Source organism: Petromyzon marinus, unplaced genomic scaffold, assembly GCF_048934315.1.
Source record: "Petromyzon marinus isolate PM22_M1 ecotype Great Lakes invasive population unplaced genomic scaffold, UKy_Petmar_22M1.pri1.0 PM_G_Scaffold_41, whole genome shotgun sequence".
Taxonomy (NCBI): domain Eukaryota; kingdom Metazoa; phylum Chordata; class Hyperoartia; order Petromyzontiformes; family Petromyzontidae; genus Petromyzon; species Petromyzon marinus.
The window spans coordinates 1,100,089-1,172,177 of record NW_027422993.1 but is presented as its reverse complement, the minus strand read 5'-3'; the positions used below and the strand labels follow the sequence as shown (position 1 = coordinate 1,172,177).

At 49.1% G+C, this 72,089-nt stretch overlaps 3 protein-coding genes across 3 annotated transcripts; all 3 read left to right on the top strand.

The window, feature by feature from the left end:
• Positions 1 to 14,837: 14,837 nt before the first annotated feature.
• LOC116937338 (protein Wnt-5b-like) lies at positions 14,838 to 21,630 on the top strand. The gene is made up of 6 exons (XM_076061785.1): positions 14,838 to 15,006; positions 15,979 to 16,087; positions 17,541 to 17,779; positions 18,544 to 18,875; positions 19,851 to 19,967; positions 21,229 to 21,630. Exons 2-6 carry the CDS (start codon positions 16,002 to 16,004, stop codon positions 21,628 to 21,630), a joined length of 1,176 nt encoding a protein of 391 aa, XP_075917900.1. The 5' UTR covers positions 14,838 to 15,006; positions 15,979 to 16,001.
• A 4,566-nt stretch (positions 21,631 to 26,196) lies between these two features.
• Positions 26,197 to 43,818, top strand: LOC142917088 (uncharacterized). The gene is made up of 4 exons (XM_076061784.1): positions 26,197 to 26,210; positions 34,762 to 35,370; positions 40,533 to 41,343; positions 43,786 to 43,818. Exons 1-4 carry the CDS (start codon positions 26,197 to 26,199, stop codon positions 43,816 to 43,818), a joined length of 1,467 nt encoding a protein of 488 aa, XP_075917899.1.
• Positions 43,819 to 45,595: 1,777 nt separating this feature from the next.
• LOC142917102 (uncharacterized) lies at positions 45,596 to 62,984 on the top strand. The gene is made up of 2 exons (XM_076061797.1): positions 45,596 to 46,431; positions 60,361 to 62,984. The coding sequence occupies exons 1-2, from the start codon at positions 45,611 to 45,613 to the stop codon at positions 61,640 to 61,642; spliced, it is 2,103 nt and encodes a 700-aa protein (XP_075917912.1). The 5' UTR covers positions 45,596 to 45,610; the 3' UTR covers positions 61,643 to 62,984.
• The last annotated feature ends 9,105 nt before the right edge of the window (positions 62,985 to 72,089 follow it).

The window sequence follows — 72,089 nt, the reverse complement described above, 5'->3', positions numbered from 1 at the left end:
CGTAATCGCTGGTGTGGCCTTCGAGATCCGAACTGAATCTGGAACGTGCCACCACTGGGCCATATCACCCCCCCTCCCCTCCCCCCCCAAGTTTTGTTTTAGTCTGAGTCAACCTAAGGGGATCGTGGCTTCTCACCCGGATCCTTTCGCGCACGTTCGCTTTGCTCTTCCGAGCTAACGCGGCAGCAGCCGCTGTCCTCGGGGAGGCGGAGGAGCTCCAGCGGGAGGAGCGCGAGGAGGTGGAGCAGACGGCGGTGGAGGAGGTGGAGCAGACGGCGGTGGAGGTGGTGGAGCAGACGGCGGTGGAGGTGGTGGAGCAGACGGCGGTGGAGGTGGTGGAGCAGACGGCGGTGGTGGAGCAGACGGCGGTGGAGGTGGTGGAGCAGACGACGGTGGAGGTGGTGGAGCAGACGGCGGTGGAGGTGGTGGAGCAGACGGCGGTGGAGGTGGTGGAGCAGACGGCGGTGGAGGTGGTGGAGGTGCTGGAGGTGCTGGAGGGACCCGTGAGAGTCCTGCAGAGCCCAGCTGGAATCTGAGACCCCTTGAGAACCACGCTGGACGACCCCCCTTGCAGCATCCGCTGCTGCTGTGGCTGCTGGTGGTGGTGGACCTGCTGCTGCTGCTGGTGGACCTGCTGCTGCTGGTGGTGGTGGACCTGCTGCTGGTGGTGGTGGTGGACCTGCTGCTGCTGGTGGTGGTGGACCTGCTGCTGCTGCTGCTGCTGGTGGTGGTGGTGGTGGTGGACCTGCTGCTGCTGCTGCTGTTGGGGGTAGTGGACCTGCTGCTGCTGGTGGTGGTGGTGGTGGACCTGCTGCTGCTGCTGGTGGTGGTAGTCGACCTGCTGCTGCTGCTGCTGGTGGAGGAGGACCTGCTGCTGCTGGTGGTAGTGGACCTGCTGCTGCTGGTGGTAGTGGTGCTGCAGGAGGACGATATCGACGAGACTTGGCTGGGAGTTGTCTCGCAGCTCGCCGCGCTGCACGGCAGAGAAGAGCTCCGGTGCCGGGGTGCGGAACAACCGGGGTGGCGGCGCCGGGGTGCCCCCCCGGTGGCCCGGTGCTCGGCGCTGCGGAAGGAGAAGCGCAGGGCGAGAGCGAGCGACCCCCTCTCGATGGGGGGGGGGGGGTAAATTCGTTGGCCTGCTCTTCCACGCTGGCCAAGACGACTCGGGGAGAGGCGGCGGCCACCCCCACGCCTCGGCCCGCCGCACGCGACCTGCCCCGTTGGGCTTCGACTGCCGCACCACAGAGACCGCCACAGAGACCGCGAGTCTCGTGGCAAACAGCAAATACAACACAGCCAACACAATGAACACAGCACAGCGAACACAGCGAACACAACACAGCGAACACAGCCAACACAGTGAACACAGCACAGCGAACACAACACAGCCAACACAGCAAACACAGCGAACACAGTGAACACAACACAGCGAACACAGCACAGCCAACACAGCACAGCGAACACAGCACAGCCAACACAGCAAACACAGAGAACACAGCGAACACAACACAGCCAACACAGCACAACACAGCCAACACAGCGAACACAACACAGCCAACATAGCACAGCGAACACAGCGAACACAACACAGCCAAAACAGCACAACACAGCGAACACAGCCAACACAACACAGCGAACACAACACAGCGAACACAGCACAGCCAACACAACACAGCGAACACAGCACAGCCAACACAACACAGCCAACACAGCGAACACAGCACAGCGAACACAACACAGCGATCACAGCACAGCGAACACAGCACAGTGAACACAGCACAGCGAACACAGCACAGTGAACACAACACAGCGAACACAACACAGCCAACACAGCACAGCGAACACAACACAGCGAACACAGCACAGCGAACACAGCACAGTGAACACAACACAGCGAACACAACACAGCCAACACAGCACAGCGAACACAACACAGCCAACACAATACAGCGAACACAACACAGCGAACACAGCACAGCCAACACAGCGAACACAGCACAGCGAACACAGCACAGCCAACACAGCACAGCGAACACAGCACAGCCAACACAGCGAACACAGCACAGCGAACACAACACAGCGAACACAACACAGCCAACACAGCACAGCGAACACAACACAGCCAACACAACACAGCGAACACAACACAGCCAACACAACACAGCGAACACAACACAGCCAACACAACACAGCGAACACAACACAGCCAACACAGCACAGCGAACAGCACAGCGAACACAGCACAGTGAACACAACACAGCGAACACAACACAGCCAACACAGCACAGCGAACACAACACAGCCAACACAACACAGCGAACACAACACAGCGAACACAGCACAGCCAACACAACACAGCGAACACAGCACAGCGAACACAACACAGCCAACACAGCACAGCCAACACAGCACAGCGAACACAACACAGCCAACACAACACAGCGAACACAACACAGCCAACACAACACAGCGAACACAACACAGCCAACACAACACAACACAGCGAACACAACACAGCCAACACAACACAGCGAACACAGCACAACCAACACAACACAGCGAACACAGCACAGCCAACACAACACAGCAAATACAACACAGCCCACACAACACAGCACAGCGAACACAACACAGCCAACACAACACAGCGAACACAACACAGCCAACACAGCGAACACAGCACAGCGAACACAACACAGCGATCACAGCACAGCGAACACAGCACAGTGAACACAGCACAGCGAACACAGCACAGTGAACACAACACAGCGAACACAACACAGCCAACACAGCACAGCGAACACAACACAGCGAACACAGCACAGCGAACACAGCACAGTGAACACAACACAGCGAACACAACACAGCCAACACAGCACAGCGAACACAACACAGCCAACACAACACAGCGAACACAACACAGCGAACACAGCACAGCCAACACAGCGAACACAGCACAGCGAACACAGCACAGCCAACACAGCACAGCGAACACAACACAGCGAACACAACACAGCGAACACAACACAGCCAACACAGCACAGCGAACACAACACAGCCAACACAACACAGCGAACACAACACAGCCAACACAACACAGCGAACACAACACAGCCAACACAACACAGCGAACACAACACAGCCAACACAGCACAGCGAACAGCACAGCGAACACAGCACAGTGAACACAACACAGCGAACACAACACAGCCAACACAGCACAGCGAACACAATACAGCCAACACAACACAGCGAACACAACACAGCGAACACAGCACAGCCAACACAACACAGCGAACACAGCACAGCGAACACAACACAGCCAACACAGCACAGCCAACACAGCACAGCGAACACAACACAGCCAACACAACACAGCGAACACAACACAGCCAACACAACACAGCGAACACAACACAGCCAACACAACACAACACAGCGAACACAACACAGCCAACACAACACAGCGAACACAGCACAACCAACACAACACAGCGAACACAGCACAGCCAACACAACACAGCAAATACAACACAGCCCACACAACACAGCACAGCGAACACAACACAGCCAACACAACACAGCGAACACAACACAGCCAACACAACACAGCCAACACAACACAGCCAACACAGCACAGCGAACACAACACAGCCAACACAACACAGCGAACACAGCACAGCGAACACAACACAGCCAACACAACACAGCGAACACAGCACAGCGAACACAACACAGCCAACACAGCACAGCGAACACAACACAGCCAACACAACACAGCGAATACAACACAGCCAACACAACACAGCACAGCGAACACAACACAGCCAACACAACACAGCGAACACAACACAGCCAACACAGCACAGCGAACACAACACAGCCAACATAACACAGCGAACACAACACAGCCAACACAACACAGCACAGCGAACACAACACAGCCAACACAGCACAGCCAACACAACACAGCCAACACAACACAGCGAACACAGCACAGCCAACACAACACAGCGAACACAGCACAGCGAACACAACACAGTGAACACAACACAGCGAACACAACACAGCAAACACAGTGAACACAACACAGCCAACACAACACAGCGAACACAACACAGCGAACACAGCACAGCCAACACAACACAGCGAACACAACACAGCCAACACAACACAGCGAACACAGCACAGCGAACACAGCACAGCCAACACAACACAGCCAACACAACACAGCGAACACAGCGAACACAACACAGCCAACACAACACAGCCAACACAACACAGCGAACACAGCGAACACAACACAGCCAACACAACACAGCCAACACAACACAGCGAACACAACACAGCCAACACAACACAGCCAAAACAGCACAGCCAACACAACACAGCCAACACAACACAGCGAACACAACACAGCCAACACAACACAGCGAACACAACACAGCGAACACAACACAGCGAACACAGCACAGCCAACACAACACAGCGAACACAGCACAGCCAACACAACACAGCGAACACAGCACAGCCAACACAACACAGCGAACACAGCACAGCCAACACCGCCCCTCACCGGCTGGCCAGGCCAGGGGTGCCCCGGGGGTCGACCCGGCTCCAAAGGCCCCGCGGGTCCCGGAGGCCACTGCCGGAGTCTCGCCGGGTCCGCGGAGGCCACGGGTCCCGGAGTGGTCACGGGGCCCCATGGGTCACGTGACCCCCGGGAGCCGGCGTGCAGCCGCTCCGTGGCGCAGGGGGCGACGGGGCTCTGTGGTGCATCAGAGACGTTCACAAGGCACTGTGGTGCATCAGAGGCGTTCACAAGGCACTGTGGTGCATCAGAGGCGTTCACAAGGCACTTTGGTGCATCAGAGGCGTTCACAAGGCACTGTAGTACATCAGAGGCGTTCACAAGGCACCGTGGCGCATCAGAGGCGTTCACAAGGCACGTCACGTGCATCAGAGGCGTTCACAAGGCACTGTGGTGCATCAGAGGCGTTCACAAGGCACCGTGGTGCATCAGAGGCGTTCACAATGCACGTCACGTGCATCAGAGGCGTTCACAAGGCACCGTGGTGCATCAGAGACGTTCACAAGGCACCGTGGTGCATCAGAGGCGTTCACAAGGTACTGTGGTGCATCAGAGGCGTTCACAAGGCACGGCACGTGCATCAGAGGCGTTCACAGGGCACGTGGTGCATCAGAGGCGTTCACAAGGCACGTGGTGCATCAGAGGCGTTCACAAGGCACTGTGGTGCATCAGAGGCGTTCACAAGGCACTGTGGTGCATCAGAGGCGTTCACAAGGCACTGTGGTGCATCAGAGGCGTTCACAAGGCACCGTGGTGCATCAGAGGCGTTCACAGGGCACGTCACGTGCATCAGAGGCGTTCACAAGGCACTGTGGTGCATCAGAGGCGTTCACAGGGCACGTGGCGCATCAGAGGCGTTCACAAGGCACTGTGGTGCATCAGAGACGTTCACAAGGCACTGTGGTGCATCAGAGGCGTTCACAAGGCACGTCACGTGATTTTGTTTCTGCTGAAGGTCAACTCGAGGTCAAAGTGATTTGCCGCTCAGGTGAGCGGCGGTGCTCATGTCCGGTTTCACAGCCCTGAGCCGATGGTGGAAATTCCATATTCCTCTGGCGGGGGCGATCCCTTTCAACTCCCCCCCCCCCCCCCCTAACAAAGTGGTCGTTATTTTATCGACCCTGGCAGGACTGGAAAGGCGGCGGGAATTAATCTCCTGAAATGTCGGAGATAGGCGCACGCGAATGAAGATGCATACACACACACACGTGCATTCATTCGTTTGCACTACAGATCGGTGAAATAAATGTGCGGTCTTAATGAGGACCTACTGTGCAATGTGTGTTGACGTTCGCGACATCGCGGGGGGGGGGAGGGAGGGGGGGTGGCGAGGGAGCTCCGTTACCTGTGAGCGTTGTGGGATGGCACGGCCGTGCGAGGCGTTGCGCGCCGCCACGCAGCAGATCACCCCGGCCGGGGGTGCCGGCGGGGCGCGCCTGGTGCCTGCCTGGCTCACAGCGGCAGCAGCGCCAAGGGCTTTCACGCCATGCCACAACACCCCACTGCTACCACCACCACCGTCACTACCGCTACTACCATCGCCACCATCGCCACCATCAATATTACAACCAGCACTATCACTACCAACACCACCGTCAATACCACTACTACCATCGTCACCATTGCCACCATCAATATTACAACCAGCACTACCACTACCAACACCACCGTCACTACCACTACTACCATCACCACCATCGCCACCGTCAATATTACAACCAGCACTACCACTACCAGCACCACCGTCACTACCACTACTACCATCACCACCATTGCCACCATCAATATTACAACCAGCACTACCACTACCAACACCACCGTCAATACCACCACTATCATCACCACCATTGCCACCATCAATATTACAACCAGCACTATCACTACCAACACCACCGTCAATACCACTACCATTGCCACCATCAATATTACAACCAGCACTACCAACACCACCACTACCACCACCACCATCATCAATACAACCACTACCATCACCACCAATGTCATAACCACCACTGCCACCGTAATCAATACCACCACTGCCATCACCGCCGCTGGCACGTGGAATAAGCCGCCCTACCTGCGGCACGCCCGCACGACTCGCAGCGCCTGGCTGGGGCTCACCGGACCGAGTCTCACCTGGAGGACTCGGGTCTACCCGTGCGGCGACTCGCACCTGGGCTGCCGACACTTGTGTGAGAGGCGCCCCGCAGATTGGCGTCCGACCGTGGCACGCCAGACCGCGCCTCCGCGTCGCCTCCGCTCCTCGCGCCCGCACGAGTCCCGGCGGCGTCTTCGCCGTCGCCCGCACCGCGACCCGCGAGCTCGCCGCCCGCCCGCCCGGCTTGCCAACCGGGCGAACGCGACTCCGGCTTCGGGCCGGGCGCTCGCCCGCCGCCCACGCCGGCGTCGACACCGGCCGCACGCCCGTCGCGAACCCCCAACGAGCGTGGCCCTTCTGAGAGCCTGGCTGGCACTCAGCCACGCCTGGCTGATACACAGACACACCTGGCTGGTACACAGACACACCTGGCTGGTACACAGACACACCTGGCTGGTACACAGACACACCTGACTGGTACACAGACACACCTGGCTGATACACAGACACACCTGGCTGGTACACAGACACACCTGGCTGGTACACAGACACACCTGGCTGGTACACAGACACACCTGACTGGTACACAGACACACCTGGCTGGTACACAGACACACCTGGCTGGTACACAGACACACCTGGCTGGTACACAGACACACCTGACTGGTACACAGACACACCTGGCTGATACACAGACACACCTGGCTGGTACACAGACACACCTGGCTGATACACAGACACACCTGGCTGGTACACAGACACACCTGGCTGGTACACAGACACACCTGGCTGGTACACAGACACACCTGACTGGTACACAGACACACCTGGCTGATACACAGACACACCTGGCTGGTACACAGACACACCTGGCTGATACACAGACACACCTGGCCGATACTCAGCCATGCCTGGCCGATACACAGACACACCTGGCTGATACACAGGCACACCTGGCTGATACACAGGCACACCTGGCTGGTATTCACCCACACCTGGCTGGTACACAGACACACCTGGCTGATACACAGGGACACCTGGCTGTCACTCACCCACACCTGGCCGATACACAGGCACACCTGGCTGGTACACAGACACACCTGGCTGGTACACAGGCACACCTGGCTGGTACACAGACACACCTGGCTGATACACAGACACACCTGGCTGATACACAGACACACCTGGCCAAGGCACATCTAGAGCTACGCGCAGGTAACCCTGCGATAGTGAGACTAGCCCGGTGCCGACACCACGTGACGCAGCGCCTGCGAGTGGCCACGTGGTGCTCGCGGCTGCGGCCTCTCCTCCTCCTCCTCCTGCTAAGGAGTTGGAGTTGGGAAGAGTCTCGCTGGCAGCGCTGCACTGCATGGCGGTCGTGACGCTGCTGCTGCTGCCTCTGTTGCCGATGATGATGCTGTCAGATAGTGACAAGGGCAGTGCTGATGATGCTGTCAGATAGCGACAAGGGCAGTGATGATGATGCTGCTGCTGCTGTTGAGGGCCGATGATGATGCTGCTGCTGATGATGATTGAACTGATGATGCCACTTAATGCTATCGCAGCTGATGATGATGATTGACAAACATGATTGTTATATTCTTTGGGTCTTTCTGTAAAGCCACGTAGATAAAAAATATATATAAAAATAATAACAATATCATATAGTGGGAGAGCTGCTGAGGCAGTAAACATAAATGTGATTCCTGCAGTCACGAAAGCTTTAAGTCATTAATATTATGGTCATCGCAAAAAATCCAAACGGCTCGGCATTGTACGAAATGCATAACGTAACCCAAGAGCTACAGTATTATTACTACTACCACTGCTTAACGCGGTGTTTGTTGTTGTTGTTGAAATTAAGAATGGTCACATTCTCCAGAAAGTGCGTCTATGAATCTGGAGACTACGGTAGAGAACGCACAGAGTTGGGGGTCTGCCACGCGTCCACACCCCACCCCCCACTCGGCTATTTGTAGCTCGAATAACAAACGTAAACGCGAGACAACAGACCGTCCTGCTGGCCTGGTGAAGCTTCACTTTGTGCCCCAACTTCTTACATCACCACCACCACCAATGTCGAGTCCAGTGAACGATCATTAACAAGCCCTCCACAGCGCCGGCGGTAGCCACCGCTCCACACACGCACCGAGTGAACAATTCACTATTCACTAGGCGCACTCCTCCTTCAGCCTGCCCGCCTTGATTCATCAATCAGTGGGATTGCGACACTAATTTGCATAATTGATTGGCCGATGCCTTGACGGCCACGTGACGCTGGGAAGCCACGCGCGTGGATGTCAATGATTGCCAATCGGGTTAATGAGTTAATTGCGAGAGCACGTGACGTAGACGCGTGTTTACAATGCATTATTGGCACTTATCTATTATATTCATCACTCGCACGAGTGGGTGGAGGTTTATACATTGTGTCCGTGTGTGTGTCTGTGTGTGTGTCTGTCTGTGTGTCTGTGTGTGTTTGTGTGTGTGTCTGTGTGTGTGTGTCTGTGTGTGTGTCTGTGTGTGACTGTCTGTGTGTGTGTCTGTGTGTGTGTCTGTGTGTGTGACTGTGTGTGACTGTGTGTGTGTCTGTGTGTGTGTCTGTGTGTGACTGTCTGTGTGTGTATGTCTGTGTGTGTCTGTGTGTGTGTGTCTGTGTGTGTGTCTGTGTCTGTGTGTGTGTCTCTGTGTGTGTCTGTGTGTCCGTGTGTCCGTGTGTGTCTGTGTGTGTGTATGCGTGTGTGCGTGTCTGTGTGTCTGTGTGTGTGTCTGTATGTGTGTCTGTGTGTGACTGTGTGTGTGTCTATGTGTGCGTGTCTGTGTGTGTCTGTGTGTGTGTCTGTGTGTGTGTCCGTGTGTGTGTCTGTGTGTGTCCATGTGTGTGTGTCTGTGTGTGTGTCTGTGTGTGTGTCTGTGTGTGTGTGGAAGCGTAACACATTGTAGTGTAGTGGTTAGCGCTACGCTGCGCTACGAACCCGGCGACCCGAGTTCGATTCCCGCTCACGGCCACCACCGGTGACGATTATTTTAACCGGTCCTGGGCCTCCCCTAGGTCGTCTCAGCCTCAAACGAGTAACTGCTGTGGTGTGTGAACATCCCCACTGGGGAGACAAAGGCGGCCGGGCGTTGTGGATCCAAGTCCTGGGCGAAGCCGGGTAGTACAGCTAGTATTTTATAATCAAGGCCATCTGTCACACTTATAACGTACTCGGTACATGCTGTCAGCTCCACTGAAACAAATTACGTAATTATCTTCATTATGAAAATCATGCAGGTCAATCACCGTGGCGTCAATTATTTTGAAAAATATTGCAGAGCATTAATGTAATGGACGATGCCCATTTATTAACGACGTTAACGAACCTATTTGTTATTGATGTTTTAGTTTTTCCCGGTCAGGAAATAAAACAAATTTAAACCAGCTACAACAATCACGGGGATATGACGGTATCTAGCAGATGGATCGTACGATCATCACGGATCGTACGATTGTCGTTGATACGGCGTAGTATCACCACGTCGCGAGGACCCTGTGTAGCGTCGGACATACACAGCACGTGCTGCCCGGTGTCTACTTACCTGTGGTTGGGGGCACAGTCAAATTGGGGGTGCCACCCTGCGCTGGGGAGAGACAGGGAGCCGGGACGTTGAGGGGCCGGGTTCTCCCCCCACCGACCCCGGGTGAGGGGTTGGGGATTTCTTCCAGAGCCATGATGATAAACAAAGGCAGGCCAAGCCCACTTTACCACGCCATTTGCTTAATCGGGACAGTTGCACGCACGCCTCTTAACTATGCTCAGATATATTATTGGTTCTTTCGGTAAAGTCACGTTGAAGGGAAACAATAAAATAATAGAATATATATAAAACAATAAAATTCTCACGACGTTTCGACCGCAACACGAGCAGTCATCATCAGGTTTTCACACTTGAAAACACACTTGAGGTGCTGCTCAGTTAGTCATCATCAGGTTTTCACACCTGATGATGATTGCTTGTGTTGCGGTCGAAACGTCGTGAGAATTTATTGTTTTATATATTTGATTATTTGATTGTTTCCCTTCTACGTGGTGACTTTACCGAAAGAACCAAGAATATGAATCACTGCAGTCACGAAAGCTTCAAATCAAAATTCATGCTCAGATGTGTTTTTGGCATCTTTTTTTCCCCCCAAACGTTATTCCAGAAACGTGCGTTCCGTATGACGTCACGTGACGAAGTGTCCGTCTGGAACTCTCGCGAAGCGGAGCGGCGGCCTCCACCACCCCTCCCCCCGCTCGCGAGGCGGATTTCGCAAGCGTTTCTGAGATTCCCTTCAAATGACCTTCGATTGACACACACACCCACCAGGAGGAGGGGGCACAACACTTCACGTCGATGCCCTGCGACGAGGCGAACAAAGAGCATGTTGATTGGACGAGTCGAATTATGGTGAGAAAAAAAATATTTATTTGTGTAGAGCTGGAACTTGGCCCAAATTAAGTGAGAACTATTTTTAGCATGATGGTTAGCGTAGTCGTTGGTGATTTGGCCGACATCAAATGTACACATTTAAGGGTACGGTTTAAACATTAGGCCGTTGTTGCTTGGATTCAAACCCAGGGTCTCGGCGATTCTGGCTCAATGCCCTCGCTGCAGATCCGTCCATCCGTCCGTCCCAACGACACTCAAGATAAACAACTGGAGCTGCTCAGAAATCCATCAGCAAAAAAAGGCATTTTGAGATGAAATTGGGTTTCAAATAGATTTCAGTGAGGAGCCTAAAGGATATCAGTCCATTGTACAACGTCAGTCTCTTAGAAACTCAACCGCATCGGCTTGAAAACAGTAATTGAGGTGCTGCTCAGTTAGTCCTGAAATTTGCGGATAAAATAAAAACCAAACAGACGAATACATGATCATAGGGGTTTTCCCCTTTTCTTCTGGCAACGAAACAGCAGCGTTAAGATGTTAAAACACCAAAACTGAAACCTTTTAACAAGGAATCACGTTGCTGCATTAACCACAATGCTTGTGGTCAGAATGCAAACAAAAACAACACACTCTGATAATATTTGATGATGCATTGTCTTTGAAAACTGATTGGCCCACACCAGAGACAGCTTTCTTAGGAGCCTCGTCTCAGACGGTGTTAGACCAGAGGACGCCAAAAGGCCAAAAATGCGTCTCTGGTGTAGACCCAAGCAGTTTCAAAGACAATGCATCATCATATATGATCAGAGTACGTTTTTTGTTTGCATTTTGACCACAAGCATTGTGGTGAATGCAGCAACGTGATTCCTTGTAAAAGGTTTCAGTTTGGCGTTTTAACATCTTGACGCCGCTGTTTCGTTGCCAGACAAAAAGGTGGACAAACCTACCATCACTTTTTGGCGCTGGCAACAGGAGGTCCCAGGATAAAGACAAATGTTGTCTGACCATTGTCGCGCGTGGCAGGACTTGTAACACACAAACTACATTCCGCTGCAAATCATGAATTACCTCCGTGATAGAGGTGTTTTTTGTGTTAGATCGCGTAAATATATAAATGTGTTGTTAAACCCGCCACCACCCGACGCAGCCAGTTAGTTTGTCCCGTGAACAGAACGTGGCCCAATTCGTCACTAGCACGGCAACAGCGGTGCGCTGGAGAGCAAAGCCCAAACATGAACAACGTGAACACGACGTTTCGTCAGTAATCACAACAAGCAGCTTCACCGACGTTCGGTGCTTCTCGGCTATCGGCCGTCAGAGGGGCCTGGCCGGATTTCCCTTGCCGCCCCTCTGGGCATCACCGACCGAGACCCCCAGCCGACGTGACTCTTGCGTCACGTGCTGCGCCGCCCCCGGCCGTTCGTTCGTCCGGCCCGGGGAATGAATCTCGTCACTTGGGGACCGCGACAGTCACCAGGGGCCCTTCTTGATGACGGAGTGGCCTTGGCAAATCCCCCCAAGCCTCTACAATCAGCGGTGCAGATTTGTTGTGTGGTAACACCGCAGTGCCGCTGCAATGCCAGCGCTTTTAAAGCGTAGGCCGATCAATGATTTTACTTTCGTCGGAGGATGTCTCTGTTTAAGACAACATCATGGTTTATAATGGCTGCTGTGAATTATACGAAGCATTTCTGAACGGTTTAACACGTAGCAGGCTGTAACGAACATTATCATCCACGAGAGGTTTTTGTGGGGTCAGATCGCGTACAAATATAAATGTTGTGTCGTTAAAACCCGCCACCACCCGACACAGCCAACCAGTAAGGGTTGTCACATGAACAGAACGTGGCCGATTCGTCACTAGCACAGCACGAGTGTGTAGTGTAGTGTATAGTGTAGTGTATATTAGTGTATAGTGTAGTGTATAGGGTAGTGTATATTAGTTTATAGTGTAGTGTATATTAGTGTATAGTGTAGTGTATAGTGTAGTGTGTACTAGTGTATAGCGCAGTGTATAGTGTAGTGTATAGTAGTGTATAGTGTAGTGTATAGTGTAGTGTATAGTGTAGTGTATAGTGTAGTGTATAATAGTGCAGTGTATAGTGTAGTGTATAGTAGTGTATATTAGTGTATAGTGTAGTGTATATTAGTGTATAGTGTAGTGTATAGTGTAGTGTATAGTAGTGTATAGTGTAGTGTATTGTGTAGTGTATATTAGTGTATAGTGTCGTGTATGTCAGTGTATAGTGCAGTGTATAGTGTAGTGTATAGTAGTGTATAGTGTAGTGTATAGTGTAGTGTATATTAGTGCATAGTGTAGTGTATAGTGTAGTGTATAGTGTAGTGTATAGTGTAGTGTATATTGGTGTATAGTAGTGTATAGTAGTGTATAGTGTAGTGTATAGTAGTGTATAGTGTAGTGTATATTAGTGTATAGTGTAGTGTATAGTGTAGTGTATAGTGTAGTGTATATTAGTGTATAGTAGTGTAGTGTATAGTGTAGTGTATAGTGTAGTGTATAGTGTAGTATACTAGTACAGAACACCGGTTGTGTGTTGGACAGCCAAGCCACGACATTAACAAACTGAGTACCATGACGTTTCGCCATTAATCACAACGAGCTTCAGGTGACAGCTAGCCAGCTCTCCAACACACAACCGGCGTGCTGTACCAGTGACGAATTGGCCACGTTCTGTTTACGTGACAACCCTCACTGGTTGGCTGTCTCGGGTGGCGGCGGGTTCAACAACACAACATTTACACATTTACGCGATCTGACCCCAAAAAACCTCCGTTATTGATGAATTTGTTAACACATTCGCGGGCTTCCGTTGACTTCTGTTCTTCACCGTATGGCTCTGTCTTGAATAACTCACCCACGAGCGAGGAGGGCCTTTGACAGACCGCGCGGTGTTGTACGGTAGAGCGTAGTGACCCGTGAGAGTGCAGCGATCACTCAACATAGACGTTGGACTTCTTTTGCGCCGTACGTGGCAATCCAAACAATTCCTTACATGGGAAAAAAACCAATGAATAACGATTGAATGATTACCAATCTATTATATAATTACAATACCCGCTCCGCCTCAAATCACCGCACCAGACTGGGTTAAATGATGACGTCACCCTGCTGCTGCTCTATTTAAGACCGGGAGCAAGTGGAGAGGGCTTCACCATTCTGGCAAATCGCCCGTTGATACTGAATGTAATTACCAGCGAAACGTCGTACTACTCAAAAAATGTAAATGATGTTGATTCACTCTTCAACACACCGATTGGCTAAAGCAGTGAACTATTTGTCTTTTTTAAACGTGACACTTTTTTTACTGTTTGGCCGTGTCGGGTGGTGGAGAGTTAAAACACATTAAATAACACGATCTAACCCAAAAACCTTGATTGTGAATAATATTGGTCGCGAAAGCCTACGTGTTAAACTCAACATAAATAATATGTCGAGAAAACCACGTTTACGCATCTGCGTGAACGTGGACACAACGTTGCGGACATAACCCACCCCCCAAGTCTATCACTGTGGCAGTCAGAGTGATGGCGTTGGGGGCAGGGTGTCTCTTGATTGATGAGGAGCGAGGGACGCACGTGGGGAGGGGGGCAGGGCTTTGTGGAAAGTGGCTGCAGGTGTGTGTGGGATGAGATCATCTCGGGAGCACGTGGACTCGTGATGAGCACGCCGTGATGACTAATTTGACAAACAACAAGATCTATAAAAGGGCCCTCCGCTGACACTGCGGGGGTGTGGATTCCACTGCCTGCCTGCCCGCCTACCTGCCCGCCTGCCTGCCTGCCTACCCGCCTGCCTGCCTGCCCCACCTGCCTGCCCTGCCTTCCTGCCTGCCAGCCTACCTACCTGCCTGCCAGGCTGTGTACCTGCCTGTGCACCTGCCAGGTGAGACTGCCGACGACGGGGAAACTCGTCCACGGCCCGTGGAGCACGTCCCGAAGTGTCGCACCGTTTGCAATCGGAATGGCGCCACATTGCGGGCGAGTTTTTTTTCGTCTTCACGCGAAAGGATTTCGCTCCTTAGCCGCTTCGCCCCGAAGGGAGCGAGCGAGTGGTCAAACTTCCGGCCTTAAAAATATAAATCTGATGAACGTAGGTGGAGTCAATTCTTGACCCGATTTCAGTTCCCTCGCTCACGGCCAACGCCAGTGACGATTATCTGAACCGGTCCTGGGCCTCCCCTAGGTATACTCGGCCTCAAATGAGCACACCTGGTGCGATGGGTAGACCTCGCCACAGGGGAGACAAAGGCGGCCGAGCGTGGCGCCGCTACTCGCTAACGGTACTTGCCTCGACGGTCTAAGGCTTGCACGGGGGACCTTTGTCTTTGTGTGTGCGTGTGCAAGTGTTTCACGGTGGGGAGCATGAAACTCCCCGGCCCATCGCGCTCTTCAGACGATACCGGGGAGACTCATCATCCTCACATGCCCTCACCCCCCTCCACCAGCAGCCACGCTCCATTGAGACTACCGTAGTTTCAAGCATGTAACCCGCAGAAATTCAGATAGCCCGCACCTCCATATACCCCGCATGCATTCATAGATTTAACGTCGTTACCGCAGCTTAATTCCATCGTACCCACCAGAGTGACGGCAGTCGAGTTGGTCACGATCACTGTGGCTAGGAGATGTTAACTCCCTCGCCTGGTACGCAAGCGGTCGTGGGTTCGATCCCGCGTACCACGCGAGGTAATGAACATCTCCCAGCCACCATGGTGGTGATGATGATGATGATGAGCGAGACGTGAAAACTCAAAACATACGGCAGCGGGCATCGTCAGGGTCGAACCCACGACCTCTTGTGTACCAGGCGAGGGAGTTAACATCGTCACCACCGGGCCGCTTCTCTTCTGCGCAGCGCCGCTGACCACGAGGATTTCGATGGATCCCCTGCGACGTGTGGACTGGTTCCCGCTGGGGCTCTGCGCCTTGGCACAGCTGTGGGCAGTCGCCAGCGCCTCCTTGTGGTGACCGCAAGCCGCCGCCACTGCCGCTGTCTTCGTCCTCACTGCTGCGATGAGAGCTCACAAGTTTCGACGTCGATTTGAGCACCCTTCTTACCTTGCCTCTATTTTGCACACTCAATACGGTTGTTGTACGGGATTTTTTTTATCGTGTGCGTGTATATACATCACATATACAGTATCTAGCGCGGTATATTGGGGCACCATGGTGGCTAGGAGATGTTGACGACCTCGGCTGTTATGCAGGAGGTCGTGGGTTCAATCGCGACCTTGACACATGCCGTATATTTGGAGTTGCTATATTTTCCCCGTGGTCGTCTTAAGAATTTTTATTCCGGGGTCCTCCGATTATTCCCTCCACATTTAGAAGCACGCGTTGAGAGTGTTTGCCTACTGCTGTAAGTGTCAGCGTGATGATCGCCAGGTCGCCGCTGAGGAAAGAGTCACTTGGCTCGGCCGGGGTCTTGCGCGCTAAAAGACAATCGCTTGTTTCCCATCCTGCGCCCATGTAGCATCCTCCTCCGGCGTGCGGCACGCACACGCACAGTCGGAGACGATGCAGTCGCAGGAGGCACCGTCTCTTATTTCCGTTACACCAACTCCGGCCTCTCTCTCTCGACCACGCTGCCGTACAGCCGCGGCCCAGACACGACCCTGAACCGCGTTGCGTCGACCGAGACGACCAACCGCTGTCCGGCCGCACAATTACCGGTGAAGGCGACAATGAGAAGAAGAGTCCATTCCCAGTACCGGCAGCCCGGAGCGCTCTCACCGCTGCTTTTATATTGCCCCTGGCCCCTGGCCTGGCCTGGCCCCGCCCCTGGCCCTGCCCTGGCCCCGCCCCTGGCCCCACCTCCCTTCTCAAACCAACCAGAGGGTTCCAGGGGCCTCCCTCCCTGTGAGGTCTTCCGTGACCCTTGCCCCGGTTCCTCCGCCCTGCCGGCACGCAGCGGCCGTGTGTAGACTCTCGACGGCGTGAGTGCACTTGCTGTCCACAGCAGTTGCCGCCGCTGGACAGCGGTCGGCGCTGTGTCACTACACAACTTCAGAGAAGAATAACTCGTGTGTGTGTGTGTACATCGTGTAATATTCAAATTTACAAACCTGTAGAAATTCCACAGATATTTGCTCTATTTAACTTTTTATCATGTAGCACTTTTTCAGGAGAGGCCTGGCTATCGCACTTTATAGCTCAAGAAAGTGGCCGATATCATCATCACGTGCTGATTTATAGCAGCAGCCAAATCACTCCAAACGCGTAGAGACGTTGATTCTAAACCAGAGGGACCTGGAGATGAATCCACGCAACCACGGGGAGAGACATGCAAACTCAAAACGTACATGCAGCAGCAGGCATTTTTTAAGGGGTTGGGATCGAACCCACAACTGCCTGCGTACCAGGCGAGGTAGTCAACATCCCCCGGCCACCGTGACTTCCGCCCCCATCCCTCTGCAGGTCGCTCGCACTGTGGGCCCCCAACTTTGACCCCTCCGAGTATCGGCCGCTGTGCATTTGGGTGCCGGGGCTGTCTCCCGCACAGCGCAGAATATGCCTGCGGCACCGGGACCACGTGGCGCACGTGGCCGAGGGCGTCCACCTGGCGCTGTCCGAGTGCCGGCACCAGTTCCAGGGCAAACGGTGGAACTGCACCGTGCCTGGCGCGGAGGACGCACTGGACCTCGTGGCCGAGTCGGGTAAGGGGTCAGAGCGAGCCCGCCACATCCACTCGCACCTAAGGTGCCCGACCGCTTCCCCGAGACACGCACACAGAAGCTTTTTTTGGGGGGGAAAGGGGGTGGGGTCGCCCACCTCCCACCCCTACGCGACTCTGCTTCGGAGTTCCCGCGTTCCTCCTCCAGGGGTTTCCCCCTCCCCTACGCGACTCTGCTTCGCAGAGTTCCCGTCCTCGGGCAGCGGGAGATGTCCGCGGGCGGCCCAAGCGGCCGCCCCGTTATCCCGATGGCAACCGCCTTCGCTCTGGGCCAGTGCCAGGCTGCGGCTCGCTCGCTTCACTGCTCCTGACGCTCCTGGCACGCCTCTTGGGGGTCCCGGACGTCCCACCGGCCCTAGTTCGCTCCCCAGGTCGGCCGCTGTAAAAGCAGCGATCGTAATACCCGTCACCTGATCGTTTCCCTGTCCCGAGATCTATTCCGCGGAGTTGGAGACGGCGCTCGGCTCCTACCCGCGGCGACGATCCCCCTGGTCCCCACTCGTGTCGGTCCTTGAGGGTGGGAGCTCTCCCCAGCCGCTCGTGCTGCTGCCGCTTCTGAGCTGCGCGCCCCCACGCCGCCGATTCGGGGGCTCTCCTTTCGCAGGGCCGCGGAGCCCATTGTTCGGTCCCCGGGCAAATCCCGTCAGAGGGGTCTGTCTCTAAATAGGCGACGTTTTCCCTACCACCTGCTTGGCGTGTTCTCCCCCAAAACCCCTTCCCACACCGGTCTGGCCGCACCGTCTCCAGCTGACGGGGCGGGCTTCACGCACGACGCCCCCCTGGGAGTCTCCCCAGGCTCGCGCGAGGCCGCGTTCGTCTCCGCCGTCACCGCTGCCGGAGTGGCCCACGTGGTGGCGCGCGCCTGCCGCCAGGGGGCCCTGCAGGGTGCTTGCTCCTGGGTCGTTCCCCACGCCATGAAGCTACCGCCGGATGCTCGGCGGGGCGGCTCCGGAGACGACGTCGAATACGGATACCAATTCGCCAAGTGGTTCGTGGATGCGGGCGATCACAATCGTGGCAGCGGGCAAGGAGGGGAGTCTTTGGCGATGAATTTGCACAACAACGAGGCCGGCCGGCTGGTGAGTGGGTGAACGGGTGGGTTGTGCATGTGTGTGTATTGTCATTAAAAAAACAAATGTAATGGAAAAAAGTTATTTTATGCGATCAATGCAAATTAGGTCCGGCTTTGTCGGCTCGGGTTGTATTACCAATCGTGATTGATGCAATGATTCTCGCTTTAACTTTCACCAGTTATATTCTTGGTTCTTTCGGTGAAGTCATGTAGAAGGGAAACAATAAAATAATAAAAAAATAAAAATATGAACATTAAAATTCTCACGACGTTTCGACTGCAACACAAACAATCATCATCAAAATTTGAAGAAAAAAACACAACTTTTTTCAAATTTTCTTGCTGTGGTTTTCACACCTGATGATTGCTTGTGTTGCAGTCGAAACATCGTGAGAATTGAATTGGCTTATATATTTATTTATTATTTCATTTTTCCCTTCTACGTGACTTTACCGAAAAAACCAAGAATATGAATCCCTGCAATCACGAAAGCTTTAAATCAAAATTTTACCGGTTTATGTTTCAAGTACAATAACGTCTGGTCGCAGGATACAGTTCTTACATTTAAGATTATTGTTATGCATGAATCTTGATTTGAAGCTTTCGCGACTGCAGGAATCCACACCCCTTTGGGTTCTTTCGGTAAAGTCATCACGGAGGTAGAAAAAATAAAACGTCCACGCTGCTTTGATCGCAACACCACAAAGCGGTCGTCTTTAGGGCGAAAAAGCATACCCCAGCAGTTGAACTGCTGGAGCAGCGAGAGAGCCGTTACACACAGCAAGAGGTGATGTTTGTGGCGAAGGGCACGCTGGGTCTGAGCTGGAAAGGAATTCCATCCCCGGACGCAGGCACAGGTGCCGTCGTGACGTCACCGCCACTTGTTAGCGAACGGCGGTTGGTAGTGGCGATTATGATGGTGGCGGTGAGTGTGGTGGTGGTGGTGGTGACGATGATGACGGTGGTGGTGGTGGTGCTGCAGGCGGTGTACAATCTGGCGTACATGGGCTGCAAGTGCCACGTGTTATTTGGCACCTGCATGCTGAAAATCTGCTGGCAGCAGCTCGCCGACTTTCGCAGCGTTGGGAACTTTCTGAAGGTGAGCTCACGGCTGCAGGTGATGAGACTGCACCCAGAGGAGGTGAGTGTGGGGTGGGAGTGACGAGGATGAAGCCTTCTAGATTTGAAGTTTCATGACCGCAAGGATATTTCGGTAAAGTCACGGAGGTAAAGAAAATAAAAAATAAAAATATTTAAAAAATCACGACGTTTCGATTGCAACACAAGCAATCGTCATCAGGTGTGACAACCACAGCAAGAAATTTTGCTGAAGTGGGAAAGAAGCCGGAGTCAAGGGGTTTATACTGGGCATGGTGGGGGTGGGGGAACCATCACGTCACCATACATAGCAGGCGTTACCAAAAAGATTTCCAAAATCTTAAAAACAAGCACAAGATCCAGGTCCGATTCAGTACAGTACACAACCCCTGATCTAATCCCATCTGTGAAGGATGTCATTCCTGACATGCAATACCCTGGAGTTTACAAACTGAGTTGCATTTGTTTCGATTGTTACATTGGGGAAATGAAATGTCATGTCTCAGACCGTATCCGCGAGATTTGAAATACGGCAGGACTAAATTTTCCGCCGTGGCTGATCACTGCTACAACGCCGTGGGCTCCCATGATATTGTTTTCTCCGAGACCAAAGTGCTCTGCAAGCCGTCTGGCTACCATCAAAGATTTGTTCATGAAGCCATCCAGATATACAAACACAGACATAACTTCAACCCAGAGGACAGATACAAACTGAGCAATCATTAAAATGTGTTATTAACCAAGTAAAATTGAACAGTTCATAGTTGTTCCCTCTTATTTACCGGATACTAGTTTATTTTACAGAGTTAATTACATCGTCAGCGCTTGGCAGTGCGGCTATTTTGTTGCGAGTGCCACCATCCGTGTTGGCGGCAATCGTTGTAGATGCGTGGCTCTCTCCCCACTGGCCCCTCTTCCTGCACCTACAGCCCCGCCCACTCCCCCCCCCCTACCATGGCCAGTATAAACCCCTTGACTCCGGTTTCTCTCCCACTTCAGTAAAATGTTCTTGCTGTGGTTGTCACACCTGATGATGATTGCTTGTGTTGCAATCGAAACGTCGTGATTACATTTTTTTATCTTTTATTTTCTTTACCTACGTGACTTTACCGAAAGAACCAAGAGTGAGGATGAATCCATAGGAGGGTTACAGACGGGGGTGGGGGGTGGGGGAGGGGGGGGTCCCTCACAGCTAAGGGAGCTCCCCGCATTCACTCAACAACCACCACATCCCCTGATGACGACGATTATGGTTGCCGCAGGAAAAGTACGACAGAAGTTCCGCCGTGCAGCTGGTAAGCCACAACGGTGGGGGCAGTGCCGGAGGCGCCAACGGCGGCAGGGGCGGCGCCGCCCGCTGGCCCCGCCGGCGTCTGGAGGCGGTGAACGAGCGGTTGACGGCGCCCACGGCGAGCGACCTGGTTCACGTGAACGCCAGCCCGGAGTATTGCGAGCGCGACGAGACTCACGGCGTCCCCGGCACGGTGGGGCCGCAGTACAGCATCACCTCGGAGGGGGCCACCGAGGGACGCTCCGTCACGTGCTGTGACAGAGGATACGACACCTCTCAAGGTGCACACCTCACCCCACCCACCCCCCCTCCCCTCCCCGAAAATAAACTGAAACTATTCATTAAAAAGCGGCAACTATTTCATATTACATAAAATCCGTGATCTAATCCCATCTGTGAAGGATGTCATTCCTGACCTGCAATGCCCTGGAGTCTACAAACGAAGTTGCACATGTGGTGATTGTTACGTTGGGTAAACGAAACATCACGTCTCTGACCAGATCCGCGAGCACAAGGCAGATCTGAAACGCTCCAACCATACAACAGCGGTCATTGTCAGAGTTGGGATTGAACCCACGACCCCTGCATATCAGGCGAGATAGTTAACATCTACTAGCCACCGTGATGATGATGAGACGCAGACTCCAAATATGCAGCAGCAGGGGCAGGCATCGAACCCACAACCTCTGATGTCTCTCTCTACATGTGTGTCACATTTCAGTGAAAGGACATTTTCGGAATTTTTCTAATCTGGTATCGAGCAAAAATGTACAACTCAAACGTAGCAGCATTTATTGTTGAAATTACGGACGGCCAAAACATGGAATTGGGAGCCCGCGATCTGAAACGGAGTCAGCCATTTTGATTCCGCTCAGCCACTCGGCTTTCCACAAATAAACAACGGTAAAAAAAATGATCTCGTCCAGGAGCGTGAACCGTTGGAACAAACTCCGGTCATCTTGGTAGCAACGGCTTTTTGGCTCGGCCATCGAACAAAGGCGGTGGTCACTGCATCATTGCGCAGCGCTCTCGGATGTGCTTCTGTGGCCGTCTGGAATGCTCTTCCGATATTAGAAGGCGCTTAGATTTAAAGCTCTTCTTTAGAAGCACTTTTAGTGTTTGCCCTTCCCCCGCACCTCCTGAGCATGGTTAGCTACGTACGGTGTGAAGAAGTTCAGCACGCACACTATACACTGCAATGCACGACTACACATCACACACTATACCAGTGGTTCTTAACCTTGTTGGAGGTACCAAACCCCACCAGTTTCATATGCGCATTCACCGAACCCCTCTTTAGTGAAAAATAAAATGTGATTTTTTTCAAATTCAAGACATAGATATATTTTTTACTGGTACACAAAATGAGCCGTGCATGAACATTACCTTGTTCAAAGAATAAAACCAACACAATGCATAAACTCACAACAAATTACATACCTGGAAATCAATGTGACTTCTGCTGTTGCCTTTGAGAGATCAGTTCAGATATGCGTGGCTTCACCTTGGCAAGTGCCACTCTCATGTCATTTTCACAGCAAAGTCTGTTCCTTTTCTTCGTTTTTATGTCCAGCATCCTCGAAAAGGATTGCTCACAAAGATATGTTGTAACAAATGGTATAAAAAATCCAGGGCTTTCTTAGCAATAACTGGATACTTGTTCATTTGTCGACACCAAAACGTTGAGAGCGTTGTTGTTCTGAAGAGTTGCTGTTGAACCTGGCTCTGCTGAATTTCAATGATTTCGTCGAGGAATTCATCATTGACATCTGCTGTTTCAACAGCAAACGTGAACGCCTGTCTCACCCATGCTGGATATGACTCTCTTGTAGGGAAATATCCGTCGAGAGACTTTGCAAGCTCATCTAAGTGTGTGGCAATTGTTTGCTTCAGTTCCGTGGATACAGAAATATCTCCGATTCCAGACACATCTTCGATCTTACTTGCACAGTCGTCCAGAAGCGGGAAGTTTGCGAAGTTATTGTTCTATGTTCGTCGTTTCCATAACGGTAGCTTTTTTTGAAAAGCCTTCAGGTGTTCTTCCGCTTCCATGATATTGACTCCACCACCCTGCATCTGCTGATTGAGATGATTGAGAGCTGCGAATATATCAGCCATGTACGCTAAAATGAGAATGAACTCAGGATTTTTGAAGCAATCTGCATGGCAGTGTTGGTGCTCTTGCAAAAACAGGGCTAATTCCACACGCATGGCAAAAACACGATTCAGCACCTGTCCCCGGGATAACCACCGAATATTAGAATGGAGCAGAAGTACCTCAAATTCAGAGCCCATTTCTTTACACAGCTCACTGAAGATGCGGTGCCTCAGAGCACTTTTTCGCACATAGTTCACACATTCCACCACAGTTTTTAATACTTCTGCCATTTTTGGAGGTAAGTTTTTTGTTGCCAACGCATGCCTGTGCAGAATACAATGCGTCACAATGATGTGTGGTGCATCGGCCTTTACTAGCGCACCAAAACCAGACTTTCTTCCCAGCATGACTGGAGCTCCGTCCGTACAAACTGCAGAAACCATATCCCATGAAAGATTGTTGTCTCTGAAGAAGTCATCCACAAGCTTCTTCACATCGGCTGCCTTCGTTGTTGTTGTAAGAGGCTTACAAAATAAAAACTCTTCTTTAATCATGTCGTCTTTCACATAGCGTACAAAAACAGCAAGCTGGCTTAGATCAGAAACGTCTGTGGTTTCGTCGAGTTGAAGGCTGAATTTTGCCGGGCTTGAAATCAGATCCGCGACTACTTGAGCCAAGATGTCTTTACTCATGTCTTCTATTCTGTCACTGATGGTGTCATTTGAAAGGGGAATTTGGGATAATTTACCTTCGGCCGCTGTTCCGAGTATCAGATTCGCCATCTTTAATGCAGCTGGTTTCACAAGTGTTTCACCAATGGTGTGTGGCTTGCCCTGCTTTGCGATCAGGTAAGCAACTTCGTACGATGCTGTCAGGATCGGTTTGTTAACAGGTACAAATCCAAGAGCAGGCAGAGAGGCCCTTTCATCGAATCTGGCTCTCTTCACCCTGAATTCAGCAAGTGTTGTGTTCTTGTATTCCCCGTCTCCATGCAGCTTCAAGAAGTGTTCCTTTAGTTTTGCCGGTGCAAGACTAGAGTTGCTCAACTTGGCGTTGCAAATCATGCAGATAGGACGCTCACTCCCATCACGTTCCGTGATACATGAGAATCCATGTTGTACATATTCGTCCGACCACTTTCTTCTTTTGCCCGACATAGTTAGTATGGATAAAATATTAAAGAAATCACACGACGTACGACAACAACAGTCACATGTTGACTACTGAGTACGCACTAAATTCCCCGCAGCGCTGATTGGCCAAGCAGTGTTGCATGATCATCTGCAGCCAGTGATGGCCAAGCGGGCCGTGTGTGTCATCACAAATTTACACAATAATTCAAGTGTGTCCGGACCTCCGTGGCGGGGGCTCTGCCGAACCCCTGAGATCGACTCACCGAACCCCTGGGGTTCGATCGAACCCAGGTTAAGAACCACTGCACTATACACTACGCTGCATGCTACACTATACAACTATACACCAATCTACACTATTCTACACTACTGTAATGTCCCTCGGAAAACTTGCCTTTGTTCTTTTTTTTATTAGGGCGCATCGTGCAGATAACATACTTTCATATCCTACGGTACTTCGCTATGACCAGCATATACAGCGCTTGGGCTAGGATAGAAACAAATACTTGGGCTAGGATAGAAACAAAAACTTGGGCTAGGACAGCCACCCAAGCAACGCCGGCACGGAGACGGCGGCGTCAACGGCGATCGCAAGATTGCGATGAAAAAAATCTCGTGGTCAAAAAAAAATATCTCGCGGTCAAAACGACGACGCTTCTCGCGTTCGTTTCGCACTCTCGCCCCGTGCTGTTCCCCCCCCCCCCCCCAGTTACGGTGGAGAAGCAATGCAGATGCAAGGAACAACTCCACTGGAACGTCGATTGCGAGCTGTGCCCATGGACCGATCAATTCTTGTGCAAGTAGCCTCAAGCCGCAGCCTAGGGGTGGCCTCGGCTGAAATCGGACTCCATCTGGTTTCAGCCCCAGGTCCTGCGGGTGTTTGGTGACCCCCACGAAGTTTGTTTGGGGCACCACGGCATCCAGCATGCCCATCGCTACGAGCCGCGTCACACTATACATTACACTACTACAAACGCTACACGTTGATACGCTACACTTCACTACCCTACTATACACTTGTCAACATCCGCACATGGTGAATTTCCACAATGCAGAAGCACCGTTGTTTTTGACCGTCACCACTTGAATGCGGTTAGTGACTAAGTGGCCTTGTTGTTCCTTTTAACTCCGTTCTTGTTAACGCCGCGTTTTGCCAAATGTTAGAAACATTCACTCGGCACACTGAGGGTTCACAGTGCGGTTCGGTGACCCCTACAAAGTTGTTTAGGGAGCCGCCCCTGCAGCATCCGTCATACCCTTCACTGAGCCGCGTTGCACTGTATACACTTCACGCTACACTTGTAGACAACCTTGCCTATAAAAGTAATTTTCTGTGTGTCTATCTGTGTGTGTGGACGTCGGGGATGCGTTCCTGAGTATCGAAACGGCGTTATACCGAAGCGATTGATAGTGTGATGGTGGTGGTGGTAGTGGTAGTAGTAGGTGGTGGTGGTAGTGGTGGTAGTAGTAAGTGGTGATGGTGGTAGTAGGTGGTGGTGGTGGAGGCGAAGGGGCTGAGAGGCGATGGATAACGAGAGAGGACGAACGGTGATGCTGTCAGCGACGTGAGTGTGGGGGTTGAGGCGACGCAAATCGGGTGGCGAGGTTAATAAAGTGACCACGTAATTTGCGAAGCGACGTTAAATCAGAGTATCACTGTAATTTCTGTGCGTTTTGGATCTCGATTAAGTCGGCTGTAGTGTTCATGATGGCGTCAGCGACGTGAGTGTGGGGGTTGAGGCGACGCAAATCGGGTGGCGAGGTTAATAAAGTGACCACGTAATTTGCGAAGCGACGTTAAATCAGAGTATCACTGTAATTTCTGTGCGTTTTGGATCTCGATTAAGTCGGCTGTAGTGTTCATGATGGCGTATAGTGGTGCACTAGTTCTGCATTGATTGCAAATGATAACCAAGGGGGGGGGGGGGGGGAGAGTGGGCGTCATGATGGATACCGTAACGCTCTCCAGCAACGCCTTATCCCACTGGAACAGTTTCATTATCGATAAACTAGAATCGCGCAACATTCACGAGTTTCCCCTCCATCTGTCCACACGCGCAGGGGCGGAGCCATGATTTTGACTTTGGGGGGTTGCTGACTTCAACATTCTGCGATATCCAGTTTATGTTTTCCAATGGGCGCCACAAATGTATGAAACACATTTTATTGGATTTGAACGCGGAGTTTATTATTAGGTCGGAGCCGCTGACGTGGCCGATAAGTTCGAAAGGCTGCCGCTCAAGCAGCCTGCAGGGCAGCACACAGGGTGGCAGCACAAGGTGGCAGCCTGCAGGGCAGCACGAGGTGGTAGCCTGCAGGGCAGCACTAGGTGGCAGCCTGCAGGGCAGCACAAGATGGCAGCACAAGGTGGCAGCCTGCAGCATTTTGCAGCAGCCAGATATCGGGTTATCCCGATTACCGACTTTCCCAAAATTTCAGGGGGGGCTAAGCCCCCCCCCAGCCCCCCCCCCCCCTGTGGCTCTGCCCCTGCACGCGCGTGATGCCTCCCCAAATCGGTACATCAGATGACAGCAAAAATAACAACTGGGTGCGGAGTGTAAATGATGATAATTTAATTATCCAGGAAGTTACACAGAATGAGCAATGCCTGAATCCTTACCCTTGGGGTTCCTCTAGAAATGGCAAAAAGCCACTGAGAGTGGCCACGTGGAGGAGAGGCTGCTACTCTGTACAGAGCTGGACCGGTACCGCCTGGATCTCTGTGGCATTCGGGAGATCCAGTGGACTGGCTCTGACTCCAATCATCATGAGGGGTGCAGAGTCCTCCACTCAGGGCAGGAGAATGCCAAACAACAAGGAGTGGCTCTTATTCTGAAAAAAAGAATGAAGGCGGCGTGGGAAGGTGGCGGCGAGGTGTGGGAAGCTGTAAGCCCCAGGCTACTTTGGGCTCGCCTCCCCATCAACAGGAGGCAGAGAATGGTGGTGGTGGTGGTGGTTTCTTACGCCCCCACCGAAGATGAACATCAGTGGAGGGATGCATGCAAGCCCGTGGATTCAGATTCCTTCTATGACCTCCTGTCACAGGTGTTAGCTAAAAGTGGCCCCTCCTGATAGAGTCATCCTGTTGGGTGACTTCAATGCCCGAGTTGGTGATGATGCTGGCACCTGGTCTGGAGCCATTGGAAGGCATGGGCCAGATCAACTCAATAACAATGGTAGGAGGTTGTTAGACTTCTGTGCAGCCTTTGGGCTTCTCATTTCCAACAGGCTGTTCTGGCATCTGTGCATCCAGACAACATCGTGGATTCACGCCGGGTCCAAGCAAGAACATCCGCTGGACTATATAGCAGTGGACCAGCTAATGCAGGCCCATGTCCTTGACACCAGAACCTACAGTGCTGCTGACCTCACTGACCATTAGCTTTTCATATGTAAGATCTGTGGGCTGGGTAAATCTGTGAGGAGGAGCGAGGTACAATTAAGCTCCCAAGCATTCACTACGTTATAAACAACATTTGCACTCATAAGTCGCTTGCCTAATTGCCTCAGCAACTCGGTGTTTCGTATTGAATTTCAAACAATCGAAGGGTGCCCCTAAGTGGCAGCTGCCCCTGTGTAGCACAAGGTGGCCCTCCACCGGCCTGCACGTGGCATAATTCTGTCTGTAGGGGGCGATCATTGACGCGTCATTTCCGTTGTAGAGTTTCCGAATGTTTTGGAATTAACCACAATTTTGACCGTGACACCAACATGCAATGACCTGTGCGTTGTGAGTGACACAATACTCTGTTTGACATCCGCCGTGAAGCAGAACAGCGCATATTGTGGTGAATGTTACTGGGGTAGCCAGGTGTGCCTGTCGGATTTGAACTTTGAACCTCTGCAACAAATAGAGAATGCGCTACCATATTCCTGGTTCTTTCGGTAAAGTCACGTAGATAGAAAACAAAAACATAAACAAAATAAAATATTAAAAAAATAAAAAATGTAATGCAAATAACAAATAAAAATACATTTTAAAAAATAAATTGATGAGAAGATGCCATGGGTCGACTGACTGAGATGACTGGCCAATACACCGCCTTTGCTCCCCACTACACGCACACACAGTGTGTACGTACACACAGTGTACACACACACAGTGTGTACGTACACACACAGTGTGTACATACAGTGTGTACATACACACTGTGTGTGGGGAGCAAAGGCGGTGTACACACACACTGTACACACAATAATGTTCACGTTGTTGTTGCTGAGTTCACGCACCCAAGGGAGGGGGCAATGGAAAATGAATCTAAATCAACTTAAAATCCATCCCCGTTCTGTGCCGTCACCACTCAGCATGACCTCATCGGCATGAAGTGCCAGCGGGAGGTGTACCTCGCTAGTGATGTCATGTCACCAAGGTATTCACACTCGTTACAGAGCCGCTCATTATGGGAGGGGCGTGTCTCTTGCCCCGGAAGTGACGTCACGTTACCTGCTTACCCGCGTGACGTCGCGAGGTAACAGGAGGCTGCCGATCCACGCTTGCACTGAAATCCGAGGTGAGAAATTCTCATGGTGGTAGTGGTGGTCGTTGTGGTGGTTGTTGTGGTGGTGGTTGTTGTTGTTTACCAAGGTAGAGCCTCTCTCTCTCTCAGGGATGTCAGTTGAGTAGCAGCGAGCATGGGAATCGATGTCCAGGTTGGAACTTTACAACGCGGGGCCTAGCCACGCGGGGCCTTGCCTCCTGCCCTCGCCTGATTGCATTCACTTTATCTCGCTTAAGTTTAATTTGTCTTCACCCGGCTCGCCACTTTGTAACTTTGTTTTATTGTAAATATTCACGCAGTTTTTATTTTCTTTTGTTAGCAGGCCAAGCCCGCTTGAGCTGCTATACCGCTCTTGTTATCAGAAGCGACCTGCCCACAACAACACAAGGTGAGGCTTTGTCAACGTGTGTGAATGTTTTGACTTAAAACTTTGGTGACTGCAGGAATTAATATTCTTGGTTCTTTCCGTAAAGTCACGTAGATAGAAAATAAAATGAAAATAACAGATACTAATTTTTTTAAATGAAGCAAAAAACCCCACAACGTTTCTATGGCAACATTAATGTTGAAGATGCGAGGGCTTACAGGAATATTTATGACATTTGCCCTCTCATTGCGTGCCATGACAGTGCTGTTTGCACAGTCACACATAGTCACTGTAAGATGATTTTCTTGGTCGTGTTTTTGTTTTGTTGCTTGTTGTGGTTGCACCCGATTCAAGAGCCGAATGGCTCACGGGACTATAACCAAAATAAATCAAACTGAAAATCAAAAAACTGAAACCGCGTGATGAATTTTGGGAAAGTTTTTCACTGCATCTCCAAATATATATAAAAGGCAAAGTTGTGATTGTGTGTGTTGTCTGTTCAAAATGTTTAGCGTACTTCCCGACATGCAACAAACTGGAAATTTGCCATGTGGGTACTTTCCAGACTGTACACCGTGCAAACATTATACAAATACACTTTTGTGTTTTCATGGGGGGAAGGGAGCTCAATAATGTATAGATTTTTTGGACGGCAAGTGAGCTGTGACGTCAAATCTGTCACGTGACCCTCGCATGTGGAAGAGTTACGCATTGTTGTGTAGCGGTTAGCGTTGTCTGTGTGTTTGCGTGTGTGTATGTGTGTCTGTGTGTGTGTGTGTGTCTGTGTGTGTGTCTGTGTGTGTGTGTCTGTGTGTCCGGCAAAACAACCCCCTACCTCCTCGCGGTGTCGGACGGGCAACTCTGTCGTGGACAGCGCTGTGGGGGGAGATCCAATTTTGATTGGCTCCTCCCCTCATGGCATATGCGTCCACCACAGGGGCTAAATGGGGGCTCTGGACGGGTGCGAGGGGCTGGTAACCCCTCCACCTTCAATTAATTACCACGAAACTACGAATTAAACTGAAATATGTAACAACTAAGCTTGTGCCGGAGGCCCCGGGGGGCCAGGCGTCTATGACGTCTCCTGGCCAAACCCCAATTGGCGGAGCCAGGAGATTGAATAACTACCCTCGGGGCTACTCCAGAAACAACGAAAAGCCACTACGGTTGGCCACGTGGAATGTTCGAACGCTCACTGCAGAGGAGAGGCTGCCACTCCTCTGTCGGGAGCTGGACCGGTACCGCCTGGATCTATGCGGCATTCAGGAGGTCCGGTGGACCGGCTCTGGCTCCTGCCACCATGAGGGGTGGACAGTCCTCTACTCGGGGCAGCAGACTGCCAAACAACAGGGTGTGGGTCTTCTTTTGAACAAAAGAATGAAGGGGGCGTGGAAGCGTGGCGGTGAGGTGTGGGAAGCTGTAAGCCCCAGGCTACTTTGGGCTCGCCTTCCCATCAACCGGAGGCGAGGAATGGTGGTCGTGGTTACTTATGCCCCCACCGAAGATGAACATCCGTGGAGGGATGCAGGCAAAGCCGATGAGTCAGATGCCTTCTATGACCTCCTGTCACAGGTGCTGGCTAAAGTGGCCCCTCGGGATAGAGTCATGTTGGGTGACTTCAATGCCCGAGTTGGTCATGATACTGGCACCTGGTCTGGAGTGATTGGAGGGCATGGGCCAGATCAGCTCAATAACAACGGTAGGAGGCTGCTAGATTTTTGTGCAGCCCATGGGCTTGTAATTACCAACACGCTGTTCCGGCATCGGCGCATCCACACAACATCATGGATGCATGCCGGGTCCAAGCAAGAACATCTGCTGGACTACATAGTGACGGACCAGCGAATGCGAGCCCATGTCCTTGACACCAGGACCTACCGTGGAGCTGATCTGCCCTCTGACCATCGACTAGTCATCTGTAAGATGCGCCTGCCATTCTTCCACTCCGGTGGTGGGTGTACACCCAGGACCCCATTCCAACCTAAAGTGGCCTGGTCTCAGTTATCTGATGAAAGTTGCAAGCGAGAATTTCATCATCGCTTGCGGCTGGGATTGGCATCGTCCCCGACTCCTCCTGATGTCGAGGGTAAATGGGCGAGGTTTAGGACTGTGACTCATGCAGCTGCAATGGCTGCTTTGGGTACGCGGTCCAGACCTCCCCAGACACCCTGGATGACAGAGGAGTTGTTCACGATGGTTGAGAAAAAGCGACAGGCCCACTGTCATCGGCTACAGAATCCCACGTCAGAGAATGAGGAGGCTTACCGCAGCCTTCGCTCGGAGGTTCGGAGAGCCGTGAGGCGCTGCAAGGATGGGTGGTGGTCGCGGGTTGCTGAGGAGATGGAGTCTGCCTCAGTGGCCCGTGATCACAAATCTCTATTTAACTCCATCAAAAAAGTAACCTGCAGCGCCACACCTATTACCATCATTAGGGGAAAAAACGGTGATCCAATTTCCGACCCCCAGGAACAGGTTCGCAGATTTGCTGAGCATTTCTGTGAGGTCCTGGGGGAGGGAAAATCCCTCAGCCAGGAAAACATCGTGGCACAAAGTGAGGATGACCCTGCTGAGGCTGCGGTGCCTCAAATATTGGATGAAGTCACCCCCTGTGAGTGGCTGGCTGAGGCGCCATCTGCTGAGGAAGTATTGAAGGCGATCCGGAGTCTGAGACCAGGAAAGGCAGCGGGCAGAGATGATCTCCCAAGCGAAATGCTGAGGGAGGGTGGCGTTTGTGCACAGACTGCCCTATATGACATCATAACAACAGTCTGGACCACTGGACGGGTTCCGCAGGATTGGAAGGATGCCCTGGTGGTCCCCCTTTTTAAGAAGGGGGACCGCACAGACTGTAACAACTACAGGGGCATCTCACTCCTCAGTGTGCCGGGAAAGGTCCTGGCAAGGATTATTCAGCATCGCCTTGCCAGGCACGCTGAGGAGAGGCTTGCGGAGCCCCAATGCGGTTTCAGGAAAGGGCGGTCCTGCACAGATGCCATATTTTCTGTCCGTCTGCTACAGCAGAGGTGTAGGGAATTCCAACAAGACCTACATCTCTGCTTTATTGACCTGGTCAAGACCTATGATACCATCAGTAGGCCTGGGCTCTGGGTCGTTCTTCGTGCTTTTGGAGTACCTGACCCTCTGCTCACGATCATTAAGGACCTTCATGATGGTGAGCGGGCCCGGGTAAAACTACGTGGCCGGGAGTCAGAGCCATTCCCTGTACACCTTGGGGTGCGACAGGGATGTCCTCTGGCTCCCACATTATTTAACATCTATTTTGACCACGTAGTTCGTGAAGCCTTCAATAGCTGTACCGGGGGAATCTCCATATGGTACAGATATAATGGGAGGCTAATCGATGCCCGGGTGCGGTCAAGGGATGGCTCCCTATTGCTCAACCACGTTATGTATGCTGATGACTTGGTAATAGCTGCTCAGTCAGAGGAGGAGTTGGAGACGCTGCTGCTGAGACTGGAGCGTGCCACTAAGAGGTGGGGCCTTACCATCAGCCCCACCAAAACTAAGCACCTGCCTGGGTATTTTGTACCATCGGACACTCCACCCCCACAACTCCGAATCGGTGATGGGGCAGTTGTGGAGAGAGTGGAGAGTTTCCCATACCTGGGCAGTGTGCTTATGACTGGCTCCAGTTTAACAGCAGAGGTCTCACTCCGAATCAGTCGAGCGGCAATATCTTTTCATCGGTTGCGTAACGCTGTGTGGAAGCTACCTGGTCTGTCGCTCCGCACTAAGCTTCAGGTCTTCTCGGCCACGGTCATTCCCTCCCTTCTCTACGCTTGCGAAACGTGGACCCCCCTAATGGAACATCTTCGCCGGTTAGAAACATTTAGGCTGGCCTGCCTACGATCCATCCTGGGTTTAACCAGACTGGATTGTGTGAGGAGCTCACAAATCCTTGAAAGATCTGGGCAGGATCCCATCGGTGAGCTCCTCCGGCAGGCAAGGCTGCGATGGCTGGGTCATGTAGCCCGCATGCCCAGCCACCGCATGCCGAAACAGCTTTTGTTTGGCCGGATTGAGGGGGCTAAGCGGGCGCGGCACGGGCTAGAGAAGAGATGGAGTGATGTGGTACAGGAGGACGTGGAGCTGAGTGGACTTGCCGATGACTGGTACCAGCGGTGTCAAGATCGGCCTCTGTGGAGGAGGCTCGTGAAGGATGCTACTGGGCAGTTGGAGGCAGTCGCCCTCCAACCACAACGGAGGGCGGAGGAGCGACACTCACAACAGCGAGCGGAGCGCCGGGTGGCTAAAGCACAGCAGGTTGGCACAGTCGGGGGCACAGGTGGTGCATCAGCCAGTCATCTCAGTCAGTCGACCCGTGGCACCTGGGTCTGCCCCGTGACCTCCTGCCAGCGGGCGTTCGACACTTCACGTGGCCTCAGGGTGCACATAGCCTGGCACAAGCGTCGTGGTGACGTCACCGCCACTTAGTGGCGAATGGCGGTTGTTGTTGTTGTGTCTGTGTGTGTGTCTGTGTGTGTCTGTGTGTGTGTGTGTGTGTGTAAGCGTAACGCATTGTAGTGTAGCGGTTAGCGCTACGCTGCGCAACGAACCCGGTGACCCGAGTTCGATTCCCGCTCACGGCCACCACCGGTGATGATTATTTGAACCGCTTCTGGGCCTCCCCTAGGTCGACTCAGCCTCAAACGAGTAACTGTTGTGGTGTGAACATCGCCACTGGGGAGATATAGGCGGCCGGACGTGGTAGATCCAAGTCCCGGGCGAAGCCGGGTAGTACAGCTAGTGATGAATACATGAATGAATATAGACGTGTAAGTCACATGTGACTGTATATATTCATTCCTCCATGGCTCGATACTGACGTGTAGATGGTGTGGATATTCTTATTTTCTGTGTGCAGCTGACGCTGGTCTGATGGAGCAAAGGCCCTCAGCACAGCATCTCGGTACGACAAGTCAACAATGTGACCAGCGTGCATACAGCACGGATCGGACTGGAAATTTGACACAGCACCAGAGAAGTCACACAGGAGAGAAACCCTTCAAGTGCAGTGTGTGTGGGAAGACATTTTCAGATTCATCTACTCTTAAAACACACCAGAGAACACACACGGGAGAGAAACCCTTCAAGTGCACTGTGTGTGGGAAGAAATTTTCAGGTTCATTTGCTCTTAAAACACACCAGAGAACACACGGGAGAGAAACCCTTCAGGTGCAGTGTGTGTGGGAAGACATTTTCAGATTCATCTACTCTTAAAACACACCAGAGAACACACACGGGAGAGAAACCCTTCAAGTGCACTGTGTGTGGGAAGAAATTTTCAGGTTCATTTGCTCTTAAAACACACCAGAGAACACACGGGAGAGAAACCCTTCAGGTGCAGTGTGTGTGGGAAGACATTTTCAGATTCATCTACTCTTAGAACACACCAGAGAACACACACGGGAGAGAAACCCTTCAAGTGCACTGTGTGTGGGAAGAAATTTTCAGGTTCATTTGCTCTTAAAACACACCAGAGAACACACACCGGAGAGAAACCCTTCAGGTGCAGTGTGTGTGGGAAGACATTTTCAGATTCATCTACTCTTAGAACACACCAGAGAACACACACGGGAGAGAAACCCTTCAGGTGCAGTGTGTGTGGGAAGACATTTTCATGGTCATCCGCTCTTAAAACACACCAGAGAACACACACAGGAGAGAAACCCTTCAAGTGCAGTGTGTGTGGGAAGACATTTTCAGATTCATCTACTCTTAAAAGACACCAGAGAACACACACAGGAGAGAAACCCTTCAGGTGCAGTGTGTGTCGGAAGACATTTTCACAGTCATTTGCTCTTAAAAAACACCAGAGAACACACACGGGAGAGAAACCTTTCAAGTGCAGTGTGTGCGTGAAGGCATTTGCACAGTCATCTGATCTTGTAAAACACCAGAGAACACACACAGGAGAGAAACCCTTCAAGTGTGCTCTGTGCAGGAAGCCGTTTGCAGATTCATCAAATCTTCGAAGACACCAGAGAACACAAAAGCATCACAAGGAGCGGAGTCGGCGTCTGAAATCAGCTTGTGAAAGTCAAAGTGCCGCAATGAGCCCATCATGAAACAAGAACCGGACGAAAATCCCAGCTTGGATACTTTTAAAGGTATAAAGGTGAAATATGAAGAGGTGAAGGTGAAATATGAAGAAGTGATGAGCGAAGAAGTGAAGGTAAAATGTGAAGATGACGATTCAACTCCAAAATGGGACCTTCACATCGTAAAGCAGGAGGAGAATTCTGACTGTGAATCAGAGTGAGGCAACTCCCAGCAGTTTGTGGAAGTGGAGGTGTGGGTGGACGTGCTCCTAGACAATACAAAGTCAAGTGGAGACCCGGTAGATGTGTAAGCCAGAGACGATGTCGCTACAATAGATGCACCTTTGTCACAGGCCTTTAATGACAAGAATGTGAAGTTGAACACTCAGCTCCTAGGTTCAACCTGCAGAGTAAGAGCGAGCGGCCAGTCTTTGTGGACCTGTGGATTGGGGAGATCTCTGACCAGGAGCGAGAGCCAAGAAGCCCCCAAGCATTCACTATGTTACAATAATTGCTTTTACACGGTGCTCACTTAATCGCCTCAGCAACTCGGAGTTTCGTATCTCGTCTGAAACACTCGAAGAGCATCCCCAAGTAGCAGCGGCCCCTGTGTGGCACAGGGTGGTGGCCCTGCACCGGCCTGCATTTATTATTTTTTCCGCCTGACGACGACCGCTTGTGTTACGATCGAAACGTCGTGATCTATTATTATTTTGTCTACCTACGTGACTTTACTAAAAGAACCAAAGAGTATGTGAACAAGAGGCTGTCAGTAGGGGGCGATGATTGATGTTTCATCTCAGTTTTGTAATTTGTCGCTAATGTTTAGAATTCGCCAGCATGCAATGGCCTACAAGTTTTGAATGACACAATAGTATTTTTTACATCCACTTTTAAGCAGACCATGCGTATTTTTAAAATAGCTTCTTGTTAATACGATGTAACCTGATGCAGGATATTTCACTGCAGTAAATCAATTTTGTTAATATGCCTGTCAATAATTAAGAATGAATACTTGTCTGATTGTGCGTGTACATGTAACATTTTGTCTATGAGGGTCAAACATTGATTAAGTGTTCAAATCGAGATTGATTAAGTGATGTTAGGACAAAGTGTGTGTGTGTGTGTTTGGAAGTAACCTGTATAGATATCTCGGGTGAGACACGTTCCATGTGATACAGGTCAAAGGGTACTTTTGTGTTTCACGAAGCGTCTGGAGCAACTCATCGTCTTTGAAATAGGGAGCACCCTCGGATCATTCATCAGTTACAAGGCATACCACTTAAAAGTTACACGTATAGGAGGAGGTACATTCTCTACAACACGAATTATAGTTTTGTGTTACGTGTTGACGTAGATTTTGTCTAACTGGGACTAGAAATGCACCTTGCTGATTCGCGTCTGGATGTTCGTATCTATTGGTTGAAGCAAGCCCCACTTCTGTTGTTGAGACGCTGTGCACCAATGAGGGTCCAAGCATTTTAGGGCCTTCGGCCAGGAAAGTCACAACATTTACGGCACACGAAGGACGCATTCACGCCAGCGCCCCGTGCTCCGTTTTGAAGTTTTAAAATGAAACGTCTTTGAATCGTGTTGTGTTTTGAATTAGATGATTGTTATTTCTTCATTAAAAGCTTATTTCATATTACATCCAGAAGGCTTCGTTGAGAAGGATATTTCGCGTGAATTTTCTCTCGTCGTTAAGTAGGCGGCCTTGCCGGGGGTTCGGTTCGATGCGGACTTTCACCTGTTTGGGATTGCGGGATCGAGATAAGGTGACACGGAGCTGCTGGCCGTCTGCAGATCGATTCCAACGTAATCGAGCGTCTGTCCCTGCGCCTCCGTCGTTGGTACAGGGGGTGCATTTCTCCATTGTGGAGTTTCTCGATAATGTTTGGAATTACCCCAATTTTGACCGTGAGACCAACATGCAATGACCTGTGCGTTGTGAATGACACAACGTTATGTTTTACATCTGCCGTTTAGCAGACTGTGCATATTGTGGTGAATGTTGCTGGGGTAGCCAGGTGTGCCTGTCGGATTTTAACCTTGAACCTCTGCAATAAATAATGTGCTACCACATTATTGGTTCTTTCGGTAAAGTCACGTAAATAGAAAACAAAAATAAAGAAAAAAATTAGTTTATTATTTAAATCGTCATTTTATTTTTTTCTTCAATGTAACATTTTTTTTAATTTACGTGACTTGACAGAAAGAACCAAGAACGTTAATTCCTGCGGTCGCGAACGTTTTGAGTCAAAATAGAATGCGCCACCACTCGGCTCGCCTCAATCTGCGTGGAGGCGTGGGGGTGGGGGTCAGCCTGAGAGAGTTTCTCACCGGCGCAGAACTTCCACACAGAGGCTCCACGCAGCTTCGTGCGGAGCGACAGGCCAGGCAGCTCCCACACAGCGTGGTGCAGCTCGTTAACATTTATAGTCTTGCTTCTTTCGGTAAAGTCACGTAGATAGAAAATAACAAAAACAAGAAAATTGGAAAATAAATTGATGAAAAGATGCCCATTGGGCGACTGAGATGACTGTGCCACACACAATGTACACACACACAGTGTATACACACAGTGTACATACACACAGTGCACACGCACAGTGTACACACACACACTGACCCAGGCAGAGGTGTGTGTGCACTGTGCGTGTACACAGTGTACACACACACAGTGTACACGCACAGTGCACACACACAGTGTACACACAGTGTACACACACAGTGTACACACACAGTGCACACACACACACAGTGTACACACACAGTGTACACACACACAATGTACATACGCAGTGTACACACACACACAGTGCACACAGTGCACACAGTGTACACACACATAGTGTGTACGTGTACACACACAGTGTACACACACTGTACACACACACAGTGTACACACACACAGTGCACACACACACAGTGTGTACACGTACACACACTGTGTACGTGTACACGCACACAGTGTACACACACACAGTGTACGTGTACACACACAGTGTACACACACACAGTGTGTTCACACAGTGCACACACACGCAGTGTACACACACTGTGTGTACGTGTACACACACAGTGTGTACGTGTACACACACAGTGTGTACGTGTACACACAGAGCGTGACGTCACCTCTGCCTGGGTCAACTTCCGTTATCTGTTCAAGTACAATCCTTATTTGGGCAAAGCTACGCCCGGTGACTGGCGGTTCATTAACATAATGTGTTCGTGAAGGCCGTCGCGAGTTTATTGCGACGAGTTCAGCACCCACGCCCCATCCCTCCACGTATGGGCCGGGCTCATTAACATAATTTATTTAAATTAGGACCCGCTCGTTGCGGGAGGGGAGTGTCTTGTACCACGCAAGTGACGTCATCTCCTGCTGCCGCGTGACGTCACGAGGTAACAAATCTGCCGCTCCTGGCGTGAAGTGAAATCCGAGGTGAGAAATTCTCATCGTTGTGGTGGTTGTGGTGGTGGTTGTGGTTATTGTTGTTTACAGAGGTAGAGCCTCTCTCTCGTAGGGATGTCAGTTGAGTAGCAGCGAGAATGGGAATCGATGTCCAGGTTGGAACTTTACAACGCGGGGCCTAGCCACGCGGGGCCTTGCCTCCTGCCCTCGCCTGATTGCGTTTGCTTCAATTATCTCGCTTAGTTGAGCAATCTTTGTAAGAAAGTAATCTACCAGGCTATGCGTTTATTGTGTGTTGACCGACTCTCTGTGTTGCATTGCATTATATTTCAAAAATTTACTCAGTTTGTTTGATTAAAAGACTTTATATTTTTTACATTGTGTACAGTATGGAACATACCCACATGCCAAATTTCAAGTGTGTGGCACGTTGGGAAGTATGCTAAACATTTCGAACAGACACGTATCCACACATTTCCCTTTCATATTTATAGATAAATCAGCATTTTGCGACCCCCACTGCCACCGTGTGGCTGATTATTACGTGCCAGGGACTCTATGAGAGGACAACAGTCCGAGTCCATAATTGGCAATAAGTAACGGCAAAGCAGTTACAAGCGACTCACAGAATTTTGCACAGTTGAGTATACAGAGTACACGACTTCCCTGAAGGCAAACACCTTCAGCGAGCACAATGCCGATCACACGCGTCGAATAAAAAGCAAGGGACAAGTCATTACGTACTAACAACTCCTTACTAACAACTCCTTACTTACTAACAACTCCTTACTAACAACTCCTTACTAACAACTCCTTACTAACAACTCATTACTTACTAACAACTACTTACTAACAACTACTTACAAACAACTCCTTACTTACTAACAACTCCATACTTACTAACAACTCCTATCATTTTTCATTGCTGGAGGGGTTGCCCCCCCTACCTGAAAATCCTGGCTCCGCCTCTGAGTGTGTGACAGTGTCAAGTTTGTGTTTGCAGTAAAGTCTATTAACTCTATTGAGCACGGAGGTTATATCAAAACAGTAGTTTAGGTTTGTTTTCCTCTGCAACTCTTTATAAGAATGGAGTCAGGAAGTTAACACAGCACACACGTGCAGCTTAAGTCGGATCTGTTCATCCCAGCATTCAAGGACATCTGTGCCTGGCTTCACACCTCTAAGTTGCGATTGAACATTAATTCATGCATTTCTGCGTAACACAAATAGTATTATTTTAAACACCCTTTGCTACGTCAGCTGAATTTAGCTTTCATAAATATTCCTTTTGAAGCCAGACAGCTGAAATTGTGTGCTCGGAGTTTTTGGTGAACATTCATTTTGAAGATACGAGGGCTTCCAGGCATGTTTATGACCATTTGCCCTCTCATTGTGTGCAATAACAGCCCGTGTGATGAATTTGGGACACTTTTGCACTATATCATGAATATGTGAATAAGTATAGACGTGTAAGTCACGTGTTACTGTGTATATATGCTTTCCTCTGTGCATCGATACTGACGTGTAGATGGTGTGGATATTATTTTTTTCTGTCTGCAGCTGAAGCTTCCTCTGACGCTTCCTCTGCAGAATTGGTCTGATGGAGCAAATGCGCTCGGCGCAGCTCGGTAGGACAAGGCTCCAATGCGACCGGTGTGCATACAGCACGGATCGGACTGGAGATTTCACACAGCACGAGAGAACTCACACAGGAGAGAAACCCTTCAAGTGCAGTGTGTGTGGGAAGGCGTTTGCACATTCATCTACTCTTGTAATACACCAGAGAACACACACGGGAGATAAACCCTTCAAGTGCAGTGTGTGTGGGAAGACGTTTGCACATTCATCTGCTCTTGTAATACACCAGAGAACACACACGGGAGAGAAACCCTTCAAGTGCAGTGTGTGTGGGAAGGCGTTTGCACATTCATCTGCTCTTGTAATACACCAGAGAACACACACGGGAGACAAACCCTTCAAGTGCACTGTGTGTGGGAAGGCGTTTGCACAGTCATCTAATCTTGTAGAACACCAGAGAACACACACGGGAGAGAAACCCTTCAAGTGCAGTGTGTGTGGAAAGGTGTTTGCATATTCATCTGCACTTATAATACACCAGAGAACACACGCGGGAGAGAAACCCTTCAAGTGCAGTGTGTGCGTGAAGGCGTTTGCACGTTCATCTCTTCTTGTAAAACACCAGAGAACTCACACAGGAGAGAAACCCTTCAAGTGCAGTGTGTGTGGGAAGGCATTTGCAGATTCATCAAATCTTCAAGTACACCAGAGAACACACACGGGAGAGAAACCCTTCAGGTGCACTCCGTGCGGGATAACGTTTGCACAGCAACCACATCTTCAAGTACACCAGAGAACACAGCAGCATCAGAAGATCCACAAGGAGTGGAGTCTGAAATCGGCTTGTGAAAGTCAAAGTGCCACCATGAGCCCATCCCTCATGAAACACGAACCGGAAGAAAATCCCAGCTTGGACACTTTTAAAGTTATCGAGGTGAAATATGAAGAGGTGATGGTGAAGAGGGAAGAAGTGATGGTGAAGAGGGAAGAAGTGATGGTGAAATGTGAAGATGAAGATTCAACTCCAAAATGGGACCTTCACATTGATGGAGGCAACGTGAAGCAGGAGGAGAATTCTGACTGTGAGGCAGAGCGAGGCAACGCCCAGCAGTTTGTGGAAGTGGAGGTGTGGGTGGACTTCCTCCGAGACAATACAAAGTCAAGTGGAGACCCGGTAGATGTGTAAGCCAGAGACGATGTCGCTACAATAGATGCACCTTTGTCACAGGCCTTTAATGACAAGAATGTGAAGTTGAACACTCATTTCCTAGGTTCAACCTTCAGAGTATGAGTGGCCAGTCTTTGTGGACCTGTGGGTTGGGTCAATCTCTCACCAGGAGCGAGAGCCAATAAGCTCCCAAGCATTCACGATGTTCTCATGATAATTGCTTTTACGCTTTGCCCGCTTAATCGCCTCGGCAACTCGGAGTTTTGTGTCGTACCTCGTCTGAAACACTCAAAGAGCATCCCCAAGTAGCAGCTGCCCCTGTGTGGCACAAGGTGGTGGCCCTGCACTGGTCTGCATGTGGACAAGAGCCTGTCAGTAGGGGACGATGATTGATGTGTCATTTCAGTTGTGTAGTTTGTAGGCAATCTTGATTCGAAGCTTTCGTGACTGCAGGAATCCACACATAACAGATCACGGCGTTTAGATTGCAACACGAACAATCGTCATCAGGTGGGACAACCACAGCAAGAGAAACTGCTGAAGTAGTAGGCGCCTACTCCAACAGTTTCTTCTTCTTGCTGCTGTGCTTGTCCCACCTGATGACGATTGCTTGTGTTGTCATCGAAACGCCGCGATCTATTATTTGTAGGCAATGTTTAGAATTTGTTACATTTTGACCCAGGCGCCAGCATGCAACGACCTACTCGTTTTGAATGACACAACAATAGTACGGTGTACATACACTGTTAAGCAGACGGTACGTGTTTGTAAAATAACTTCTTGTTAATACGATGTAATGTGATGCAGTCAATTTCGCTGCAGTAATTAAATGTTAATATTCCCGTCAATGATTTAGAATGAATACTTGTCTGATTGTGCGCGTGCATGTAACATTTTGTATGAGGAACAAACATTGAATAAGTGATGGTAGGACAAAATGTGTGTGTGTGTTTGGAAGTAACCTGTAAAGAGAACTCGGGTGAGACCCGTTGTTCTTGTGATACAGGTCAAAGGGTACTTTTGTGTTTCACGAAGCATCTGCCTCTGGAGCAACTCATTATCTTTGAAATAGGGAGCACGCTTGGATCATTCATCAGTTACAAGGCATACCACTTAAAAGTTACACGTATAGGAGGAGGTACATTCTCTACAACACGAATTGTAGTTTTGTCTTACGTGTTGACGTAGATTTTGTCTAACTGGGACTAGAAATGCTCCTTGCTGATTCACGTCTGGATGTTCGTAACCATCGGTTGAAGCAAACCCCACTGCTGTTGTTGAGACGCTGTGCACCAATAATGGTCCAACACATTGACGGCCTTCAGGCCAGGAAAGTCACAACATTTGCACACGATGGACGCATTCACGCAAGCACCCCATGCTCCATTTTGAAGTTTTAAAATGAAACATCTTTGAATTGTGTTGTGTTTTGACTTCGATGATTTTATTTCCTCAATAAAAGATTATTTCATATTACATCCGGAAGGCTTCGTTGAGAAGGACATTTCGTGTGAATTTTCTCTCATTAAGTAGATGGCCTTGCCGGGGGTTCGGTTCAATGCGGACACAAACAGTGTACACACAGAGTGTACACACACAGTGTACACACACATTGTGTACACACACACACAGTGTACATACACACATTGTGTACACACACACAGTGTACACACAGTGTACATACACACATTGTGTACACACACACAGTGTACACACACACAGTGTACACACACACAGTGTACACACACAGTGTACATACAGTATATACACAGTGTACACAAACAGGGTACACACACTGTATATATATACACACAGTGTACTCACACACAGTGATACAGTGACACAGCGACACACAGTGACACACAGTGTATACACACAGTGTACATACAGTGTACACACACAGTGCACACACACAGTGTACACACAGTGTATACACAATAATGTCCACGTTGTTGTAGCTGAGCTCACACACCAAAGGGAGGGAGCAATGGAAAATGAATCTAAATTAACTTAAACTCCAACTCTGTGACGTCACCACTCTGCATTACCTCATCGGCGTGAAACGCCAGGGGGAGGTGTACCTCGCTAGTGACATCATGTCACCAACGTATTCACCGCTCCCCCGTCCACCGCGCTCTTGCACATGATGTCACCTCCGCTTGGGTCACTGCCGATATCGTTCCAGTGCCAATCCTTATTTGGGCAAAGCTACGACCAGTGACTAGCGGCTCATTAACATAATGTGTATCGTTAAAGCCGTCGCGAGTTTATTGCGACGGGTTCAGCACTCACGACATTTGGGCGCAACATTAACATAATTTATTCATTCTCTAATTTATTTATTTACGGAGCCGCTCATTGTGGGAGGAGCGTGCCTCGTATCCCGGAAGTGACGTCACGTCACCTGCTGCTGCGTGACGTCACGAGGTAACAGGCACTGAAATCTGAGGTGAAAAATTCTCATTGCGATTGTGGTTGTTGTTGTTGTTTACCAAGGTAGAGCCTCGCTCTCTCTCGTAGGGATGTCAGTTGAGTAGCAGCGAGCATGGGAATCGATGTCCAGGTTGGAACTTTACAACGCGGGGCCTAGCCACGCGGGGCCTTGCCTCCTGCCCTCGCCTGATTGCGTTCACTTTAATTATCTCGCTTAAGTTTAATTTGTCTTCACCCGGCTCGCCACTTTGTAACTTTGTTTTATTGTCAATATTCACGCAGTTTTTATTTTCTTTTGTTAGCAGGCCAAGCCCGCTTGAGCTGCTATACCGCTCTTGTTATCAGAAGCGACCTGCCCACAACAACACAAGGTGAGGCTTTGTCAACGTGTGTGAATGTTTTGACTTAAAACTTTGGTGACTGCAGGAATTAATATTCTTGGTTCTTTCGGTGAAGTCACATAGATAGAAAATAAAATAAAAATAACAGATTATAAATTAAATGAAAAATAAAAAATTGAAAATAAAGCAAAAAACCCACGACGTTTCGATCGCAACACAAGTGGTCTTTATCTTATTGAATTTAATCTGTTATTTTTATTTTCTATCTACGTGACTTTACTGAAAGAACCAACAATACGTGCGTCAATGTATCTATCGGTCAAAGACGCTAAGCGCGTGCCGCTGTTGACTCTGAATGTGTGGAGGGGAACACCTTCACCACGGGGAGAGAGAGACAGAGACACGGATAGCCTCGGCTATGTTGATTGATCCTCGATTCATTACTTGGTGGAGTGAGGAAGAATTAATGCTGAGCAGATGAAGGTGGCCAGGCATGGTGCTGGTCACACCACCACCTGTTTACTCATGGCAGTGTGTGACAGTGTCAAGTTTGTGTTTGCAGTAAAATCTATTAACTCTATTGAACACGGAGGTTATATCAAAACAATAGTTTTTTTTTGTTTTCCTCTGAAACTCTTTATAAGAATGGAAACAGGAGGCGAACACAGCACACACATTCAGCTGATGTCGGATCTGTTCATCCCAGCATTCAAGGACATCTGAGCCTGGATTCACACCTCTAAGTTGCGATTGAACATTAATTTCTGCATAACACAAATAGTATTGTTTTCAACACCCTTTGCTATGTCAGCTGAATTTAGCTTTCATAAATATTCCTTTTGTAGTCAGACAGCCGAAATTGTGTGCTTAGAGTTTTGGGTTAACATTCATCTTGAAGATATGAAGGCTTCCAGGCATATTAATGATATTTTCCCTCTCATTGTGTGCCCTAACAGCCCGTGGAGAGAAACCCTTCAGGTGCACTCTGTACGTGAAGGCGTTTGCACAGTCAACACATCTTAAAGTACACCAGAGAACACACACGGGAGATAAACCCTTCAAGTTGCAGTGTGTGCGTGAAGGCATTTGCACGTTCATCAAATCTGATTAATTTGGGAAATGTTTTCACTACATCATGAATATATTAATAAGTATAGACGTGTAAGTCACGTGTGCATTCCTCTGTACCTGACGTGTAGATGGTGTGGATATTCTTTTTTTCTGTCTGCAGCTGACGCTTCCTCTGCAGAATTGGTCTGATGGAGCAAAGGCAGTCAGCACAGCAGCTCGGTATGACAAGTCAACAATGCGACCAGCGTGCATACAGCACGGACCGGACTGGAAATTTGACACGGCACCAGAGAAGTCACACAGGAGAGAAACCCTTCAAATGTACTGTGTGTAACAAGGCATTTGCATGGTCATCAGTTTTTCAGAACCACCAGAGAACACACACGGGAGAGAAACCCTTCAGGTGCACTGTGTGCGGGAAGGCATTTACACAGTCATGTAATCTTGTAATACACCAGAGAACACACACGGGAGAGAAACCCTTCAAGTGCACTGTGTGTGGGAAGGCGTTTGCACAGTCATCTGCTCTTGTAACACACCAGAGAACACACACGGGAGAGAAACCCTTCAGGTGCACGATGTGCGGGATGGCGTTTACACAGTCATATAATCTCGTAATACACCAGAGAACACACACGGGAGAGAAACCCTTCAGGTGCACGATGTGCGGGATGGCGTTTGCACAGTCATGTAATCTTGTAACACACCAGAGAACACACACGGGAGAGAAACCCTTCAAGTGCAGTGTGTGTGGGAAGACATTTTCAGATTTATCTACTCTTAAAAAACACCAGAGAACACACACAGGAGAGAAACCCTTCAAGTGCAGTGTGTGCGTAAAGGCATTTGCACAGTCATGTAATCTTGTAACACACCAGAGAACACACACGGGAGATAAACCCTTCAAGTGCAGTGTGTGTGGGAAGACATTTTCAGATTTATCTACTCTTAAAAAACACCAGAGAACACACACAGGAGAGAAACCCTTCAGGTGCACTCTGTGCGGAAAGTCGTTTGCACGTTCATCAAATCTTGAAGTACACCAGAGAACACACACGAGAGAGAAACCCTTCAAGTGCAGTGTGTGTGAGAAGACATTTTCAGATTCATCTACTCTGAATACACACCAGAGAACACACACAGAAGAGAAACCCTTCAAGTGCAGTGTGTGCGGGAAGGCATTTGCAGGTTCATCAACTCTTCAAGTACACCAGAGAACACAGAAGCATCAGAAGATCCACAAGGAGTGCAGTCTGAAATCAGCTTGTGAAAGTCAAAGTGCCGCAATGAGCCCATCCCTCTGTTGTATATATAGGTGTTATGAAAATTGATGAAAATAATGAAAATTAAATGAAATTTGAGATTGGCATAATTTACCCGAAATTATGTTAATCAGTGTAATTATGCGCATAAATTATGCTGATTCGAGAGATAATCGTATTAATTTATGCGAGTGGGCGTGGTTAGGATAATGCAGGTCGTTATGGATTATCAGGTCGAGCCTCGGTGACGAGGATTGTGTTATGAATTAGAATGACGCAATTAATCGTATGCAGTGACGCAGGCGTTGTGAGCGTGAATGAGAGAGAGTCGATTCGACTCTGCTCTTTAATTCCGTATTATCGATAAGGATACGATTACTCTCGATTGAACATTATGGATTATGTGTGTTATGGATTATGTGGTGATAGTGTGCTTATGATAGGTCCCCAGGATTCAGATCTCATACGCAGAACAATATTATGCAGAATTTCAGGAAGAATCACACACAAACCTTCTGCTTTAATCAATTTTATTTCTAGCTAACTTTAATTTTTGGATAATATGAAAACTCAATCTCGGGATTTTGGAATTTCAACACAGCGTTAACATGACACCATCACGATTACGTTGTTTCACCTCGATAGCGGCACCTGTGGTTAATTCCCGACGCGTAACGCAATCGATCGGTTGTTGAGAGAGAGATTAAAAACATGCGAACTATTCTATCAAAACCTTAACCTTATAATATGCAAACTCGTATTCTTGAATGATTACACAACACGGCACTCGGTCTTTGATTCGTATCCAATCCTTAACACATTCTGATATGCGAAATTATTATGCTTGAAATCGTCAGCACAGTACCACGGCGATGTTTGTTCATTGATTCATCAACGATTATGCAATTAAAGCGTTCGACTGAAATAATTCTGATTGCCTCATCAACGTAACTCAATGGGTGGCGATGTTTTTCGTTATCAGCTAATAGTTGACGCAGTTATCATGAGTCTTGTATGTTTAATGGGAGGGTTGTTGATTTCTTGCGTTGAGCAAACGCCTAGGTTGATTTCCTTGTCAAAAAAAAATTGTTCGTTGTGTAGCGGTGGGGGAGTGAGGAGGGGGGAGAGTGTGGGGGGGCATACGAACGACTGCCAGTTTCTGTCCACCGCTGGCTGGATGAGTCAGCACGACGCTCGCCGTCGTCGCGCCGATGGGTGTTGAGTGCAGGACCGCTGCCCTCTCAGCCCTGGTGACGCGAAGTTGCGCACTGTAGCACGCTGGTGGCACGCTGCTGGCACGCGCTGGTGCTGATGCTGGTGGCACGCTGGTGGCGCGCTGTTGGCACGCGCTGGTGCTGGTGCTGATGGCACGCTGGTGGCGCGCTCCCTCTCCTTGAAGATGCGCGAACGCGCCCGTGCTGATTCGCTGATAGCAGTTTCTCTCCACTGCTGGCTGAGCTGCTGCACGCTCTTGCTTGGCGTTGCTGGCCGCGCTCTTTCTCCTTGAAGATGCGCGAACGCGCCCGTGCTGATTCGCTGACAGCAGTTTCCTCCACTGCTGGATGAGCTACGCCGGCGCGCGCTCTTTCCGCTGCTGTAGTATCTGCCGCTGCGCTCGCCGGCGACAGGTCAAGTTTTTCTTCTGCTGAGTGAGCCGAGTCGCACGCGCTCTCTTTGTTGAGGTTGTTGGCGGCTCTCTGACAGCAGGTTTCCTCCACTGCTGTATGACTCAAGTCGCACGCGCTTGGTCACTGGTTTGCTGAAGTTGTTGGCGGCTGCCCAAGCTTTTCCTTCAGTTGAGTGAGTTGAGTCGCACGTGCTCTCTCTGTTGAAGTGCGCGAACGCGCCCGTGCTGGTTCGCTGACAGCAGGTTTCCTCCACTGCTGTATGACTCACTTTTGTTGATACATCGCGACTCAGCGATCCTCGCTACTCAGCGAGGCTCGGAGCCAGCCGCTCCATGCGACTGCTCGTCCTGTGGACGTCTTGACTCGCTGATCTGTCTTGACTCTTGACTTAACTTCACTGACTTTGAAAATTCTCTCTGCGCAGTGGAAAAGGGGGGGGCGGGGTCTGTGTGTGTGAGTTCGTGTGTGTGTGTACAGATGGCTCCTGCGATAACGATCTGATTGCCCTGGTGTGAAATTCCTCTATCGCGCTCTTCGGGAGAGACAAAGGTGGTCGGGAGCACCTATCTCTTTATACTTTCGACTTATATTTCTCAAATACCATTTGGTCCCATGTTCGCCACGACTCGTGTTTGTAACTACGTCCTCCCGACACCTCTCGGTTTACCGAGGTTCGAATTGTTATGATGGAATTATTAAAAAGAAAAATAATTTTCATCCTGAGTTTAAGAGGTCCGTTTCCAGATTGTTGGAATCCATATCCCTTGGTTCTGTAAGGTTCTATAATGGAATATCGTTTAAGGTTAACACATTATTATTAATGTTATTTTGCAATTTCTTTAAAACTTGTTTGTCTGGTTGCCGTGTGTGGGGTGGGGTGTGTCTCCTCATCAAACCCGGCTGGCTTTTCCAGATGGCCCCTTGTGATAAGGTGTAATTCCTGCTTCTCCGCGCTGTGAGAGAGACAAAGGTGGTCGGGGTTGCTTGGGATATTGTTTAAACTCTTTCGTAGGTTTGCCGTTCGCCTCATTCCTTCTCGATAACCTTTGATGTGACTCGGTATTTTGTCTCCAAGCTTTGTTTTAACAGTAAAAGTATTAAAGGTGAAAATCATTTGATAGCGAATTAATTATTGGATAATAATTCACTGATGTATCTGGTGGCCTGGTCTTGATTGGAGTGAGCGCGAGGACCTCTAATTTTATCTTATTCTTGTTGCCTTTTAATTTTTTTGTTGTTTTACTGGAAAATAAGGAAAAGAATATGTATACGATTTACCCTGTTGGCGTCTGGTGTCTGCTCTCTTGGTGTTCTGACCTCGGAGGGACCTTTCCTAAGGGGCCCATCAAACTCTTGTTCATCTGGAGATTTTCGCCGATAGCTGTTACATCCTCGCCTTGAGAGTTTTATTATTTCTTTATATCTCTATATGGCCTGTTTATGACCGACACCTGGTTTTTCGTGTTTCTGGCTTACGGGTTTGATTCATTATATAAAAAAAATATATATATTGTTTGTCACGAAAGAAAGGAAAAATAAATCTATGTGTATGCATCCGTAAATATTCTTATGGATATTAATTGGAAAAAGGGCCGTATACATTCCGCCCTTTTAAAAATGATCGGTGGTCTGCCACCGGTTATTTTTAATATTAAAGAAAAATGCCTTTTTCCACCATGAACTATCAATTGTCTTCAAGTTTGTGATTTTTCTTTATAACGCGCGCGTACGTGTCACAACTTAGCATGATTACATTTGAAATAAGAAAATAAAAGAACAGGAAAAAGAGAGAAATTAAGGCAACATGTTACATCGGGTCTTATCAATTATTGCTTTGATTTTTGTTTCAGTTTCTGGGAAACACTGGATAGCGGTTTCGAGCCCGGTGGTACACCGTTTCCCTCCTGGCATCTCTTTGTTTAATGTTTACCAAGTTATTGGCAACCTTACTGCCACGTTTGGTCAAAAGTACAGAATAATTTTTCTCATGACCAGGTATTTTCGAGTAACCTGTGACCTTTCCATGCAACATCATCACATCGTCGTTTTGGTTCATCGTCGGTATGGCTTTAGCCAAATGAGCATGGTTCCTTGGTTCGTATCGGTAATTTTTTTTATCCCTCGCCTTCCCTGTGGGTTTATGTGGCGTGAAGCCATGTCGTGCGCCACCAGGATTAGTACACAACACGAGTTTCCGTGCTCGACTGTTGGGGTCATTTGCCTTCTCCGCAGCCCTGTGCAGATTTGCTGACTCCGTACCACGATTCGATTCCGTGCCTCGATTCGATTCCATGTTTTTGTGTGTGCTGGATTTCCACACATTCCCCGATCCATCATGGATTTTTGTCTCCGTAACGCGTTTCCCTGGCGCTTTTACAGTACTCTCACGCAATTTTGCGACACAATTGATCGCGTTTCCACTTACCAAACAAGCATGTTTCTCCCCCCGATCCTGTTGGTTATCATTTCCTGTTAGATCACGCTTCATGGTTAATTTTCCTTGTTCAATAGGTGGGTTCACCACGGGAGCGACTCTCGCGTTCCCCACCACATCAAAGCGGGTGCATGACGCATTTAGTTTTCCACAATCATGGTTCCCTTCCTGGTTCTGTTTGTAACCTCCAACCTGCTTGATTTTTTCAAAGGGCTGTGATTTTTTTTTCAGATCAGCGGATACCTCTTTCCCTGTCATTTTCCTCTCAACCAGTGTGAGCGATTTATCACGTGCCCATGTCACCCTCTTTGTTACAGCCAAGCCATGTGTGCCCCTTGTGTATCGTGGAATGGGGAATCGGCATGATTCTGCTCTTGGCCTATACACGCCGTGATTCTCGCGATTATGTGTATTTGTGTGTCGTGGCCGCCCATTCTCTATGTGCCACTGTCGACCGTAATTGTTATCTCGCCATCTGTGTGGGTAATTTTGGCCGGCTGTGTGCCGCTGCATTGGGTGAAGATATGGTCCTGCTCTTTGCTTCCACCCGTGGCGATTGTCGCAAATACGCGTCTCTGCACGCTGCGAGCGCTCCTGGCCTGTGTGCCGTGGAATTGGGAACTGGTCTGACTTTGCTCGTGGTCTCCACGCGTTGCGATTGTCGCAAATACGCGTCCCTGCACGCTGCGATCGCTCCCGGTCTGCGTGCCATTGTCTCGTGTAATTGTTATCTGACCACCCGTGTATGTAATTATGTTGGTAATCCGTGGGTGCTTTTTGTTTTCTGCACTGTGGGCCTGCGTGCATCAAATGCCTCACATGTTTTTTATTTTCCTCTGATAGGCTGGTTGCCTTGTCCCGTTCACTGTGTGCTGTGAAATCATTGTTTTTAGCCCGGTACAGCCAAGCCAGGTGTGCCCGATCCACTATGTGGTCTAAGGAGGCTGTCTCTGGATTCAAGACCATTCCCACAATTTCTGTAATCTCTGGACTCAAAGATCCAAAAAACATAATTTTGAACCTTTTGTCACCTTCGTGATACTGATCCACATCGCCCGCATAGTACGCTCTTTTAAATCGCATGAGGTAATCCCGAGGATCCTCGTCTGCACACTGGGTCATAGATTTTGCAGCGTTAAATCCCTCAGACAGTGTTAGATATTCTCCAAACTTCCGAATCACTGCCAGGCTCAGCTTTTTAAAATCGTTCCGAACCTCGTATGGTAGCGACTTTACCCATGATATGGACTGTCCATGCAAGCTGCGTTTCAGCAAACTCGCTTTTTCATCCGTTTTCCTCAGACCCCTGATCATTGCTTCTGCTTCTACCGTTGCGATGTGAGTGTGAATGTCCCTGTTCTTATTGTGTGGATCAAAATAGGGAATTCTGACGAGAGCTTTGTCCATCAATTTCAGAGTGTTACTACTGAACGAGTATTCGGAAAGTTGATCATCGTCATCCGAGTCAGATTCGGATGAGTCATTAACATCACGGTGGCGTTGCTTAACATGATTTTTGTAGTGTATTTTGCGCCTGTAACGTGGGTCAACTTTGCTCGGTGACTCATGTTTGTCCCATGGCTCATACTTATGTGGTTTTTGTGGGGTGTTTGATTTATATTTGTCTGGTGCGTCGTGCCTGTCGCGATATTTGTGTCGGCCGTCTGTGCGTGGTGTGCGTTTTCCTGGGGAGTTGCCTCTGTTGTGTTCGCCTCGGAGATTCGGCTCCGTCCTTTCTCGCGTTATCAGTACATAATCTCCTGGTGATTTAGTTTTAATATTCTGTCTCACTCTGACTTCGGGGTAATCAGCCCCACCCGTTTCTTTTCCGAATTTTTCCTCATTCCATAATCTCTGTTTGTCTGTCTGTGCGAGAGGGTCTGAGTTCAGCGTAGCTATTTCTGAAGTTTTTACATCGTGTTCGCTTTTGTCCCATTTTATCCAGTTCTTAAGCAGTGTCCCAATGTCATCAATACAGCTCCCTTTCCATGTGTCTCCCTGATTTGTTTGCTCTGTAGCAGATCGGCCTGACCTTTTTGGTACAAGTTCCCAATATCCCGCAATCCACTCAAAAAATACTCTTAATACGAGCATCTCTGGAATTTCACTTCAGAGTGCATATCAAAACAGTTGTATCCAGAATGCATCAGTTCGACTCGTGTGACTCTGGTATTCCCTTCAGAGTACGTATAAAAACACTTGTATCACAGGATGTGGTCAGTTTGACTCGAGTAAAAAATCTTACTTCAATTGTCTTTGTTATACCCTGCTACTCTGGAATTTCCCTTCAGAGTGCGTTTTTTGTTTGCTTTACACCCGTTACAGTCACAGGGCAACGTTAGATCATAAAACCTTCGTTAATACAACAGTGATTTGTTCCTTAATTCAAGCATAAACTGTCTGCGAGAGATCCCGGACGACGCGCCCAATATGTTGTATATATAGGTGTTATGAAAATTGATGAAAATAATGAAAATTAAATGAAATTTGAGATTGGCATAATTTACCCGAAATTATGTTAATCAGTGTAATTATGCGCATAAATTATGCTGATTCGAGAGATAATCGTATTAATTTATGCGAGTGGGCGTGGTTAGGATAATGCAGGTCGTTATGGATTATCAGGTCGAGCCTCGGTGACGAGGATTGTGTTATGAATTAGAATGACGCAATTAATCGTATGCAGTGACGCAGGCGTTGTGAGCGTGAATGAGAGAGAGTCGATTCGACTCTGCTCTTTAATTCCGTATTATCGATAAGGATACGATTACTCTCGATTGAACATTATGGATTATGTGTGTTATGGATTATGTGGTGATAGTGTGCTTATGATAGGTCCCCAGGATTCAGATCTCATACGCAGAACAATATTATGCAGAATTTCAGGAAGAATCACACACAAACCTTCTGCTTTAATCAATTTTATTTCTAGCTAACTTTAATTTTTGGATAATATGAAAACTCAATCTCGGGATTTTGGAATTTCAACACAGCGTTAACATGACACCATCACGATTACGTTGTTTCACCTCGATAGCGGCACCTGTGGTTAATTCCCGACGCGTAACGCAATCGATCGGTTGTTGAGAGAGAGATTAAAAACATGCGAACTATTCTATCAAAACCTTAACCTTATAATATGCAAACTCGTATTCTTGAATGATTACACAACACGGCACTCGGTCTTTGATTCGTATCCAATCCTTAACACATTCTGATATGCGAAATTATTATGCTTGAAATCGTCAGCACAGTACCACGGCGATGTTCGTTCATTGATTCATCAACGATTATGCAATTAAAGCGTTCGACTGAAATAATTCTGATTGCCTCATCAACGTAACTCAATGGGTGGCGATGTTTTTCGTTATCAGCTAATAGTTGACGCAGTTATCATGAGTCTTGTATGTTTAATGGGAGGGTTGTTGATTTCTTGCGTTGAGCAAACGCCTAGGTTGATTTCCTTGTCAAAAAAAAATTGTTTGTTCGTTGTGTAGCGGTGGGGGAGTGAGGAGGGGGGAGAGTGTGGGGGGGCATACGAACGACTGCCAGTTTCTGTCCACCGCTGGCTGGATGAGTCAGCACGACGCTCGCCGTCGTCGCGCCGATGGGTGTTGAGTGCAGGACCGCTGCCCTCTCAGCCCTGGTGACGCGAAGTTGCGCACTGTAGCACGCTGGTGGCACGCTGCTGGCACGCGCTGGTGCTGATGCTGGTGGCACGCTGGTGGCGCGCTGTTGGCACGCGCTGGTGCTGGTGCTGATGGCACGCTGGTGGCGCGCTCCCTCTCCTTGAAGATGCGCGAACGCGCCCGTGCTGATTCGCTGATAGCAGTTTCTCTCCACTGCTGGCTGAGCTGCTGCACGCTCTTGCTTGGCGTTGCTGGCCGCGCTCTTTCTCCTTGAAGATGCGCGAACGCGCCCGTGCTGATTCGCTGACAGCAGTTCCTCCACTGCTGGATGAGCTACGCCGGCGCGCGCTCTTTCCGCTGCTGTAGTATCTGCCGCTGCGCTCGCCGGCGACAGGTCAAGTTTTTCTTCTGCTGAGTGAGCCGAGTCGCACGCGCTCTCTTTGTTGAGGTTGTTGGCGGCTCTCTGACAGCAGGTTTCCTCCACTGCTGTATGACTCAAGTCGCACGCGCTTGGTCACTGGTTTGCTGAAGTTGTTGGCGGCTGCCCAAGCTTTTCCTTCAGTTGAGTGAGTTGAGTCGCACGTGCTCTCTCTGTTGAAGTGCGCGAACGCGCCCGTGCTGGTTCGCTGACAGCAGGTTTCCTCCACTGCTGTATGACTCACTTTTGTTGATACATCGCGACTCAGCGATCCTCGCTACTCAGCGAGGCTCGGAGCCAGCCGCTCCATGCGACTGCTCGTCCTGTGGACGTCTTGACTCGCTGATCTGTCTTGACTCTTGACTTAACTTCACTGACTTTGAAAATTCTCTCTGCGCAGTGGAAAAGGGGGGGGCGGGGTCTGTGTGTGTGAGTTCGTGTGTGTGTGTGTACAGATGGCTCCTGCGATAACGATCTGTTTGCCCTGGTGTGAAATTCCTCTCTCGTGCTCTTCGGGAGAGACGAAGGTGGTCGGGAGCACCTATCTCTTTATACTTTCGACTTATATTTCTCAAATACCATTTGGTCCCATGTTCGCCACGACTCGTGTTTGTAACTACGTCCTCCCGACACCTCTCGGTTTACCGAGGTTCGAATTGTTATGATGGAATTATTAAAAAGAAAAATAATTTTCATCCTGAGTTTAAGAGGTCCGTTTCCAGATTGTTGGAATCCATATCCCTTGGTTCTGTAAGGTTCTATAATGGAATATCGTTTAAGGTTAACACATTATTATTAATGTTATTTTGCAATTTCTTTAAAACTTGTTTGTCTGGTTGCCGTGTGTGGGGTGGGGTGTGTCTCCTCATCAAACCCGGCTGGCTTTTCCAGATGGCCCCTTGTGATAAGGTGTAATTCCTGCTTCTCCGCGCTGTGAGAGAGACAAAGGTGGTCGGGGTTGCTTGGGATATTGTTTAAACTCTTTCGTAAGTTTGCCGTTCGCCTCATTCCTTCTCGATAACCTTTGATGTGACTCGGTATTTTGTCTCCAAGCTTTGTTTTAACAGTAAAAGTATTAAAGGTGAAAATCATTTGATAGCGAATTAATTATTGGATAATAATTCACTGATGTATCTGGTGGCCTGGTCTTGATTGGAGTGAGCGCGAGGACCTCTAATTTTATCTTATTCTTGTTGTTGCCTTTTAATTTTTTTGTTGTTTTACTGGAAAATAAGGAAAAGAATATGTATACGATTTACCCTGTTGGCGTCTGGTGTCTGCTCTCTTGGTGTTCTGACCTCGGAGGGACCTTTCCTAAGGGGCCCATCAAACTCTTGTTCATCTGGAGATTTTCGCCGATAGCTGTTACATCCTCGCCTTGAGAGTTTTATTATTTCTTTATATCTCTATATGGCCTGTTTATGACCGACACCTGGTTTTTCGTGTTTCTGGCTTACGGGTTTGATTCATTATATAAAAAAAATATATATTGTTTGTCACGAAAGAAAGGAAAAATAAATCTATGTGTATGCATCCGTAAATATTCTTATGGATATTAATTGGAAAAAGGGCCGTATACAACACCTCATGAAACACGAACCGGACGAAAATCCCAGCTTGGACACTTTTAAAGTTATCGAGGTGAAATATGAAGAGGTGATGGTGAAGAGGGAAGAAGTGATGGTGAAGAGGGAAGAGGTGATGGTGAAGAGGGAAGAAGTGAAGGTGAAATGTGAAGATGAAGATTCAACTCCAAAATCGGACCTTCACATCGACGGAGGCAACGTGAAGCAGGAGGAGAATTCTGACTGTGAGGCAGAGCGAGGCAACTCCCAGCAGTTTGTGGAAGTGGAGGTGTGGGTGGACTTCCTCCGAGACAATCCAAAGTCAAGTGTAGACACGGTAGGTGTGTAAGCCAGAGACAATGTCGCTACAATAGATGCACCTTTGTCACAGGCCTTTAATGAAAAGAATGCGAAGTTGAACACTCAATTCCTAGGTTCAACCTGCAGAGTAAGAGCGAGCGGCCAGTCTTTGTGGACCTGTGGGTTGGGGAGATCTCTGACCAGGAGCGAGAGCCAATAAGCTCCCAAGCATTCACTATGTTATAGTAATTGCTTTTACACGGTGTGCTTAATCGCCTCGGCATCTCCGAGTTTTGTGTCGTACCTCGTCTGAAACACTCGAAGAGCATCCCCAAGTAGCAGCTGCCCCTGTGTGGCACAGGGTGGTGGCCCTGCACCGGCCTGCATTTATTATTTTTTCGGCCTGAGGACGACCGCTTGTGTTACAATCGAAACGTCGTGATCTATTATTATTTTGTCTACCTACGTGACTTTACTCAAAGAACCAAAGAGTATGTGAACAAGAGGCTGTCAGTAGGGGGCGATGATTGATGTTTCATCTCAGTTATGTAATTTGTCGCTAATGTTTAGAATTCGCCAGCATGCATTGGCCTACTCGTTTTGAATGACACTACAATAGTATGTTTTACATCCACTGTTAAGCAGACGCTGCATATTTTTTTCAAATAGCTTCTTAATCAGATGTTATCTGATGCAGTATATTTCACTGCAGTAATTAAATTTTGTTAAAATTCCTGTCAATTATTTCGATTGAACGCTTGTCTGATTTTGTGTGTACATGCAACATTTTAATTATAAGGGTCAAACATTGAATAAGTGATGTTAGGACAAAGTGCGTGTGTGTGTTTTGGAAGCAACCTGTACAGATAACTCAGGTGAGACCCGTTGTTCTTGTGATACAGGTCAAAGGGTACTTTTGTGTTTCACGAAGCGTCTGCCTCTGGAGCAACTCATTGTCTTTGAAATAGGAAGCACACTCGGATCATTAATCAGTTACAAGACACACCACCTTAAAGTTACACGCAGAGGAGATACATTCTCTACAACACGAATTATAATTTTGTCTTACATGTTGACGTAGATTTTGTCGAACTTGGACTAGAAATGCTCCTTGCTGATTAACTTCTGGATGTTCACAACCATGGCTTGAAGCGAGCCCCACTGCTGTTGAGACATTGTCCACCAAAACCGGTCCACAGTTGGCTTGCACACACAGTGTACACACACACAGTGTATACACACAGTGTACACACAGTGTACACACACATAGTGTACACACACAGTGTACACACAGTGTACACACACACACAGTGTACACACACAGTACACAGTGTACACACACAGTACACACACAGTGTACACACACACAGTGTACACACACAGTACACACAGTGTACACACACAGTACACACACACAGTGTATACACACACTGTACACACACACATAGTGTACACACACAGTGTACACACAGTGTATACCCTGTGTATGTACATACAGTGTATATATACGTACACACAGTGTACACACACACAGTGTACACACAATAATGTCCACGTTGTTGTAGCTGAGCCCACGCACCCAAGGGAGGGAGGAATGAAAATGAATCTAAATCAACTTAAACTCCAACCCCACTCTGTGACGGCACCACTCTGCATTACTTCATGGGCGTGAAACGCCAGGGGGAGGTGTACCTCGCTAGTGACGTCATGTCACCAAGGTATTCCACCGTGCTCTTGAGCGTGACGTCACCTCCGCTTGGGTCACTGCCGTTATCGTTCCAGTGCCAATCCTTATTTGGGCAAAGCTACGCCCAGTGACCGGCGGCTCATTAACATAATGTTTCCGGTAAAGCCGTCGCGAGTTTATTGCGACGGGTTCAGCACCTATATATCGAATGGTACATTAAAATAATTTATTTACACTCTAATTTATTTATGGTGAAGCTCATTGTGGGAGGAGCGTGTCTCGTTCCCCGGAAGTGATGTCATGTCACCTGCTACCGTGTGACGTCACGAGGTAACAGGAAGCTATCGCTTCCTGCACTGAAATCCGAGGTGAGAAATTCTCATTTCGATTGTGGTTGTTGTGGTGGTGGTGGTTGTGGATGTTGTTTACCAAGGTAGAGCCTCGCTCTCTCTCGTAGGGATGTCAATTGAGTAGCAGCGAGCATGGGAATCGATGTCCAGGTTGGAACTTTACAACGCGGGGCCTAGCCACGCGGGGCCTTGCCTCCTGCCTTCGCCTGATTGCATTCACTTTAATTATCTCGCTTAAGTTGAATTTGTCTTCACCCGGCTCGCCACTTTGTAACTTTGTTTTATTGTCAATATTCACACAGTTTTTATTTTCTTTTGTTACCAGGCCAAGCCCGCTTGAGCTGCTATACCGCTCTTGTTATCAGAAGCGACCTGCCCACAACAACACAAGGTGAGGCTTTGTCAACGTGTGTGAATGTTTTGACTTAAAACTTTGGTAACTGCAGGAATTAATATTCTTGGTTCTTTCGGTAAAGTCACGTAGATAGAAAATCAAATAAAAATAACATAATAAAAAATAGTAAATAAAGCAAAAATACTCCACGTTTTGATTGCAACACAAGTGGTCTTTATTTAATGTAATTGTATTATCTGTTATTGTTATTTTCTATCTACGTAACTTTACCGAAAGAAACAAGAATACGTGTGTCAATGTCTATCGGTCAAAGACGCTAAACGGAGTGACGCGCAAACTCCAACTATACAGCAGGCGTCAGGGTCGGGATCGAACCCACGACTTCCTGTACACCAGGTGAGGTAGTTAACATCTCACCACGGAGAGAGACACGCAAACTCCAGTTAGCCTCGGATATGTTCATTGATCCTCGATTAATTACTTGGTGGAGTGAGAAAGCATTGATGCCGAGCAGATGAAGGTGGCCATGCATGATTCTAGACACGCCACCGCCTGTTTACCCAGTGACTGTACAGTTTGTGTTTGCAGTAACGTCTATTAACTCTGTTGAACACGGAGGTTATTGCGTAACAATAGTTTACTTTTGTTTTCCTCTGGAACTCTTTATAATAATGGAAACAGGAAGTTTACACAGCACACACATTCAGCTGAAGTCGGAACTGTTCATCCCAGCATTCAAGGACATCTGAGCCTGGATTCACACCTCTAAGTTGTGATTGAACATTAATTTATGAATTTCTGCCTAACACAAATAGTATTGTTTTCAACACCCTTTGCTATGTCAGCTGAATTTAGCTCTCATAAATATTCCTTTTGTAGCCAGACCGCCGAAATTGTGTGCTTGGAGTTTTGGGTTAACATTCATTTTGAAGATACGAGGGCTTCCAGGCATATTTATAACCATTTGCCCTCTCATTGTGTGCCATAACAGCCCTGTGATGAATTTCGGAAACGTTTTTACTACATCATGAATATATGAATATAGACATGTAAGTCACACGTGACTATATATGCATTCCGCTGTGCCTCGATACTGACGTGTAGATGGTGTGGATATTATTTTTTTCTGTCTGCAGCTGAAGCTTCCTCTGACGCTTCCTCCGCAGAATTGGTCTGATGGAGCAAATGCGCTCAGCGCAGCTCGGTAGGACAAGGCTCCAATGCGACCGGTGTGCATACAGCACGGATCGTACTGGAGATTTCACACAGCACGAGAGAACTCACACAGGAGAGAAACCCTTCAAGTGCAGTGTGTGTGGGAAGGCATTTGCACGTTCATCTGCTCTTGTAGAACACCAGAGAACTCACACGGGAGAGAAACCCTTCAAGTGCAGTGTGTGCGTGAAGGCGTTTGCACGTTCATCTCTTCTTGTAGAACACCAGAGAACACACACGGGAGAGAAACCCTTCAAGTGCAGTGTGTGTGGGAAGGCGTTTGCACATTCATCTACTCTTGTAATACACCAGAGAACACACACGGGAGAGAAACCCTTCAAGTGCACTGTGTGCGTGAAGGCGTTTGCACGTTCATGTCTTCTTGTAGAACACCAGAGAACTCACACAGGAGAGAAACCCTTCAAGTGCAGTGTGTGTGGGAAGGGGTTTGCACAGTCATCTACTCTTGTAGCACACCAGAGAACACACACGGGAGAGAAACCCTTCAAGTGCAGTGTGTGTGGAAAGGTGTTTGCATATTCATCTGCTCTTGTAATACACCAGAGAACACACACGGGAGAGAAACCCTTCAAGTGCAGTGTGTGTGGGAAGGCGTTTGCACATTCATCTACTCTTGTAATACACCAGAGAACACACACGGGAGAGAAACCCTTCAAGTGCAGTGTGTGCGTGAAGGCGTTTGCACGTTCATCTCTTCTTGTAGAACACCAGAGAACTCACACAGGAGAGAAATCCTTCAAGTGCAGTGTGTGTGGGAAGGCGTTTGCAGATTCATCATATCTTCAAGTACACCAGAGAACACACACAGGAGAGAAACCCTTCAGGTGCACTCCGTGCGGGATAGCGTTTGCACAGCAACAACATCTTCAAGTACACCAGAAAACACAAAAGCATCAGAAGATCCACAAGGAGTGGAGTCTGAAATCAGCTTGTGAAAGTCAAAGTGCCGCAATAAGCCCATCCCTCATGAAACACGAACCGGAAGAAAATAACAGCTTGGACACTTTTAAAGGTATCGAGGTGAAATATGAAGAGGTGATGGTGAAGAGGGAAGAAGTGATGGTGAAGAGCGAAGAAGTGAAGGTGAAATGTGAAGAAGTGATGGTGAAGAGCGAAGAAGTGAAGGTGAAATATGAAGAAGTGATGGTGAAGAGGGAAGAAGTGAAGGTGAAATGTGAAGATGAAGATTCAACTCCAAAATGGGACCTTCACATTGATGGAGGCAACGTGAAGCAGGAGGAGAATTCTGACTGTGAGGCAGAGCGAGGCAACTCCCAGCAGTTTGTGGAAGTGGAGGTGTGGGTGGACTTCCTCCAAGACAATCCAAAGTCAAGTGGAGACTCGGTAGATGTGTAAGCCAGAGACGATGTCGCTCCAATAGATGCACCTTTGTCACAGGCCTTTAATGACAAGAATATGAAGTTGAACACTGATTTCCTAGGTTCAACCTGCAGAGTAAGAGTGGCCAGTTTTTGTGGACCTGTGGGTTGGGTCAATCTCTCACCAGGAGCGAGAGCCAATAAGCTCCCAAGCATTCACGATGTTCTCATGATATTTGCTTTTACGCTTTGCTCGCTTAATCGCCTCGGCAACTCGGAGTTAATGTATCTTGTCTGAAACACTCGAAGAGCATCCCCAAGTAGCAGCTGCCCCTGTGTGGCACAAGGTGGTGGCCCTGCACCGGCCTGCATGTGGACAAGAGCCTGTCAGTAGGGGGCGATGATTGATGTGTCATCTCAGCTGTGTAGTTTGTAGGCAATCTTGATTCGAAGCTTTTGTGACTGCAGGAATCCACACTCTCTCGTTATTTCGGTAAAGTCATCATGTGGGTAGAAACATCAGATCACGGCGTTTAGATCACAACACAAGCAATCATCATCAGGTGGGACAACCACAACAAGAAGAAGATGCTGAAGTAGGCGCCTACTTCAGCAGTTTTGTCTTCTTGCTGCTGTGGTTGTCCCACCTGATGACGATTGCTTGTGTTGCGATCTAAACTCTGTGATCTATTATTTGTAGGTAATGTTTATAATTTGCTACATTTTGACCCAGACGCCAGCATGCAACGGCCTACTCGTTTTGAACGACACTACAATAGTACGTTGTACATACACTGTTAAGCAGGCAGTGCGTATTTTTAAAATAGCTTGTTAATACGATGTAACCTGATGCAGTATATTTCACTGCAGTAATTCAATTTTGTTCATATGCCTGTCAATAATTACGAATGAATACTTGTCTGTGCGTATTTTAAATGTTATTCTTTTATAAGGTGATGTTGACACATAACCGGCATGCCATAAATAGGAAATTAACTCTGCTTATTCGAATCAATGTATTCATATATGTTGATGAACCGTTTCAAGCAGATTTTGTCTCTAACGGCGACTACAGGGACCACGTGATTGTTTAAAAATGTCTTTGATTATGACTATAATTGCCTACAATTCGTCATGTGTAGCTTATTAGGTCTATAATTTATTCACTACCCAAAATGTATTTACTTGAAAACATAGAGCTGATATTTGTAAGCAATGTCTTTTTTATTTATACGTTTGAAAAAAAATATTTGCACAAATTGAACTTGTTCAGATACAAGGTGAATTCACAAGGCTTTGTAAAAAATCCAATATTTCAGAATTTTGCCTTATGGGAGAATATTTTTTTAAATGTTGGTAAAAATAAAGATTCAGAAATATATATTGTGCCGTGTCTTCAATGTTACTGTAAAGTGGAATTGGTAAAAAAAAATTTACGGTTCAATGAGCCACTCCGTCTATGGGAAAGCTACCCATACGGATGCTTACCTGAACCGGATTCCCACCACCATCCATCCCAGAAGAATTCCCTCATCAAGACTCTGCACCATAGAGCCCAATGCATATCCGACCAGGAACACATAGCCAGTGAACTCAAGCACGTACACCACGCTCTTAAGGCTAATGGTTACTCCGACTACAATCCGCAAAGCTATCACTCCAACCGTGAAGAAGGACCCTCTTGAGGAGCCTTTCAAAACCATCACTTTGCCCTACATTGTGGGGATCACAAAAAAGATCGCCAAAATCTTGAATAAACACAAGATCCAGGTCCGATTCAACACATTACATAAAATCCGTGATCTGGTTCCGTCTGTAAAAGATGTGATTCCAGACATACAGTACCCTGGTGTCTATAAACTAAGTTGCCTCTGTGGTAGTAGTTACATTGGAGAAACCAAACGACATGTCTCGGACCTCATTCGTGAACACAAAGCAGACCTGAAACACGGTAGGACCAACACCTCAGCCATGGCAGATCACTGTTATAATTCAGTAGGCTCACATGACATTGACTTCTCCAAGACAGAGGTTCTTTGTAAGCCATCTGGCTACCATGAGAGATTCGTTCATGAGGCTATCCACATATACACAGAGACAATTTCAACCGGGAAGATGGATTCTGGCTTAGCAATCATTGGAAAGATTTGATAAACCATTTCGGGTCTTAATTGATTGTTCACGCTTACGGTGGCTTTCAGACAGCATACATTATTTTCGTCTCCCCCCTCCTCTATTCCGAACATAGATGGACTCGTCCTCCTGAACAAACTACCAAATCGCTCTCCGTGGTGCTAACGTTAAAAAAACCCACCACTTTTTTCAAAATTTCTTGTTGTGGATTTCACACCTGACGACAATTGCTTGTGTTGCAGTTGAAACGTCGTGAGAATTTTATTGTTTTATATTTTTATTATTTTATTGTTTCCCTTCTACGTGGTGGTGACTTTACCGAAAGAACCAAGAACATGAATTCCTCGCAGTCACGAAAGCTTTAAATCAACATTTATTTTTACTTCGTTAACATCTTTCACTTTCGCACGCCGCTAATTTTTCGCGACAAGAAGTTTCATTACCACAGGTGACACGTGCAGTGGGTCCAAGACGAGGCGAGACGGTTCGCTAGAGGCAACACGTTTATTCAACAAGGGAACCACAACACAGAGGGGTGACGACCCCTCACAGCCGATAACCTCAGGAGGCAGTCCCTCCACACTACGGTGCCCTTACTTTGGTTCTAGCGCTAACCCAACACTGGTTATGTCTGAACCCGTCCCTAGCCAGGGTCACTGGGCTCTTCGCTTCAGGGTCTTCAGGGTAGCGCTCAGAGTCTTCTTCAGATCTTCAGGTGAACGAGGACCGCCAAACCCGTTCAGGGGTCCGGCTTTTATCCCCGTTCCAGGGTCTCTCCGCCCCTGGCCAAGCCTTCTGGGACTCTCTAGGGGGCCCTGGAACATCCCCCAGCCCCCCTCTTGGGGTCTGGGGGCCCTGTTCGTCACACCTAGTCTGTACACCACCCCCTGTTGACGCTCGTCCGCTATAACAGGTCAGCTCCCGTGGTAATACGCATACAGCCCAACAATGGCGCTACATCATCCCCCCCTTGTAGCATCCAGGCGTCTGCTACGTTCACAGAAAGCCCTAGACGCATGCACGAATATGCTCAAGGTGCCATGTCATACGTTCGAGCGTATGGCTGTCCCGACTTATTTATTACCTTTACATGTAATCCAACTTGGCCTGAGATAAAACCAAAAAAATAATAACTTTCATTCGGCCAGACACCCAGCCGTCAATACGACTTCACAGCCAGGGTGTTCAGACAAAAGCAAGTTAAATTCATCGAGAGCATTCACTGAGAGTCGTGTTTTTTGGAGAATCAAGATGCTGGATGTACTCAACTGAGTGGCAGAAGCGAGGACTTCCACATCATAGGGGTTTCCCCTTTTTTCTGGCAACAAAACTGAAACCTTTTGGCGTCCTCTGGTCGAGCACCAATTGGTGTGGACCAATCGGTTTCAAGGACAATGCTACATATTATCATAGTGCGTGTATTTTGTTTGCATTTTGACTGCAGGTATTGTGGTTAATGCTGTAACATGAATCCTTGTAAAAAGGTTTCAGTTTTGTTGCCAGATAAAAGGGGAAAAACCCTATTATTATATTTTGGTACCGGCAAAGGAGGTCTAATCATGTAGATGACTTCCCCACGCTCATTTTAATCTGGCTGAAAGAAAAAAATCATCCAATCCAAATCAATGTTATATCTGCCGAGTTTCCAAATCCAGAGGAAGACCCAAAATCTGTTTGCAGTAGTGACCACAAATATGATTCATGGGCCATGCGGAAACCTTAATGCCAATGCAGCAGCATGTATATAGGACATAGAGAGCAGCAAGAAATATCCGAGACAATTTATTAAAGACACACAAACTGGAGATGATGGATATTCTCGCTATAGAAGGCGAGCTCCAGCAGACGGTGGATACACAGCAAGACTGAAGATTAGAGGCAACGCGAAAATCTAAATGGACAACAGGTGGGTTGTTCCGTATTCTCCGCTTCTTTCTAAAATGTTTCAGGCGTAGATGTGTTGACCACGCTCCACCTCCTCCAGTCAGTGTGTGTATCATGGTGTGTGTGTCAGTGTGTGTCTGAGTGTGTGTGTGTCAGTGTGTGTGTCAGTGTGTGTTTAACTCTCTGCTTTATTGACCTGGTCAAGGCCAATGATACCATCAGTAGGCCTGGGCTCTGGGTTGTTCTTCATGCTTTTGGAGTACCTGACCCTCTGCTCACGATCATTAAGGACCTTCATGATGGTGAGCAGGCCCGGGTAAAACTACGTGGCCGGGAGTCAGAGCCATTCCCTGTACACCTTGGGGTGCGACAGGGATGTCCTCTGGCTCCCACATTATTAAACATCTATTTTGACCACGTAGTTCGTGAAGCCTTCAATAGCTGTACCGGGGGAATCTCCATATGGTACAGATATAATGGGAGGCTAATCGATGCCCGGGTGCGGTCAAGGGATGGCTCCCTATTGCTCAACCACGTTATGTATGCTGATGATTTGGTAATAGCTGCTCAGTCAGAGGAGGAGTTGGAGACGCTGCTGCTGAGACTGGAGCGTGCCACTAAGAGGTGGGGCCTTACCATCAGCCCCACCAAAACTAAGCACCTGCCTGGGTATTTTGTACCATCGGACACTCCACCCCCACAACTCCCAATTGGTGATGGGGCAGTTGTGGAGAGAGTGGAGCGTTTCCCATACCTGGGCAGTGTGCTTATGACTGGCTCCAGTTTAACAGCAGAGGTCTCACTCCGAATCAGTCGAGCGGCAATATCTTTTCATCGGTTGCGTAACGCTGTGTGGAAGCTACCTGGTCTGTCACTCCGCACTAAGCTTCATGTCTTCTTGGCCACGGTCATTCCCTCCCTTCTCTACGCTTGCGAAACGTGGACCCCCCTAATGGAACATCTTCGCCGGTTAGAAACATTTAGGCTGGCCTGCCTACGATCCATCCTGGGTTTAACCAGACTGGATTGTGTGAGCTCATAAAACCTTGAAAGATCTGGGCAAGGTCCCATCAGTGAGCTCCTCCGGCGGGCAAGGCTGCGATGGCTGGGTCATGTAGCCCGCATGCCCAGCCACCGCATGCCGAAACAGCTTTTGTTCGGCCGGATTGAGGGGGCTAGGCGGGCACGGCACGGGCTAGAGAAGAGATGGAGTGATGTGGTACAGGAGGACGTGGAGCTGAGTGAACTTGCCGATGACTGGTACCAGCGGTGTCATGATCGGCCTCTGTGGAGGAGGCTCGTGAAGGATGCTACTGGGCAGTTGGAGGCAGTCGTCCTCCAACAACAACGGAGGGTGGAGGAGCGACGCTCAGAAAAACGAGCGGAGCGCCGGGTGGCTAAAGCACAGCAGATTGGCACAGTAGGGGGCACAGGTGGTGCATCAGCCAGTCATCTCAGTCAGTCGACCCGTGGCACCTGGGTCTGCCCCATGACCTCCTGCCAGCGGGCATTCGACATTTCACGTGGCCTCAGGGTGCACATAGCCTGGCACAAGCGTCATGGTGACGTCACCGCCGCTTGGTGGCGAACTGCGGTTGTTGTTATTGTTGATAGTGGAGCTGCTGGTAGTATATTTGGAGTGTCTCTCACCTCGTGGTCGCATGGATTTGTTTCTGGTTCCTCCGGTTTCCCCCCCTCCAGATTTAGAATTAACATCACGCATTAAAAATATTTCACTGCGATACATTTCCTCACGATGAAGTCACTTTGTGTTGAGCTTTCATTCGTGATGGCCAGGTCGCTTGTGAAAAAAAGCTACATAGCTCAGTGGGCCTTACCTTGTACAATAAAATAGAAAAACTAGTTTATAGTTGAAGAGAGATGAATTGGATCTGTCACGTGGGTTATTTATAAAAAAAAGGTTATTCGTTTCATCAGGTCATGTGCACAGATTACAATAACATTTGGCCATTATGTGACTTCACCAAAAAAGCCAAAGAGTATGTTATGGTCAAGTTTTATTTTAATTTTTTTTAAGGATATTTGCTCTTAATGTGCTTACTTTCCCCAAGCATATTCACTGCATTGTCTTGGTGAATGCGAGGCATCGCGTGGTCATAACCCACCGGTATATTTTCCCCTTACGCGTCAAGAGATTGACATTCTCAATGGAAATCATGTCAGGTGTTCACTGAAAGTGTCAGAGATGAATGTTCAGGATAAAACTGAACATTCGTGCTAAAGATTGGTGCCATATTGTACGATTATAATTGTGCAAAATGCAACCAAAACACAATTGGCACGGTTAGCAATGTACGGCTACAGTCTACATTATAGACTGCCAGTACACTCACTCAGGTTAATAACCATTACTACAGTCTACATTATAGACTGTCAGTAGACTCAGCTTAATAACCAGGCTACAGTCTACATTATAGGCTGTCAGTACACTCAGCTTAATAACCAGGCTACAGTCTACATTATAGACTGTCAGTACACTCACCAAACTTAATAACCAGGCTACAGTCTACATTATAGACTGTCAGTACACTCACCATACTTAATAACCATTACTACAGTCTACATTATAGACTGTCAGTACACTTACCATACTTAATAACCATTACTACAGTCTACATTATAGACTGCCAGTACACTCACCATACTTAATAACCAGGCTACAGTCTACATTATAGACTGTCAGTACACTCACCAAACTTAATAACCAGGCTACAGTCTACATTATAGACTGTCAGTACACTCACTTCGATTAAGAGCCAGGCTACACTCTACATTCGTGTTTTTTAAAAGCTTTTTATATAATTATTTTTAAATCAACTTCATTTTTCTATCTGCGTGGTGACTTTACCCGAAAGAACAAAATAATATTAAATTCCTGCAGTCACGAAAGTTTCAAGTCAAAATCACACGATCGGTTTTTATCCCAGCCGCTAACTCATCTTCACCCTCATCAGAGGGCCTCCCCATCGTCTTCCACTTTCTGCCCGCAACTCCTCTCTTGTTGTGGGGTCTCAGAGAGGTAATTTGCAGCGGTCCCATGGATTTCACCCCTACGCGAGGTCACAGAAGCAATTGCGTAGAGACACAACACATTCTCCTGCGGAGGGAGGGAGCTGGTAAGGAGGTTGGGTTGCCCGGTCAATGGCCAGGGTCAACAACGGCACCACCACGTGGTGCATTCAGCACAATATGCCCGACTGTGAGGGCGGGCACAAGCCGGCGTGAGTAGGTTACACGTTGAGTTTTATAAGGGCACCACGGGGTGACCAGCCCCTTCCCACCCAGCCCCTCCCCTCCCACCCCCCACCCAGCCCCACCCCTCCCACCCCCCACCCTCCCCACCCAGCCCCTCCCCACCCCCCACCCAGCCCCTCCCCACCCACCCACCCCCCACCCACCCCCCACCCACCCCCCACGCATGTTTCCCTCCACGATGTCTCCTTTAAGCAATAAATTAATCGCGGGGTGAAAAGAAAACAGTCATCTCGACGAATACTGGCACATCTTATGCCCCTCACGAGGTAAACTATTCACAAATTAAATCGTTTGTATTTTGTCAATGACCATAGCCTCAACACTGCCCCATAGACTCAGCACTGCCCCTTAGACTCAGCACTGCCCTATAGACTCAGCACTGTCCCATAGACGCAGCACTGCCCCATAGACTCAGCACTGTCCCATAGACTCAGCACTGTCCCATAGACTCAGCACTACCCCATAGACTCAGCACTGCCCCATAGACTCAGCACTGCCCCATAAACTCAGCACTGCCCCATAGACTCAGCACTGCCCCATAGACTCAACACTGCCCCATAGCCTCAGCACTGCCCCATAGACTCAGCACTGTCCCATAGACTCAGCACTGCCCCATAGACTCAGCACTGCCCCATAGACTCAGCACTGTCCCATAGACTCAGCACTGCCCCATAGACTCATCACTGCCCCGTAGACTCAGCACTGCCCCATAGACTCAGCACTGCCTCATAGACTCAGCACCGCCCCATAGACTCAGCACTGTCCCATAGAATCAACACTGTCCATTAGACTCAGCACTGCCCCATAGACTCAGCACTGCCGCATAGACTCAGCACTACTGTGGGGGCTACCGTCCCCCGCCATCACTGAATTGTCGGTTCCGTTGCCCACCGACTCCCCCGTTCCATTCATACCGCTACCTCCCCGGCTGCTCTGTCAGGTCCAGACTACCGACCCCTAATGCCTCGCCCCCCTGTACCTCTGCCTGGGATGTCGACCACGTTTGCGTAGCTTAATTAGCGGCTCGTACGCTTTGCGCTCGCGATGCGCTACCCTGTTCAACGGTGGCGTGTCGCGGTGAGCGCGCTCGCAAAGTAAAACCCCGTCCTGCACGGGAATAAACAGGCGCGGCGCGCCCCCGTGGGATTCCCTCCGAACCACGCTCCACGCGCTCGAGCAAAAACAAACACGCCACGATTACTTTGCTCCGATTTAACGGGCTGTTTACACAGCTGCGTATTCGCACACGCCAGGCGCTTAATTCGCTATTAGACAATCGCGCGAGTGCGCGCCCGCCACCCCGTCACACAGGCGCGTGAGCGCAAAGCGCTACTGTAGGCTATTGCGCAGGTACGCGAGCGCTGGGCACCACCGAAGATATTCGTGTAGGTACGCGCGCGCTGAACAATACTGTAAACGATCGTACAGGTACGGACAATAAGCACGTTCTACTCCCTTATTCGCTGCAAACAGCCGCGTATGCGCGCGAACACAAAACACTCTGTACACACTCGTACCGGTATGCGAACACCAAACACTCCGTCTCCCTCCTCGCACTCACAGTGACCACGACACAGCTTGATCCTATTAGTGGTTTTATTCCCCGCGATTATCGAACTAGACTGCGTGTCAGTACGGACCAGCAGGACAGGTCTAACCTATCTCGCTACTGCCTGATACTTAATGGACCTGTCTGCCCTCTATTTTCTCTCCGAATTTCGTCCCTTTGTTTTACCTCTCTCCCTCGTACTTACGGTCCGACCTCGCAGCGATGGAGGTCGCGGATAGATGATGCTGTAAACAGAATCTGGCTGTTCTCTGCCCCGTCTCACGGACGTGCGAGTAACAGTCAGGTGACGGCTCCTCGATCCCTCCCTCATGTTGATCTCCAGTCAAATAAAAATGGCCCCGTGCTTCCCCAAAACGTCCCTTTTTATGCTCCTTTCAAAGCCCCCGCACCGCCCATCCGCGGTGCATCACGGGTCAGACCGTTAATCCGCGGTGCATCATGGGTAGGGCCGTTAATCCGCGGTGCATCATGGGTAGGGCCGTTAATCCGCAGTGCATCATGGGTAGAGACGCTAGCCCGCGGTGCACCATGGGTAGAGCGCTTAACCCATGCTGCCCCGCTCCCCACCTGTCTGCTGGTCCGTGTGTGTCTTGGGAATCTCCTCACTGCGCTTCACAAGTTAAGCCACGGCGCCGCAGTGCCATTTGGCCTGGGGGGGTGCCTGCCAATTCCCTGACCCTGAGAAACCGTGGAGCACCCCCACGAGGGGGCCTCTCGGGTAAAAACTCAGGGCAGGTGCCCCCCTCTCCTCCCCATGAGGCCCTACTTGAGTGTGTATGACTTTAGGTGGGGGGGGGGTGGCGGGGGAAGTGCTGTGATGGGAGCCGGGTGGCTTCTCGGTCGCAGCAGCACAGCGACGGCCCCGGTTTCGACGGAGCGGCTTCGCTGTTGTGGCACCACAAAAATCCCTCAGCCAGGAAAACATCGTGGCACAAAGTGAGGATGACCCTGCTGAGGCTGCGGTGCCTCAAATATTGGAAGAAGTCACCCCTGTGAGTGGCTGCCTGAGGTGCCATCTGTTGAGGAAGTACTGAAGGCGATCCGGAGTCTGAGACCAGGAAAGACAGTGGGCAGAGATGATCTCCCAAGCAAAATGCTGAAGGAGAGTGGCGTTTGTGCATAGACTGCCCTATATGACATCATAACAACAGTCTGGACCACTGGACGGGTTCCACAGGATTGGAAGGGTGGCCTGGTTGTCCCCCTTTTTAAGAAGAGGGACCACACAGACTGTAACAACTACAGGGGCATCTCACTCCTCAGTGTGCCGGGAAGGGTCCTGGCAAGGATTATTCAACATCGCCTTGCCAGGCACGCTGAGGAGAGACTTGCGGAGCCCCAATGCGGTTTCAGGAAAGGGCAGTCCTGCACAGATGCCATATTTTCTGTCCGTCTGCTTCAGCAGAGGTTTAGGGAATTCCAGCAAGACCTACATCTCTGCTTTATTGACCTGGTCAAGGCCTATGATACCATCAGTAGGCCTGGGCTCTGGGTTATACTTCGTGCTTTTGGAGTACCTGACCCTCTGCTCACGATCATTAAGGACCTTCATGATGGTGAGCGGGCCCGGGTAAAACTACGTGGCCGGAGTCAGAGCCATCCCCTGTACACCTTGGGGTGC

Coding starts and splice junctions, on each gene's coding strand:
- LOC142917088 (XM_076061784.1), top strand. Junction 35,371..40,532: donor AGACACCAGAGAACACAAAA/GCATCACAAGGA, acceptor ACAGCACGAGAG/AACTCACACAGGAGAGAAAC. Junction 41,344..43,785: donor ACACTTTTAAAGTTATCGAG/GTGAAATATGAA, acceptor ATTTGGGCAAAG/CTACGACCAGTGACTAGCGG.
- LOC142917102 (XM_076061797.1), top strand. CDS start 45,611: ATGGAGCAAAGGCAGTCAGCACAGCAGCTCGGTATGACAAGTCAACAA. Junction 46,432..60,360: donor AGGTGCACTCTGTGCGGAAA/GTCGTTTGCACG, acceptor CTTCAAGTGCAG/TGTGTGTGGGAAGGCATTTG.
- LOC116937338 (XM_076061785.1), top strand. CDS start 16,002: ATGGATCCCCTGCGACGTGTGGACTGGTTCCCGCTGGGGCTCTGCGCC. Junction 17,780..18,543: donor GGACCTCGTGGCCGAGTCGG/GTAAGGGGTCAG, acceptor CACCGTCTCCAG/CTGACGGGGCGGGCTTCACG. Junction 19,968..21,228: donor GCGTTGGGAACTTTCTGAAG/GTGAGCTCACGG, acceptor TGGTTGCCGCAG/GAAAAGTACGACAGAAGTTC.